Raw genomic sequence first — 72,089 nt, 5'->3', positions numbered from 1 at the left:
CACATGTCGCAGAGCAACTAAGCCTGTGCGCCACAACTACGGAGCCTGCGCTCTAGAGCCTGCACCCACAACTACTTAGCCCGTGTGCTGCAACTACTAAAGCCCGTGCGCCTAGAGCCCGTGTTCCACAGCAAGAGAAGCCACCACAATGAGAAGGCTGCGCACAGCAATGAAGACCCAATGCAGCCAAAAATAAATTTAAAAAAAAAAAAAAAGGACCCCAGAAGACTTCTCTGGTGGTCCAGTGGCTAAGACTCCGCGCTCCCAATTCAGGGGGCTCGGGTTCGATCCCTGGTCAGGGAACTAGATCCCACACCCTGCAACAAAGAGTTTGCATGCTGCAAGGAAGATCCCGCGTGCTGCAGCTAAGACCAGGTGCAGCCAAATGCATCAATAAATACTAAAAACAAACAAACAAACAGAAAGACCCCAGAAAATAACAAGTGTTGGTGAGGATGTAGAGAACTTGGAACCCTGGTGCATTGCTGGTGGGGATGTACAATGGTGCAGCAGCTGTGGAAAACAGTATGGTGGTTCCTCAAAAAGTTAAACATAGAATTACCATATGATTAATCAGATCATGTGGTAATTCCACGTCTAGCTATTTACCTAAAAGATTTGAAAGTAGGGTGTGTTTATTTGCTAGGGCTGCTATAACAATACTACAGGTATTGTAATCCTACCAGGTGGTTGCCTTCCTCAGCTTGAGCTGTTTTACTCTGCCATCACTGGGTATTTAGAAAGTTCAAATTTATCTTAGCGTTAGCTTGAAGAAAACATGATTAGAAGGAAAATCTGCTATAAAAACAAATTACCTTGTGAGTTTCTGAGACAAACATGAGTTATGTTTGGAATATCTGTGTAACTGCTCTCTCCCCACAGATGTTGATAACCAAGTGTTGACTGTAAATTGTACAAATACAGATAGAGAAATGGAAGTGCATGTGTGGGTAGTTTAGATTGTTCAAACAGCATAAGTCCGAAGGAACCAATTTATGCGGAAGTGAGAGTAGGTGGGAAAGAATGAGGTATAGAGAGTATGGCTTTTGCAATTAAACAGGTTAAGACAACCTGGCTTTATCACTTTTACAAATTGTATAACCTTGAGTCAGTTACCCTGAGTTTTTCCCTTTGCAAAACAGGGGTAAAATACTTACCCCAAAGTGTGATGGTAAAGATTCACATGAGACAATGCTCACAAAACATGGATAAACTCTAATCTCCTTCCTTCTCTATTTTGAAATAGAATCAGTCAAGCAGATGTTTTCTTATAGACCTATAGAATGTAAAATAGAGGAGGAAAGACCAACTATTTCCCAGGAAGTAAAGACAGAAGGAAGAGTAAGGACATGTCAGAGGATGGCAGATTTAGTGGAAAGTTTGAAGAGAACAGGGCTTAGTTCTTTTTTTTTTTTTTTTTTTTTTGTGATATGCAAGGCTCTCACTGCTGTGGCCTCTCCCGTTGCAGAGCACAGGCTCCAGAACGCGCAGGCTCAGCGGCCATGGCTCACAGGCCCAGCCGCTCCGCGGCACGTGGGATTTTCCCGGACCGGGGCACGAACCCGTGTCCCCTGCATTGGCAGGCGGACTTTCAACCACTGCGCCACCAGGGAAGCCCAGGGCTTAGTTCTTAGTAGGGGCTTAAAAACATAATCTACTGAATTAAATGGAATTATTAGATGAATATATAGTTTACTTTTGAACAATGCAGGGGTTAGGGGTGGCTGCCCTCTACACAGCTGAAAATTCCGGGGTAGCTTTATAGTCAGTCTTCCATATCTGTGGTTCTTCATCCATGCATTCAACCAACTGCAGATCATGTAGTACAGTAATATGTATTTATTGAAAAAGAATCCTAGTATAAGTGGATCTGCACAATTCAAAGCCATGTTGTTCAAGGGTCAACTGTATTACATCTGCCCAGTTATAAGTAACAGAAAACTCAAGCAAGGTACCTTAAGTGATAAGGATATTTATTCTTTATTTATTAATAAATTTGGTGGTAGACTTCTTTTAATCAATGAACAAATTTCTTCCTCAGAAGCCAGCTAGCTAATTTCTCCTGGAAGCTCATTGGCCAGAAGTAGGTCACATGTTCATCTCTAACCACAAAGGTGAGGGAAAGAGAGTGTCTGGCTTATGAAACCTCTATACTTTGAGGCAGGCAAGGGTGAAGGAGTAGGAGTGGTTATTGGGTCTGTGACACTGGGCTTAGGTTGGCAGGAGAGCCAGGAATGACTACTTAATCCACTGTATTAATGGAGGGTCAAAAAGTGTGACCTGGATGGATTTGGTGTCTATATTTGAACTGTTTTCTCTATGAAGGAAAAATGGAAACTTCCTCTTATCCCACTTTGACTATCTTCTCTCTTTATTACACATTCAAATCCTTATTTATAAATGCCTACTGTTAACTCACTCATGCATGTGTGTAGGAATTCATTTATTAATTCATTTAATAGCTATGAGTCGAATACCTACCATTTACAAGAAACTGCAAGTTGTTTCTTTGTCTTAGGTAAGTCCTTGTCTTCAATATCTAAAGGAAGCAGGCATAGGTACCTGGTAGGAGCTGAATACAAAGGACTCTAGGAACTCACCAAATTAACATACGCAAACTAAAATAAAAACTAAGATAAATTTGTTAACTTGTGTTTCACCTAAAATTCTGTGGTCCACACTAATGTGGCTTTGGAAATCACTTAAATCAGACTTAAATCCTGGTTCTGACATTTATTAGTTGTATAGCCTTGTATAAATTACATAGTCTCTATGACTTCCAGGTTCCTCATCTGTAGAGAGGTTGAAAATCCCTGCTCACAAGGAATGCTGGGAGAACCAAGTGAAATGCAGCACATAAAGTGTGTCGATTGGTGTAGTGCCTGGCACAAAGTGTGCTTCTGGTTAATGATAACTTAATTGACTATGGATTGCAATTTAGATTCACTAATTTCCGAATATAGTTTTGTCTGCCTGGAAACAAAGACAAAAAGGGTAACCTATTTGATTCCATCGTGGTGGACTAGATTTTCCTTGGGGTAGTAAATGCCGGCGTCTCCAAGGAGGTGTCAGAAATCCATGAAGCAGCCAGCTGAAGGCTGTTAAATGGCTGTGATTGGTAAATTGTGATTAGAATGAAGAAGAAAAAGGTGAATCTGAGATAGAAGCGGAATGATACCACATACAGACTCTGAGTGGCCAATAGGAAGAGCAAACCTGGAGGGTGTGCTGTCCAGCCACAAGGGCGCTGAAATGACCCAGGGCCGCACACAGCAAGTGGCGAGGAATTTTGTCTGAACATGTCTCTGCTTACTAATGATCATCTCTCAGGCACGCCTCCTCTTCTTCACCTTTCTTACAGTCTGTCACTTCAACCTTCCTCCTCCATCTACCTTTCTCACTCAAACCTCCACATCTCACCCCACCTTCTCTTCTAGCCAGCTGATTGCCAACCTTGTTGCGAATAATGCTCGCTGCTGCCAGCACATGCTTCATTCCTGAGATGGTGCTGAGTGTGGGAAGTAGCTGGAATGAGCCTTTGAGAGCTGATGACTACAAAACACTTTCTCCCTCAGTCATAAATAGCCCCCAGTGTTAATGTGGCTGGATTTCAGCCTCAAGGACTGAAGATGTTGAGGATGACAGCTTTTAGAAACATTGCTATAGCTGCCTGTTATTCTGTGCTGAACCCTTCAGCTTCAATTCCCATGTGTCTCAGCGTGGGCTGCCCCTGTCCTCCATCCACTCAGGCCTTTACATGTAATGCCCTGCTCTAATTACTGTCTTCTTCTTGTTCTTCCAGCTTAAGATAGCCTTCTTTCTTCTCCAGTTAAGATGCATCTATCCCATATTTAAATGTCCAATTTAAAATTCTCCTACTCCATGGTGAATATAGCCAATACTTTGTAATAAATGTAAATGGAAAGTAACTTTTAAAATTTGTATAACAAATAAAAAATATTAAAAAAATCCCCCCCCCTCCAGACCACCCAAGTTGAAAGCTATATTCCTTTTTTCTGAAATCCTACAGCATTTTGACCATGGACGTGCACTTAGTCCTTGGTTACAAACTGCCTTAAGCTCATTTTGAAAATTACTAAACATGTGGCAGTTTTGCCTCTCCAGCCAAACTCTAGGCACCTTGGAGGACAGGGACAAAGATGTTTGCATGTTCTGTATTCTATATAGTTCCAAGTACATAGGCAGGATATGCAGTGGTCCTCAATAAACGCTTATTGGTTGAATAATAGAAGAAAATGACTTGGGGGAAATGAAAGGAACAGAAAAGTGAACTGAAACTTGACTAATGGCATCTCAGGAAGGGCAGCAGGACCAGAGAATCTGATAGGTTGTTACTTTCCCCAACAATTAAGCCCCAAAGGATCATTGGGTGTTGGACATGGGAATAATTGATTAGATCTGGGGCAGAGCAGGCTACAACAGGATTTGCAAATACAGACTCAGGTGTTTCTGAGCTTAAAATTTGAGTTTCAGGGAATTCAATTCAATCTAATCTGACTAAATTGTCATAGAGACGTAGACTCGCAGAGCTGGAAGGGACATCAGGGGTCCCTCCAAAAGGCGTCGGCTGTTGTGTGATTCACCTTGTCGACATCCCCACCAGGTGGGCGTTATACCTCTGCTCTGACCCCTCTAGTACTGGGGACTTTGCTAGCCATAGAGACAATAAATTCAATGAAATGGAATTCAATCTGGCTCAGTTCAACAACTTAAAATATTTGAGAACTTAATACATACCTAGCACTGTGACCGATGCTCCTGCTGGGAAGGAACAGATGACCTATGGCTCTGCATTTATGTGGATCCTAGGGAGTTGTGGGGAAGTTTTTTACAACCTTTTGTCAAGTTCATCTCTATTTTTCTATCTTCTCTTATGCTTCCTTTTATATTTAATTCTTTCCCACAACTTTCTTTTCCTATCCTCTCCTTTTCTTCCTCCTACCTATTCACCATGATGTAGCCTTTCAAGAAATGTTAAAATCCTGGGGTAGTTTCTTTGGAAACACTGAGGGCAAAGAAATCGATCACTCTCTGTTCTAAGAACATGTATAATATGGAAGAAATTTGAAGATTATGTATCTAACTCTGTCATGCAAAAAAAGATGCTAAGGGTCAGATTGGAAAAATGTCTCACCTTAATCCCTTGATTAAATAGGTAGTGAGGGTGAGTGAGATTAGTGGTCAATAAATTTGCACGATAGGTCCCAGGAGAATATTCCCAATGACCAACATTCAACTATGTAAAACAAAAGGACTGTAACAATTTGAGCTGTCGTGGATGTCACATTTACATATCACTTGCATACACCCACGTCAACCCCCTGCAATCTCTTCTCAGTTATTTCTCAAGTGAGAATGTATCATTGCTTCCCTTTTTTGTCATTTTTAGTTTTTCATTTCTCTATTCCTTTCACCCACTCACAGTCTTTGGTCCAGATCCCCTGCAGCGTTCAAGGGGAAAAAGTATTCACAGAACATTAAAATTAAACTTCAGACAACTGTGTTTCTCTGACCATCTGGTCCGTTCTAAAACAGCCACTTCTCAAAGACAGGGGCTCTTGGCCTCAATATTCCATCCAGTACCCAGAAATGGGGGATGCTCAGTAAGTGAGAGCAGGTTGCAGAGGCTGATGGTTACAGGCAGAGCCACCCAGGGGTAGTTGGGACACACAGTCTGACAAGGATTTTAATGCAAGACTATATATTCCTTGAGGACAGGGACTTTCTTATTCATCACGTTATCTCCAGGACTCAGTCCACCATCAGAGTAGACTGTATATTTGTTGAATGCATGAAGTTATATAAAATGTTTTATACACTTACGTAAGGGTAAAAAAGCCAGGTGTCAGTTACTTATCTACTGAATAAATCTCACCTACACAAAATCACAACTTTTTTTTTTTTTTTTTTTTTTTTTTTTGCGGTACAAGGGCCTCTCACTGTTGTGGCCTCTCCCGTTGCGGAGCACAGGCTCCGACGCGCAGGCTCAGCAGCCATGGCTCACGGGCCCAGCCGCTCCGCGGCATGTGGCATCCTCCCGGACCGGGGCATGAACCCGTGTCCCCTGCATCGGCAGGCGGACTCTCAACCACTGCGCCACCAGGGAAGCCCATAACATTTTCTTTATCCATTCATTTGTTGACGTTTAGGGAGTTTCCATATCTTGGCTATTGTGAATAATGCTGCAATAATCATGGATATCTCTTTAGATCCTGACATTATTTCCTTTGGATATATATCCAGAAGTGGGATTGCTGGATCAGAAGGCATTTCTATTTTTAATTTTTTGAGGAACTGGCACACTGCTTTCAGAATGGCTGAACCAATTTCCATTCCCACTAGGGTTGTACAAGGTTTCTGGCTGACATCTTGACTGCAGTCTCATGAGAAACCTTGAGCAGAAACACTTGGCTCAGTGGCTCTGGAATATTTGACTTGCAGAAACCGTGAGATAAGGAATGTTTGTTATTTTAAGCTACTAACTTTTGGGGTAATTTTCATTTCTGCAGTAGAAAACTAAAACAGACCCTACAGGAAGGGAAAAGGCAGGAACCAGTAGGCAGCAAAGTAGACACAACTCTTTGCCTCAGGCTACTCTGCCTACTAGCTTTCTCCAGTACTTCATCCATAGAGAGAAACGTGATAACCCCACGGCTTTTGTGTTTACATGTTACAGTTCCAGGGATACAGAAATCCCAATTCCAAATTTCTTCTTGTTTTCTTTGGCCATGCAGCTTGCAGGATTCTAGTTTCCTGACCAGGGATCGAACCCAGGCCCACTGCAGTGAAAGCGCCGAGTCCTAACCGCTGGAAGTCCCCAGCTTCCAAATTTCTGAGTGAGAGAATGTGCGTCAGCTGAGGCAGAGGGTTAGCTGTAGGGACAAGTCCAAGTTTCATGGGGCTTGGAGATTTTATCTTTACAGGGGCGTCATTAAGAAAAAGAATACAAGATTACGTACAAAAAATGATTCCTTGGAATGGATGAGAAAATAAATCACAACAAATTAAAAATGTTCTGTAGCTGGCACACACCAAAATATTACAATATAAAACAGTTGCATGGTATTTGTATTAGTTAAGTCTCATGGTTGAAAGAGGTTTCCAGAGACTATCTTCTCTGCCCATTTCAAACCCACATGCATCTGAGTGCTGTAGGTCACATGAGGGTACTGATCTGAGCTCTGGCTCTGCACTTTCATGCATGATTCTGGGAGAGTTGGTACAGCGGGTGATATCAGTGTCGCTAGAAGCCATTCTCCCCTGGGATGACTACCGATAACTGAACTAAATTCCAAACCATTTACAAATCATATAAATATATTCAATAAACCCAAGCATAGTATATTCTCACCTCAACTACCCCTTAGCTGGACTTCATAACACCTGCAGTCACTCGAAAGCTGCAGGAGGGTAGGAGGATGGAGGGGAAATCAAGGTGGAAAGATACAGTGTTTTTTGTTCGTTTGTTTATTTATTTTTGGCTGCGTTGGGTCTTCGTTGCTGCGCGCGGGCTTTCTCTAGTTGCAGCGAGCGGGGGCTACTCTTCGTTGCGGTGCGCGAGCCTCTCATTGCAGTGGCCTCTCCTGTTGCGAAGCACGGGCTCAAGGTGCGCGGGCCTCAGTAATTGTAGCATGCGGGCCCAGTAGTTGTGGGTCCTAGAGCGCAGGCTCAGTAGTTGTGGCGCACGGGCTTAGTTGCTCCGCGGCGTGTGGGATCTTCCCGCACCAGGGCTCGAAGCCGTGTCTCCTGCATTGGCAGGTGGATTCTAAACCACTGCACCACCAGGAAAGCCCAGATACAGTGGTTTTAACCAATTGTGGCTAAAATACCTTCTTTCTAAAACTTTACAAAAAACACCTGATGACGTCAACACATAGCTATGGCCTTCCCAGGGCCTTGGAAGAGTCCTGGCAGGTAAGGAGCCCTGAAGCCTTGGTTTGTCACCCTCCTGGATAATTTGCCTCTGGGTAGAGTCTTATAGAACAAAATGGTTGCTGGAGGCTTAACCTGGTGTTTCCTGAGGAAATGAAAATAATTCCATGAGGATAGATAATTATAATACACTGTGAGAAGAAATTGGGCGGACTAAGAGAGCGCAAACGTGAAAGTGGGGGATTGACTCAGGCTTGCAGAGTCGATGCGAGGGAATGCTTCCTGTGGAAAATGACATTTGGGTGAGTGGGAGTGAGGGGGGTAGAATGTCCCAGGCGGATACGTAGCATATGTAAAGGGAGGAGGTGCAAGAGACCATGGCTGATTGGGGGGCACAGCAGATATGTCAGGGATGTTGGCATGAAGGGTGTGAGGATGGGGTTGCCTGAGAAGCAGCCCAGGAAATCAACCCAGGTCAGATTATGAGAGGCCTTGCTACGTATGCTCTTTGGACTCCACGCTGAAGGAAATGGGAATCAATGAAGGGTTTTCAGCCCCAAATTTAGATGATCAGATTTGCATTAGTATGTCAGCCTGGCATTTTCAGTCAGTATGGGAGACTTACCTGTGTTAAAAGAAAAATTTCCACAGGCAATTTAGTGATCTAGTAGGCTTTAATTCAGTGATTCATGAGTCAGACAGCATCCAGTCTAGCCGATAGAAAGGAGCTCTGAAGAGATGTACAAGGTGAGAAATTTTTACAGACCCACACGAGCAGGAACAAGGAAGTGAAACTGGGCATTGGCTGATTGGGTAAAGCAGGGTTGCTTTCCTCATATGGAGAAAAGGGAAGTCTTGGATTCTGGTCAGGTAACTTGGGCTGAGCAGGTAAGCAGTGATGAGTTGACCTAGGGCTTCCTTTTCTGTCAGAGCAAAGAAATTTAGTTCAGTTTTTGTTTGCTGACGTGGGGCTTAGCACGACTCCCATCTTGGGTCTAACGCAGTTACTTTAACAGAGAAAACTGGAAGCCCTTTCTATCTCAAACACAGAAATGCAGGAAAAAAAACCCGACTAACAAAATAATTTGAAAGATATGATTGTGCTCAAATCTAAGGAGAGGAAATCCCCAAGAGCCAGAACTGAAGAGGCTCCTGAAAACCAGAAAAGTGAGTGGAACTTGAACAGTGGCCCCAAGGGTAAGGGGACAGGATAAGAGTCTTTACAGTTGGGGATGGGGCTTGAATGACCACGCAGGGAGGTGAGCCTGGAGCACAGGCTTGGCACAGGTAGGATGCTGGAACTGACCTCATGAGTCATAAATCTAGCTGTCCACCCAATCCTCTGTGGATAAAGGGTCAGGACACTGGAAAACTGCAGATAAGGGCTCATTCCTTCCTAAGCTTCAAACATGGAGACCTCTCAGAGACCCCCCCCCTTCCCTCCCAGAGTGTGGGCTGTGTTTGCCACCTACAGCAAATTCATACATGTATTAATTGAGATCCTACTATATGCCAGGTCTCATGTACTAGGAATATAAAGATTAAACAAACAAACTTTAAAGCTGCTGAATGATTATCTGGGAACATATCCAGTGAAAAAATGTTTGGAAAATTTTGGAATTTCTTCCCCTTAGCCTCAGCATTTTTCCATCTTTTCCTATCCACGCCCCTGCACCATCTTTGTTTGAGCTGGGACGAGTGGATTTCAGGATGTACATCCTGGCAGAACAAGGACAGGGGAGGATCCCACCCATAATGAGAGGTTATAAGTCTCCATCAGGGGCCCCAATCCTAGGTCTTGTACCTTAACTAGAAATGAGTCCATCAGGCTTGGGAATTTATCAATCGAACAGAGGCTCTAGGCTCAACGGAACATGATCTCTGTCTACCAGGAAGCAGATGTGGGTGAAGGGTTGGTGAACTGATCATGACACACAGGGCAGGGTCTGAGGGCCGCATGGGTCTACAGTCTTGCATTAGGCACACTGAGTATCAGGGGAAGAAGCAGGGTGTGTAAAGCCTGGGTGGAAGTACCTGACTGCTGGGAGAACGTCTCTGTGTGGGGTGGGGTTAGGTTAATATACACCCTGAGGATTTATAACTTTCTTCTGACATGGGGTGTGGTGTGGAATGTTTGAGGTCCAAGTCTCTGGAAAGGGCCTAACAGACAACCAGCAGGCTGCTTTGTTTATGGGTCCAGGAGTGGGCATTGTTTTGGGTGGGGTAGGTGCCCCTTGAAATGGGTATCTTTTTCCCTAAGTTACAAATATCTACTTGGAGATTAGATTGCCTCACTGTGTTCCCAAGATCTTGGCCTCTGGAAGCCCCCTGGTGCTGGGAGAAGGGCAGGGGTGAACCTCACCCTCTGTAAGAAGACTCAGTCCTGCCATAGCCAGGATGGTAGCCTCTAGCCAATGTGGTTACTGAGCTCTTGAAAGGTGGCTGGTCCCAACTGAGATGTGTCGTAAGAGAAAGATACACTTCAGATGTTGAAGACTTACTATGAAAAAAAGAATGGAATATAGCTCATTACTAATTTTGAAATATTGACTACATGCTGAAGTGACTATGTTTTTAACATATTGGGTTAAGTAAAACTTTTTTCTTTTTCTTGCGGTACGCGGGCCTCTCACTGTTGTGGCCTGTCCCGTTGCGGAGCACAGGCTCCAGACGCTCAGGCTCAGCGGCCATGGCTCACGGGTCCAGCCGCTCCGTGGCATGTGGGATCTTCCCGGACTGGGGCATGAACCCGTGTCCGATGCATTGGCAGGCGGACTCCCAACCACTGCGCCACCAGGGAAGCCCCGAGTAAAACATATTTTTGAAAGTAATTTCACCTGTTTCTTTTAATTAAAAAAATGTAACTAACTACTAGAAAATTTAAATTACATATGTGGCCCATATCTGTAGCTTACATTAGGCTTCTGTTGGACCACGCTGCCTCAGTCCATCAGGACTTTTGGTTACCATAGGATGGGGACTCCTGGGTCCTGTCCTGGTTCTTCCTTCCCTCTTTAAGCTCAGGGAACTTGATTACTTCTCCATGACCGTTACTTACTCCTTTTCATCCACAATCCTGAAAGAAGCAGCCGTAAGCCCTTTGACGAGATAAGGGAATAATATTCAGGAATTGCTAGGAAGAGGCAGCCACGGGAGAGGAGATACGGCAGACTGAGACCCCAGCCCAACCTTCTGTAGAAGGAAGGGAAGGAGAGGCAGGAAGCCCTCTAAGGCTAGTGGTCTAAACCAGGCTCATTTCTTCCTACCCAGTGGGGACATTTGGAAACATCTGGAGACATCTTTCGTTGTCACATTGGGTGAGGTGGGGATGCTACTGGCATCTTAGGGTAGGACAACTGCCACAACAAAGAATGATCCAGCCCCAGGTGTTCATAGTGTCAAGGCTGAGAGACCCTGACCTGCCTAGGAAATGCCTTTGATATCCGTGGCCAAAGACAGGAAGGGAGGCTGTGGACGCTGACACAGTAGAGGGGCCTGCCCCACCCTCTCCCATTCCCTGACTCTTTCTTCATCACCGGTGACTCATGGCCCTTGCCCTGCACTGAATCTGCCTGAACTCATCCTGGTGGAGAGGGAAGAAGCTCTCCTCAAGTGTGACTCACATGCCCCAAGTCTCAGGTGGAGACCTCTCCCTGCAGGAGATAAGCCCTCTGGGGGAGAGGGCTAGAGAAGCGATTGGTGCAGAGGGTACGTGGTTAGTTGCCACTCTTGTTCCCTTACCTTGCCGGTCTTTTTTTTGTTTGTTTCCTGTTTCCAACTCCCTCTGCAACTGCCCTGAGCTTACAAGAAGCTCCTGGTCAGATCTGACTCTACAGAATTGTTGGGCAGATAGCTATCAGAGTTGTTGGGCTGAGAAGGAAGCTGATGGAAGCAGATAGGGTTTTCTCAGAGAGAATAAAAACTGTGAATTTGCCTCCGGATTTCTTGCAGAAGCCCAGGTCTCCAGGGTCTGCAGCTGGGAGCAGGCCTGCTGGTGTTGGGATAGGTCCATTCTGTAACTCTCCCACCAGCTTTCACGGAGCCTTAGTTCCAAACCCCAGCTCTGAAAGGCACACTCCCTGCCCTCAGGGAATTTACAGTCTAGCCGGGGATACAAAGCCTGCATACTTAAGATGATTTAAATGGCATTAAAGGGGACTCAGTGGTAACAGAAGCTTTAAAGGAGCAGAGAGTCAGGGTACAGAGTGATGACAGGGTTGCCCAGAACTATGGAAAGAACCTGTGCTCTGGACCCCACTGGCTTCAGCTATATCCTGATGCTAAAATTTCCCAGCTACGTGACCTTCTTCACGAAATGAAGGCACCAATAAAATCTAGGTATAAATGCTGCTTTCTGTCCCCATTCCCCACACACAGCTGGGTAGAGCCTGTCCCAAGGAGCAGTGCTGGGGGTTTCTAGATTGCTCTCTCTGTGGAACATGGCTTGCTGATTTGGAGTATCAGCTCCTTACAGAAAGATGCAGCCTTGTAATTTGTAGCAGTTGTATTGGGCTTAAGGTAGAGGCATCCTTTCCTCGTTGTTCTTGGGAGAAAGATTCCTGCCAGTTATTTGGCCTCATGTGTCCTTCCCACAGGAGCTATAATTTACTGAGCATCTATTATGTGTCAGATACTAGGTAGGTACTTTGCTGCATTCTCTTATTTAAGTCAAGCAATAAGCAATAATTGAATATCCTCTCTGTATTGAACACTGGGGCAGGGGCTGGGTGACTCAGACATAAGGTTAAAAAAAAAAAAAGACAAAATAGGGAATTCCCTGGCAGTCCAGTGGTTAGGACTCCACACTTTCACTGCCAAGGGCCCGTGTTCAATCCCTGGTCGGGGAACTAAGATCCCACAAGCCACAAGGTGTGGCGAAAAAAAAAAAAGACAAAATTCTAATAGGGGAGAAAAACATGACATTTTCAGTGCTGTGTGTGACTGTGCTGGTGTGGCGGTAGGTCATGAGCCTTCACTTGGTCTCCTGGCTGCTGATGAGGTAAGCTGCTAACTGGGTGATTCCCCCCCTGACTCAGGCACCTCACGTACACGCAGAGGCAGCTGGATGTCACAACCCCAACCCGAACCAGGCACCACATGTGTACCCAGAAGATCACCTCCAACTAAGCCAGATCTTATCTAATTAGAAACCCAGGTGTAGGGGCTTCCCTGGTGGAGCAGTGGTTAAGAATCCACCTGCCAATGCAGGGGACATGGGTTTGAGCCCTGGTCCGGGAAGATCCCACATGCTGCGGAGCAACTAAGCCCGTGCGCCACAACTACTGAGCCTGAGCTCTAGAGCCTGCGAGCTACAACTACTGAAGCCCACGCACCTAGAGCCCATCCTCTGCAACAAGAGAAGCCACTGCAATGAGAAGCCCGCGCATCGCAATGAAGGGCAGCCCCTGCTTGCCACAACTAGAGAAAGCTCGCGCGCAACCAAAAATAAAACAAACAAACAAGTAAATAAATAAAAAATAAAAACCCAGGTGTCAGCAACCATTCAGGAACACCCAGGGACTTTGCTTTCCTAACCTGGGAAAGGGACAGTTCATAGTCTCCTGGCTTTGGAAAATGACCTCTTTTCTCCTCCCACATTGTCAGATCTGAAGTTTTCCTAGTCTGTGCTAGATTGGGCTTCCTGCTTGAAAGTAAATCTTCCTTTTTTCTTTTTCCATTCAGCGCTCGATCTTTGGTTTCTGGTAGTTTAAACATTTTTCTCTAACAAAGGCAAACCAGAGCACAGAGGAAGGAATGATAAATTCTGTGTGTAGGAGTCAGAAAAGTTTGGAGAAGAGGTTGCATTTAGGCTGGGACTGGAATGATAATAAAAAGATCCGTCAGGCTGACAAAGCGATGAGGAAGCACATTCCAGGGGCTGGGAGGACACGAGCAAAGGAAGAGGTGTGCAAATGTATGACCTATTCAGGCCAGGCCAGGTCACTTGTTGGGGCTGCAGGGTAGGTGTTTGGTGGGAACTGTGAGGTACTCCCTGGAAAGTTAGGGTGGCACAAGCTTGTAAGATAATACTAAAGAGTTGAGAATTTTCCCTGTGGCCAAGGGTTGCAAACTCAAATACCTACAAGGACCACTCAGACACCTTAAATGAATGAAAAAGGTATTCTTCTACATGCACACAATTTTTTTTGGGGGGAGGGTGTTAATCTTACACCTGTGGGGACATTCTTCACATCCAAAAAATAGATATTATCTTCCTTCATTCAAGGAGTATTGGCTGAGCTTCTTCCAGGCACCAGGCATCGTCCTAGGCACTGGCTACTTGTCTTGAAACATGTACATCTCTAAGCCTTTCTTTTCTTTTCTTACTTTTGCTAGAGATGTGAATATAATACATTTTCTCTACTATTATGAAAAAACTCAGGGCATGATAAAAAGGCAACAGACACCCCAAGAAGAGTGATGGGGAAGAATGGGGTGGGGAGAACTGGAGAATCCGTGTCCTGTTTAAAAGGGCATCTCTGGCTCAGCACAAGATGATTATAACTGTGCTGAGAATAAGACTGGTAGAATGCGCCAATTCAATTTTTCTTCCCAGAGAAAGTGGCAATAGGGATTGAAAAAATGTGATTGTATCAAAATTTTTTATGTTGGCTAAAAACTTTAAACTTACTATATGCTGTCCACACACAAACGGCTGGCAGGGCATGTTGGGGTCATGGGTGAACCATCAGTCCTCCGCCATCCTCTGCTCTAGGCAGCAGGCAGTGAGGGAATGAATACTGGATAGGCATCAAGAGTACTTCTTTTTTAAAAACAGGATCCCAAAAAAAAAAACAGGATCCCAAGATTGTCAAGGTGGCCGTGTGCCCAGCTAATAACCATATTTCCCAGCCTCCCTTGCTTAGTCAAGTCATATGACTCCCCTGTGACTAAGTTCTGGCAAATAAGAGGCCAATGGTTGTGCTTGGCTGTTACTGAAAAGGCTACAAAAAGGGGATAGACAGCTGGTAATGTCCCCCATTCCTCCAGCTTTCTTCTTCAAAGAGTAAAGTGATGGCTAGAGCTTCAGCAGTCATATTAGGCTAAGGGGCAGCCTTGAATATAGAAGCCATATTAGTGCTTGACAAAATACAAAAGACTGTGTAACTTAGACAACAGATACTAATTTTTTCCAGAGTTATGGAGGCCAGAAGTCCAAGATCAAGGGGTTGGAAGATTTGGTTTCTTCAGAGGCCTCTCCCCTTGTTTTGAAGGTGACCACCTTCTTGCTGTGTCCTCACATGGTCTTTTCTCTGTGTGTGCACATCCCAGGTATCTATTTGTGTGTCCAAATTTCCTCTTCTTATAAAGACATCAGTCCGATTGTATTAAGGGCCCGGTCTCCAAATACAGTTATGTTCTGAGGTACCAGGGGTTAAGGTTTCAACATATCAATTTTTGGGTGGGGAGATAATTCGTCCCATAACAGAAATTAGGCATGAAAGATGCTGGGATTATTGAAGAGACAGTTTTACTTCTTCTTTTCCAATTTGTATTCCCTTTATTTCTTTTTCTTCTCTGACTGCAGTGGCTAGGACTTCCATGATCTAGCCCCTCCTTATGACATATGGAATTTTGGAATAACTGTGCCCATTGTCTGCTTGTAAGATGCACTTATCAGAAAAAGGCAATATAATGTATGGGTTGAAAACATGGTCTCTGGAGCCAGACTGCCTGGATTCAAATTCTGACTATGCTTCTTATTAGCTGTGTGACCTTGAGCCAGTTACTCAGCCTCTCTGTGCCTCAGATTCCTAAGGGACAATAATAGTATTTATTTCAACCTCTTGTTGTGAAGATTAAATGGATTGATAAGTGAAAGGTATTTAAAATAGTGCTGGCACATAATTCCTTCTATCCAAGTGTTAATATTATTCAGGTTTTATGTTGTCTCTACCATGGTATGGCTTAGGATAGAATGTTCCACTCTCTGTTAGGAAGGCAGCATGTCAAGGCATCCCCTCTTTAGAGCAGGCTTCACATCTTTATTCCTCAGGCTGTAGATCAGAGGGTTCAGCATGGGGATGATCACTGTGTAGAAGACAGACACGACCTCGTTCTGTTCCATGGAACTGTGAGAGCTTGCCTGAGCATACATGAAGGTGATGGTGCCGTAGAAGAGGCAGATGACTGCGAGGTGAGAGGCACAGGTGGAGAGTGCTTTGCTCTAAGCCTTGAGGGAACGCATTCTGCAGATAGTCACCAGGCTGTAGGCATAAGAGACCAGGATAATGATGATGGTAAAGAGGATAATCAAGGCAGAAGATGAGAAGACAATGGCCTCAGCCTTGGCAACGTCTGCACAGGCAAGTTGGAGCACAAGGGGGATGTCACAGACATAGTGGTTAATGATATGGGGGCCACAGTAGAGCGGCTTGAAGATGTACCCAGTCAGTAAAGCTGAATTGGCAACAGAAGCCATATAGGTGATTGCCACCAGTTGGACACACAGATGTTGGGACATGCTGATTTTGTAGAGGAGAGGGTGGTAGATGGCAGCAAATCGGTCATATGCCATAATGGCCAGGAGCAGACACCCAGCAGTACCGTGGAGAGTCATGAGGGTCATCTGGACCAGGCAGCCTGCAAAGGAGGTGGACTGGCTTGAGGTTAGGAAGCTCTGCAGCAACCTGGGGGTGTTTAACGTGGAGAAGGAGGAGTCTATGAAGGAGAGGATACTCAGCAAGAAGTACATGGGCGTGTGGAGCTGCGGGTCTGCGTGGATCAGGGTGATCATGGCCAGGTTGTCTGTGAGGGTAACTGAGTAGATGAACAGGAAGAGTGCAGAGGATGCCCTTGAGCCCTGCCTGCTCTGTGAGCCGCAGCAGGAGGAACCAGGTGACGCAGGTGCAGTTCTTTGCTGTAGTGCCCCTGTCACTGCAGAGACACCAAGTAAGACATGCTTGTACCCTAGAGGCAGACCCTGGATTCAGTGTCTGAAGCTCTTTTAATTCCCCAGAATGGGCAGTGCTAGAGGAACTGGGGAGGGGACACTGGCATGAACTGATCACCTACTCTGAGTCATGTGCTACCTCATTTCCTAAACAGCTATTGAAACTTCATAATACTTTCTCACTTAAATATTATGCCCATTTAAGTATTCACAATAGCCAAGACATGGAAACAACCTAAATATCCATCGACAGAGGAATGGATAAAGAAGATGTGGTGCATATATCCAATGGAATACCACTCAGACATGAAAATGAACGAAATAATGCCATTTGCAGCAACATGGATGGACTTAGAGATTATCACACTAAGTGAAGTAAATCAGACAGAGACAGACAGATAATATATGATATCACTTATATGTGGAATCTAAAATATGACAAATCAACTTATCTATGAAACAGAACAAACTTATGGTTGCCAAGGGGGACAGGGCAAGGGGAGGGATGGATTGGGAGTTTGGGATTAGCAGATGCAAACTATGAATAATCAACAAGTTCCTACTGTATAGCACAGGGAACTATATTCAATATCCCGTGATAAACTATAATGGAAAAGAGTATGAAAAAGAATGTATATATACATATAACTGAATCAGTTTGCTATATAGCAGAAATTAATGCAACACTGTAAATCAACTATACTTCAATAAAATAAATTGTAAAAATGTATAGAACATAAAAAATTATGTCCATTTATATTTAGTGAGAGTATCAATTTGTCCAAGGTAAAAGAGCTAGTACATAAAGAACGTGGGATTAGAATTCAGTCCAAGTAACAATCATATGTCTATTATATAGTTATAATAATTTTCTCTTCCCCAAATTTCCTGTTCCATGGAGAACTGGCGTCACTAGTGAGTGTTGGAGGCCGGTATGTTGGTCCAGAGAGGGAATACATGGAAGTGTTAATTTGTTATTTATTTGGGGGCAAAGGCTCCAACAGTACTAGTCCCCAAGGCCAGGGACATTGAAATCAAGCCTAATGTCATCATTAATATAAGGTGACTCAGTAGAGCAGTGATTTCTCCCAGTGTTGTAGGTTGAATTGTATCTTTCAGGAAGATTTGTTGAAGTCCTAACCCCTGGTACCTGTGAATGTTACCTTATTTGTAAATAGGGTCTTTGCAGAAGTAATCAAGTTGAATCATATTCGATTAGGGCGAGCCCTCAATCCACTATGACTGGTGTTCTTATAAGAAAAGAAAATGGAGATACAGGAGATGATACGGGAGAATGCCATGTGAAGACACGGATACAGAGGCAAGGTGGCCATGTGAAGACAGAAGCAGAGGTTGGAGTGATGTTGCCACAAGCCAAGGATGTCTGGGGCTTCTGGGAGCCAGAAGAGACAAGGAAAGCTCCAGGCCTTGAAGCTTCTGAGGGAGCACATCTCTGCCAACACCTTCATTTTGAACTTGCAGCCTCCAGAACTACGAGGGAGTGTATTTTTCTTGTTTTAAGTCACACAATTTGTGGTACTTTGTTACAGCAGCCCTAGGACACGAATACACCCAGCTGGGGACACTCCTGGCTATTGGTACAGGCCTCCTGAGCAGTTGTCAGGAGACTGGGCTTTCTTTTTTTTTTTTTTGGCCATGCCACATGGCATGTGAGATCTTATTTCCCTGACCAGGGAGCAGTGGAAGTGCAGAGTCTTAACCACTGGACCGCCAGGGAAATCCCTGAGGCTGGGCTTTCAGATCTCTCTCTATTGACAGAGCTAATAATCCAAGGGGAGAAAATTAAACGCAATAAATTAAAACAAAGTCACTTATTAGTTACCACTAACTAAGAAAAATATTTGTATGGGAGAATAGGCAGCTACATTAAATATGAAAACTCCAGTTCAACAAAACCATGACCGAAGAACCAAAGTCTTGTGTTTTAGCTATAAATAACAAGGCAGTAGGACATGCCAGATTTGTGGTATTGGGGTCCAGTGCAGGGCATGGTTCTGAACTGGAGGTGAGCTCTTTCACCAGAGAGCACAGGTCAGAGTGTTCACACACCTAACCTCCCCAGAGGAGCCCACATGTTTATGTAAGTTTTCTCAGCTGTTGTCATGCTCCCAAGAATTTGCCTCTAAGCATCCTCGCTTTTTGGGTTTTCAGATAACCAAGGCTGCTGTTCGGAGGGGAAGCCCTTGTATGGGATACTGGCCAGGGCCTTCTGTCGTTGGTTGGACATCATTGGTTGGACATCAGTTCTGATTGGTTGAGTGTAGGTTCTAATTGTTGGAGCATCTGTTCTGATTGGTGCCCATGGCGTTCTGGTTGTTAAATGTTTGGAATTCTGTATCATCTGGATGAGGCTGGGAACAAAGGAGGAATAAGGTAGGGCCTCTTCAGAGTATCTCAGGATAGCTAGAAATAAGTGGCGTCTGATCAAAGCTGGTGATAGGGCTTTGTGCGATCAGTATCTATTGGCAACTCGGCCTCTTGAAATATAAAAAAGTATGTACAGATTTTACCTATGGAGAGCACCAGTGGGCTTGCTTCCTCTCTGCTCATGGTGTTTCCTTTCTTAAAGAGGGATATCCATTGTGTAATACACCTGGCCCCCTCTTCTCCTGGAGGAGGGATGCCTTTTGTGATCAATGGGTTTGGGATAAGGCACTGAATGCGTGTAGCTCTGCTTTGCTCATTGGAAGCACAGGTTCTGCTCTGCTCTATTTCTCCGTAATGTAGACCTTAAAACTAGGTCATTGTCTGTCTAATTTTTAAGAAGACCACTTACAAGGATGAGTCATGTTCTGCAGTACCAAGTTGCATCAGTGATGCAGGTGGTATTTTGCTCTCTGTCTGCGTTTCTTCTACCTCATCTCTCTTAATTGGTTCAGAATTAGCATAGGGAGGAGAGATGTTAGTTATTGTGGTCCTTAAAGACCTCAGCACAGAGAAAACCAGAAGGAAGCTGGCAGGGGTGCTTTGCTTGGCCTGTCTCTTCAATAATTCCATGACCTTGGCTCACTCATCTCTAGCACACTGATAGAGTTAAGGGGTGAGTTGGCTGAAACAATGGGTGTGATTGAACCCTGGAGGAGCTGGATTCACAGTAATAAATTCCTGGATGAGAAAGCAGAAGGACAGCCCCCTCCAGTTCCTCTGCTAAGATGTTGATGAGGGGCTGCCATGGCAATGAGAGTACATGAATGAGAATGAAGTGTCCTGACAAGAAAGAAAAGAGAAGACTTATCAAGGTCAGAAGAGGGGCGGCTCATGAAGGTGGAGGTCATCTCAAGATGAGAAAGTCCCTGAGAGTTTCTGAAGATCTCCTGTTCCCATGGATACCTTACAGAGCCAAGGATGGGTTCCGCTTCTCTCTCTGACACCTCTGCTCTTGCGTTGGGCACAGGAACTTGCCACTTTTGGCTATAACTTTAGTTGCTTGATATTTGTGTGTAAAGTACAGTGATCAGTAGTTTGGAGTCTCAACTAATTTCATAAATTTTTTTTTTTTAAATTTTGGCCATGCTGCACGGCTTGTGGGATCTTAGTTCCCTGATCAGGGATTGAACCCGTGCCCTCAGCAGTGAAAGCGAGGAGTCCTAACCACTGGACCACCAGGGAATTCCCAATAAATACATTTCTTTTGATAGAAAGAGCTTTAGTGAATGGGTGAAGAAACTGGAGTTTTCAGACCCCCAGGGTTAGTCCAGGTACTATTTATTCCTTGTCTTTTAAAAATAAACATTTGGGCTTTCCTGGTGGTGCAGTGGTTGAGAGTCCGCCTGCCATTGCAGGGGACATGGGTTCGTGCCCCGGTCCGGGAAGATCCCACATGCCGCGGAGCAGCTGGGCCCGTGAGCCATGGCCGCTGAGCCTGCGCGTCCGGAGCCTGTGCTCCGCAACGGGAGAGGCCACAACAGTGAGAGGCCCGCGTACCGCAAAAAAAAAAGAGAGGATAGAATGTGACCAGTAAAAGCCAAGATGCCCCTGGGACTTCCCTGGTGGTCCAGTGGTAAAGAATCTGCTTTCCAATGCAGGGGACGCTGGTTCCATCTCTGGTCAGGGAACTAAGATCCCCCATGCCGCAGGGCAACTAAGCCGGCGCACCACACCTACTGAGCCTGCGTGCCTCAACTAGAGAGCCTGCGTGCTGCAAACTACAGAGCCCACGTGCTCTGGAACCCTTGCGCCACAACTAGAGAGAAGCCTGCCCGCCACAAGGAAAGATTCCCGCATGCCTTAACGTAGATCCCGCATGCCGCGATTAAGACATGATGCAGCCAAATATTAAAAAAAATAAAATAAAAAGCCAAGAGGTCCCTGGGTACAACCCTAAGGAAATTAATTTCAACCTTACTGTGCACTGCTTCTGAGCTCCAATTTTCTTCCAGTCACCTCGATGAAGGGGCTGATCAGATTTGAATGGTGTGAGCATGGTTCATGAGAAAGGGAGGATAAAGGGATCTAAGCCCTTACTGGTATTAGGATTCCACCTCTCAGCCCGCTTACCTGTGGTTGAGCAGAGACCATCCATCCATGAGCCTTGTTTTTGCAGACCTCTTGGGGTGTTCCTCTCCCCTTTTCATTAATTGCCCCTGACCAGCTTTCTCAAGAGAACTTCTCAACCAGTTGTAACAAAGCTGGGAAGACTCCCGTCTTAAGTTTCGTCTAGTTTTTTTCATCGTGACCCCTAGAGTTAAGAAATGTGCCAGTGGGAATTCGTGACTGGTCCTCCCAGGAGCAGTCCTAGAACTGCAGGTTGTCTCCAAGGTATGCTGGAGAGGTCTTGGGGAGGGTTGTCTGGGAACCCCTGAGGAGCAGGGATTCTCTGTCAAATGCCAGGACAGATGCTCTTCATTTACAGTGTCCATCTCTGGTGGGCCTGTCTTCAGGTTACTGAGACTCAAAAGGCCGAGATGTGCACAGGGGCATGAGTCCACACAATCCCCAGGTCTCACAAGAAGTGAGTGAAAGTGATAATGACATCAACATATGTGCCCTCTTGGATGGTCTAGACGTGGCTTCCCCAATTGTTATTTCCTTTGATCCTCAGAATGTCCCTGGGAAACAAGCATGTATATTTGCTGTAAATATACAATAATGGGATTATATCATATTTGCTTTATTCACTTAACAGTATTGAAACTACATCTCTCCACCTAAAAAAAAACAACATAATTCTTCCCACCTACAAAATAGCTCTATTGTCTTTGTAAAAATAACACATGCTAGTTGTAAAAAATTTAAACAACACAGAAAAGAACCAAGAAGAGAGCAGAACAACATCTAAAATCCTGCCACCACAGAAAATGGACATTGGTGAGTGTTCGTGTTATAAATTTCTCAATGCAATCATGACCATGATTTTCCATAAACAGAATCAAACAGAGTTATACTACATAAGATATTCTGTCATTTACTTTCTCACTCATGCCATGGGCATTTCCCTATATCAATCAATAAGTAATAGTCTACATAATTGTATTTAATCACTGCATGTTTTTTATTGTGTATGTGTGGCATCATTTGCTTGTCCCCCTGGGTTGACAATAAGGTATTTCCAACTTTTCACTGTTATAAATAACTTTGACAGACACCCTCAGCTATGGACGCTGGAGGGCCAAGTCCAGTGAGAACAGGGAATAGAAAGACTGCTTTTCCCAGGCCAGGAAGGAAGACACTGGCTCACTCCTTGGGGACTCTGCCACCTCGGGTTTCCACAATCCCAGGGGAAATCACCTCATAAAGCAAGAGGCCTTGTTAAGCAAATGACTTGTTTGGGTAAAAGAAATTCAGTTCCTAGACTACAGATCTGGGAGAGAGTCACAGCAGGTGAGCGACTGGATTGCCCAAGTTTCCTGCAGATAAGAGGGGGTTTATTCACTTGGGAAGACCTGCTGAATCTCGAAGTGAAACAGTGCTGAGTCCTCTGACCTTTGCGCTGCATCCCAACCTGCACGAGGTGTCTGATGCATCTGCCCCGCAAATGCCCCCTTCATGCTGCCAGCCCTCTACTCACGAATGCAGTGTTCCTTCATGGGCTAGATTTTATTCTGATGCCTAAGAGTCAGTGCTCCTCCCTGGAGCTCTCGGATGAGAATTCTTACCCATTCTCTTTCCTCACTTAAATTAAGCTTGGCCGCATCACTAGGTGTGGCCCCGTGCGTGTGAATGGACGTGATTTGTGCCCTCTCTGAGCATACACGCCTCAGGAGCCACTCCATGGTCTCCCATATCCCGTCTCTTCCCTCTGCTATGACACCAGCCATGTCCAGGATATAGGGGCTTCTCTTACATGAGCCTGAATCTTGGAATGAGCAGACTCACTACGGACTCATGATAGACGTGAACACGAGTGAGAGATACACTTTCTGCTGCTGTGAGCCAATGAGATGTGGGTATTGTCCGTTAATACAGCAGCCTGAGCTGCCTGATATCTTCTTCCAGGGCAAACTTCTTCTCTTGGTTGTAACCCCAGTTCTATCTCATCTCTCCTAATTCAGATGGTCCATGCTTCTCGGTCCAGGCTCCTTCCTGTTTCCTCTGAGAAGTCCTTTCTTCAACTTACTGAGCCAGCATCTAGCTAATTGACCTAAGGCAATTTTCTAAAACTGTTTTGACTTTTAGTTAAAAACATTTTTTATTGAGATATAATTGACATACAACATTCTATTAGATTTAGGGGTACAACATAATGATTTAATATTTGTATATACTGAGAAATGGTCACAAGAAGTCTAGTTAACATCTGTCACCATACGTAGTTACAATTTTTTTCTTGTGATGAGAATGTTTAAGATCTACTCTCTTAGCAACTTTCAAATATGCAAGACAGTATCATTAACTGTGGTCACCATGCTGTGCATTACGTCCCCATGACTCATGTATGACAATTCATTTTTTTAACATGAGGAGGTTCTAGTTGTTAGTAGCAGGTTCTATACAACCCCATTCTTTCAAGCCTGATTGACAAGTGATATGAGCACTTCTTCAGCTGAAACTAGTTCTCTATTAACTATCTCTGCTCACTTTGTGGGGTGAGGTGGGAGAAACACACAGCATTAGAACCCAGGCTTAATGTCACTGGTGGGAGGAAGTGAGGTGATGAAGTTCAGTTTCCATGGGAACAGAATAGAGTCTCATGGTAGCTTAAAAAAAAATAAATTGAACTTGAGCTTGGAGATCATCTATATCCACATAGTTTATCTATTGGGACCGAGAGCTGAGACTTCCTATTTGGCAACATGACTTAGCTGATTGTTCCCAGAAATTCAGGCCTAGGAAGATGTGATTGTAAACCAATAAATAACTTCACTGTTTGCTTCATGAAGTTCCTGCAGGCCAATTTATCTGAACAAATAGTTTGCTTCTCTAGGCAAACATCTCTCCTATTAAGACAATAGATCACTCATTTGGGTAAAGAATTTTCTCAACAAACAGTAGTTTACTTACCAAGATTTGCTTTCAGGCCCTTCCCCCTTCTGTCAATCCTAAACTATAACGTCACAGACTTTGTCCAGCGTCCTGATCTGCTCCTTGATGTGGAAGATCCATCTTAAGCCACTTGAATCCAGACCCCCCAAATCTATAAATATTTTCCATTGATTTCCTCCTATTGAGAACTACTAAGATTCTGTATTCTCTCTTATTATAGTAAGTCTAATAAACTTAGCTTTGGTCGAGAAACAGGTTTTCTGGTGGTATTTCAAAGAGTTATCAGTTGACAATCCATTCTTTACCCAGGGTGACTTGGGAGCATTTTGCTTCCTGTTTTTGGGGGAGCCATTTTGCTTTCTGATAATTGAGAAGAAAAGCAGAGTTACATTACCTGTAAGGCAGGTTACCCCATCAGTATATGTTTTATCAATACAAAGGTTCATTGGTACTGCCAAGTGGGTTCAGATTTCATGTGGATATCAGGACTGGAAGTGACCTTCCTTAGATCATATTTTCTAAATACTTCCTTTTGCACAAGGAAAAATTGAGGTCCTGGTTCAGTAGACCCTTCTCTGATTTGGGGGAGAGACGCTACTTTAAGCAACGTCACTCCTTCTCCAAGCTCCCCATTTATGATTCAATCAGCGAATCACTGCTTGTCCAGTCTTGAAACCAGCGTAGACTTGCCTTGGAAGAAAAAGTGGCTTCATTATTTGTTGTGACTCACAAAGAAACTCTACACTAGCATTAAGATGGAACTCAGGAAGGGGATGACGGAGAGGTAACTGGCTTAGGAAATTGGGGCTTTCTTTTGTGGCAAAAGGAGTGGGGCCAGAGCAGTGGCACCAAGGGCCCTTTCATTTCCTAATTTTTCCTGCCCCTTCTGTCCCATTTCTTTTTTCCTCTTCCAAGTGGCTCTTCAGGTGCTCTGTAGGAACTGAAAACTCCTGGTAGGAGTCAAGACTCTATGGGATTAATAGAAAAGCTGGGCCTTGGTGGGAAATAGGGAGAAGTTCTCTGGATTTTTTGGAAGCAGTAGAAATGTAAGCTTGTATAATTTTCTGCAAAAACCCAAGGGGTTTTAGACATTCGAGTAGAGCGTAGGCTTTGGAATCAGCTGGACCTGGATCTGCCATTGAACTATATTTGACCCTAGGTTTCTTGGACTCTCAGTTTTCTCATCTGTGAAATAGGCATAATCTACTCATAGAATTGTTATGAGGGTTAAATGAAATAGTGTGTATGTGGTGCCTCCCAGAATTCTTGGCACATAATATATGTTCAATAAGTATTAGCTATGAATGATCGTTATTGGGCAAATGCCTCCTTCAGGGAGCAGACTGTTTCATAAAGTCCCGAGCCTTATAGAATAACAACAACTGGTATTCTTTTTATCTTCTGCTGTCTAAAAGCCGAAAATCCAAAGAGGAAGAGGTGAAATATATATAAATACATATGCCTTAATTAATATGCCCTGATTAACTACCCAGCACTGTGCTGGGCTCAGTGGGGGATGAAATAAAATACGAGCTTTGGTTCCTGCTTCAGAGAGCCTGCAGTTCAGCTGGGGAAGCGAGATACACAGCCAGATAGCAACGGTGAGCAGAGTTTGTAGGAATGTAACTCTGTGGGAATAATTCAGCACCGTCCCAGTGACAAATGTGCTTGTGTTTGTACGCTGTCCTGGGAGTGGAGAGCTCATGAATAAAGGAGGCTGGTGAGGAAACAGGTGCTGGGACAGCGTACGCTTCACTGCAGCCTCTGAAGTGCTGTCTTTGGCCACTGTCTCTTATCAGGGGCAATAGAGCTGTGGAGGAGAGGTCAAGGTCAGGTGCCAGAATAGGAGAGGATGGGTCTTTAAAAGAAGCTTAACTCCAAACATATTTTGTACGTAAGCAGGAGTCTGGAGGGATCTGAAATACCCCTTTCTGAGTCTGGCTCCTCACACGTTAGGTGTGACTTCCAATGGCCTTAAGGACAAGGAATCTGATATTTGTCTTGCCCCCAAGGGTACCACCTATTGGTCTAACTTTGTGTCTGACCCTGATTTCACTCATGATGCTGCCTTTCTTATCTTGACCTGGGTTTTGAACTCTTATCGTTCTTCTCCTGGTATTTGGCCTTTGACTCATCCTTGGTGTAGAGTTACCGCGCTCTGCAGGATCTGAGTACTTGTCCTGGCTCTGTCCTGCTACAGGACCTCAGGGTTTAGCCCATTGTCTTGAGACTCCGAGAGCTGGCTGAGCCTATATGAACACGATGGTGCCATTGAAGAGGGAGATGACAGTAAGATGAAAGTCACGGATGGAGGGAGCTTTGCTTTGGGCTTTCAGGGGATGCATCCTTCTGGTCATGACTAGGATGACAGTGACAATGGAGAGGGTAAGCAGAACAATGGAAGGGGATGGCCTCAGCCTTGGCAAGGTCAGCACAGGTAAGTTGGAGGTTAGGCAGAGAGGCAGAGGTCGCAGAAGTACTGATGAACGGTGCTGGAGCCACGGGAGAGCAAGATGAAGATGCTATTTTGCATGACCACATCACTGATACCAGCAGCCAATGCCCTTTTAATGCCCAGAATAAATAATCCTAGAAGAAGTGGGGAAGCTGGTATCAGGTGATCATCTACTCTAAACCATGCTATATGCTAAGCCTTTTGCCATATAAGTATTTAATCTTTACACAACGTTCTTGTTTACAAATGAAGCTAGATTGTACATGGCAAAACCAGACTCAGACACCAGTCCTGTCTGATTCCATGACCCACGTAGCTTCTGTTTCACCTTATGCTCTCATGAATCTACAATCTTCTGTCTCAGGATTTCTGGTTCATAGGGAAAGAGAAAGAAGGAAACTTGGGAGCGTGATTGGGTGGCTAAGGAGGTAGATTCATTACCCAGTAGGTCTGGGTTGTATTTAGGAAAATGTGATTTCTCAGTGACGGCTAAGCCTGGGGAAGAGGACATGAGGGGCGAGCACGGCAAGTGAGTTGGCGTTAACCATGGGTTATGGTGATCACACTGAGGGAAAACTCTGGCTTCCCCCAGCAGCTCCACTGTGGAGACTCAGTGCTGGGGCTGCCAGGGCAGCGACCCACATTTGGGCTGAATGTCTGAGCCCAAGTCTTGTGACTGTGGAAGTCAGAAGGGGGAGAGGCATGAAGGCAGCGATGTCAGATAGGAACCGCTAAGAAATTTTAAACATCCCATCCTGCCCGTAAGTCCTCACGTCTGTCTCTGGTCTTCCTTCTTGCTTTGGTCTTCTAGGGCACAGTTTGAGAGCCTGCCTGTTTTGCTCACATCACTTGTTTACTGACAACTTTGTAAATTGAGTGATTGGGTCATTTTTATAAAGAATTGCAGTTTTGAGCTTCAAAGAGCATGTGAGTAGAACAGCAAACTGTCTGTTGGATGCAACAGTAACACCCAAGGGAAGCTTCACTGTTCAGACCCTGAGGTCCTGCTTCAGACACAGACACGGTGTTTCCTGGGCATAGAGTTTTCTGGGTGATAATGACTCTGGAGGGCTGGCCTTGAAACGTCAGTCTCTCAAGTTATCAAACATCCTACTTTATGAGCATCTTAGAGTAGAAGAATGGGGTCTGAGATTGACTGGTACCCCTCCATGGAACAAATTCATCTTTACAGAGCTTATCCACACACTGCCTATGAGCCAGGCTTGCTTCCCATCTAGCTCAGCTTCTTGGGACTGGCCAGTTTCTCTGAGGTCTCGGAGAGGGTAAGGATGAAACGGGGTCTGTGACACTGGTGGGGGGTGTGGACAGCATTCAGGATCCTGTGGAGAAGGCAGGGTGGCCACACCCTAGGGGGATCCATGAATCTTCTGAAGGATATCTGTCCATCTCCCTCTCCTTGAGATACTAGTTTCCTCTGGCCAGCTCCAGTTGGAGGTGCCCTTAGACTGTCTTGGATTCTTCCTCCAAGGGAAGGCCCCTGTCTTATCTAATTTTGGCTCCTTCCATCCTGCCCCAAGTTGTCCCTGGAAGTGATGTCTGGAGAGACATTACGCTTGGTGAGTGAAGTTATCAGCCGCTGGAGAGCTTGAGTTTTCCACCGAAGATCACAGTGCCAGGGCCGACTCCCCACTTCATTACAATGTCCCTCCCCCAAAGACTTTTAGGGTTAGTTTAAATGAGTTTGAGACCCTTGAGAACAAGATGAACATCCAGGAGATTCAAAGTGATTTATCCCCCCTTTCCATCTGTAAACAGGAGATTTTAGGGATCATCTCTATTCTACATAGGACAGACCTGAGGCCCAGCAAGGCTGACCGATTCTTCTCAGGTGCTGGAGCCAGTCACTGGTAACAGTAAACACTCATTCAACACTGACTGTTTGCTTGGACTGTGATCCATTGTAGCCCAGTGCTTTGGCTGCCTCTCTGGGACCACAGACCAGTCTTCCTTTTAGCACCTGTGGCTTGATCTGCCCCTACCTTTGGCTTCACTTCCACCCAATGGAAAGTTCTGGATCTTCAGGTACTGGCTGGGCTCTGGGTGCTCTAAAGATGTGTAAATAAAAATTTAATTCAAATGCTCTTGAGAGAGGTAACACTTTGACTTAATTTCGAACCAACATTCCAATGACTCCTATTGGGTTCTATGCCAGATGGTTTTAGGTGAAGGGAGAGGGGAGGAGAGGGCTGGGTTCCATTTGGAGAGGGCAGTATGTGGGGGGCTGAAGGAATTGGATGCCTTGTCTCTCTGGGGAAACTTTGCCATGTCACCAGCTGCTCCTGCGCTCACACCTCTGCCTTGTCTTCCCTCCATTCCTCTTAGGCTACTCACCTATCAATTTTTTGGGAACCTGTTCACTTCTTAGTCTGTGACTAGGTTGCCTAAGGCTGTTGGCAACATGTGCTCAGCAATCGGTGAAGTTAGGAAGCAGGGTCTGAGTTTACCAGGGCAGTGAAGGAGGGGTTGGCTCCTCCCCTTCTCCGTTTCCTGGTCCTCTGCATCTCCTTGGCCCTAAGGGAAATTATTATTTAAAGAAAACTTTCTAATTAAGCAAATGGCTTATTTTCATGAAAAGACTGCAGTTCCTAACTTCCTGAGTCTGAGATGGAGTATTGCGGAGGTGGCAGGGGACCGGCTGGAGCCTGCTCTAGCCTTAGCATGTGTGATGGTTAATTTTATGTGCCAACTTGGCCGGACAAAAGGATGCACAGATAGTTGGAAAACACTTCTCAGTGTGTCTGTGAGGGGTTTCCAGAAGAGATTAGCATTTGAATTGGAAGGCTGAGTAAAGAAGATGGTCCTCACCAATGCGGGTGGGCATCCTCCAGTCGGTAGAGCGCCTGAATAAAACAAGAAGGCCGAGGAAGGGTGACTTTGCTGTTTTTATTTGAACTGTGGGACCTCCATCTTCTCCTGCCCTCAGATATTGCTGATCTTGGTTCCCGAGGCTTCAGAATCTCACCACAACTTACGTCGATAGCCCCCTGGTTTTTAGGCTTTTGTTCAGACTGAATTCCAGCACTGTCTTTCCTAGTCCTCCAGCTTGCAGACGGCAGATTGCGGATCTCAGCCTCCATAACTGCGCCAGCCAATTCCTATAATAAATCTCCTCTTATATCTATCTATCCATATATATCCTGCTGGTTCTGCTTCTCTGGAGAAGCCTAGTACAGTATGTTAAGAAAATGACCTCAAACCTGTACATAAAGCCGGGAGGTGATTCCAATATCGTCACTAAGCATTGATCAACAGGTTCACCCATGGATTAATTAGTTTTCTAGGAAGAAGTTTCACCTTGACATCTGTGAAGTTACAGGTGAATGACTTATCTGATGGAGATGTAGCTGCTTCTTTGTCTTCTTCACAGGCCTCAAGCCCAGCTGTATTGCCCTTAACCCAACCTGCCTATACTCCCCGTTTTTCTTCCCCATCAGGATCTAAGATGGTCAGGTTTTTTTTTCCCTCTTCCCCATTTATATCATCCACATTCTTTTTTTTTTGTGGTACGTGGGCCTCTCATTGTTGTAGCCTCTCCCGTTGTGGAGCACAGGCTCCGTGCGCGCAGGCTCAGCGGCTCCGCGGCATGCGGGATCTTCCCGGACCGGGGCACGAACCCGCGTCCCCTGCATCGGCAGGCGGACTCTCAACCACTGCACCACCAGGGAAGCCGCATCCACATTCTTAATCCCATGCTTTTTCGCCTTCCCTGGCTGATTCATAAACTGAAGTAATTCAGTGGATTAGGGAACTCAGAGTTAGAGGTAACCAGGCAAAGCATAAAACACATTTGCAACCCATCTCCTGTTACCTAGGATTCCCAGGTTGGCAGGGATGTGGGGACACTAGCATACATGGAACAGGGTTCAAGCCAATTTTATTTGAATCCCCAAAAGATACTGAACCTCAGTTGACATCTGGGTTTCACAATACATTCCACCTCCTTTTCCCCACTCTTAAATTAGTAAGACTGATTTCTGTTACAATACAAGTAGGGTTTTGTCTAAAAACATAAAGGTAATTTGATTTTGATTGAAGAAAGCTGTATGGTCTTTCAGCCTTTAATTTTGTTTAATTGGCCATTTACATAGAAATAATAGCTCATGACTGCTTTAGAGCACATTTTGGGCCCTGGCTAATTGGAGCCTCCGCTCTCTCCCACAAAGTCGAGTGACTACTGTCTCCTCCCTGTACTCAAACACCACATGCATTATTTCTCCAATATCATGTATTCAGAAGGGCAACATTCCCTGTAGAGCCTTGTAGGGAAAGTTTCTCCTGTTGAAATATGTCATTTTCACTGTTTGGCATTCAATGGTCCTTTCCATATGTGGGAACTCTCAAGACGGGAAGAATATAGAATCTAGCTCCCACTTCTGAAGTGAAAGAAGGTCCTATTTCCACCTCCCAGGGCTTTGTACAACAGAAATGTGGATGTAGGAGCTCAGTGGATGTAAGATATCCATGCTGGATGTAGTTAATATATCAAGAGATGTAGAATAGCTACGTTGCCAGACAGGTGAAGGCTCCTGCTTAGGACTTGAGCTTCAGGGAATGATGGGAAGGTCTAGGATCAGTTAGAGATGATACACAGCTGGATGCTATAGAGGGGGGGTGTGGTGGCTAGTGCAGGTGGCTGTGTCCAGCAGCTGAGTTGTGTTGAAAGCTTGGGGCAGCAGTGCTAGCTGCAGCCATGGAGAGTGCCCAGAGGTGGTGCTTCCTATGGTGCTATCCTGCACAGACTACTCTTGTGGCAGGCTCTTAGCTGTGCCTTGCCTCTCTTGGTTCTTGTCCCGGCTGGGTTCTCTAGGCTTCTCTTCTATCTTATGGACTACCAGATACTTTTCTAACAAATTACTTTTCTGCTTAGCTTAAGGACCCTAACTTGTGCAGAGGCCTTGACATATTTATTCTTTAGGCTGTAGACCATTGGGTTCAGCATGGGGAACACAATGGTGTAGAACACAAAGAGGATCTTGTTACAGGCCGAGGCACTTTCAGGGTTGGATTGGACATATACAAGGAGCACAGACCCATAGAAAAAGGAGAGGGCAGTGAGGTGGGAGGCACAGGTGGAGAGGGCCTTGCGCTGGGCCTCCAAGGACCTCATCCTACAGATTGTGACCAGGATGTAGGCATTCGAGACCAAGATGACTGAGACTGTGGGGACAGTGACCAAGGCAGAAAAGACGAGCAAGATGACATTGGCCATGGTTGTCTCTGAGCAGGCCAGTTGGAGCATGGCGGGGTGGATATCACAGAAGTAGTGATCAATGATGTTGGGACCATAGTAGGGCAAGATGAAGGCATTCCCTGTCTGAACAGCTGAAATGAACACCCCAGCAGCATAAGTGGCCACCACCAGCCGGACACACAAACGCTTGGACATGATGGTGTGGTAGAGGAGAGGGGGGCAGATGGCCACGAATTGGTCATAGGCCATCATGGCCAGAAGCAGACACTCCCCTGTGCCATGGAGGATCATGAGGGCCGTCTGGACCACACAGCCCACGAAGGAGATGGACTGGTCAGTGGTGACGAAGTTGATCAGCAGCCTGGGAGTGAACACGGAGGCACTGCAGATGTCAAGGAAGGAAAGCACACCCAGGAGGAAGTACATGGGGGTGTGGAGGGTGGCGCTGGCGTGGATCACATCTATCAGGCCCAGGTTGCCCACCAGAATCACAGAGTAGATCAGCAGGAAGATGGCAAAGAGGAGTTGAGTTGTTTTTGGTCTGCGCTGTTTGTGAGGCCCAGCAGGATGAATCCCTTCACTGTGGTGTGCTTCTGACCCCAGGCCATTGAACTGGTGTGTTTCTCGCATGACAATGAAGAAGAGGAGGAGAAACAAGAATGGAGAAACAATAACATTCTCATCAAAGAGGTAGCCTTTAACATCTACTACAAGTGAAAAGTCACGTGTATCTCTGAGTGGTAGATTGTTCTCGAAATCCCACAGCAATCCCATGATGTCACAATCATGCTTGCGTGCTAAGTGTTCCCTGTCTCTCTTAGGATAATGTCTAAATTCTTTAATCTGCTAGATGTTCTCTTTGAAACACCTCCATGCTCCCCTGCTCTCAGTTTACCCTCTAGCAATTCTGAAAAACTTACTTCTACAAACATACAATGTTATTGCAGATGTCGGTGTCTTCACAAATTCAACATTTTCTTCTTGGAATGTCCTTGGGTCTCTCCAAATCCAGCTTAGAGGTCTGTTCCCTTCCTCTCTCCCCTGGATTTCACAAATACTCCTTTAGTTGAATTAATAGCACCATATTTTAACATAAAGCCCATCCAATACTACTCAGCCGTAGAAAAGAATGAAATAACGCCATTTGCAGCAACATGGATGGACCTAGAGATGATCATACCAAGTGAAGGAAGTCAGAGAAGGACAAATACTATATGATATCGCTTATATGTGCAATCTAAAAGAAAACGAAACAAATGAACTTACTTACAAAACAGAAATAGAGTCATAGATGTAGAAAACAAACTTACGGTTAAGGGGGGGAAAGGGAAAGGGAGGGATAAATTGCAAGATTGGGATTGACATATACACACTACTATATATAAAATAGATAACTAATAAGGACCTACTGTATAGCACAGGGAACTCTACTCAATACTCTGCAATGACCTATATGGGAAAAGAACCTAAAAAAGAGTGGGGATATATATATATATATATATATATATATATATATATATATATATATATATATATATATATATATATATATATATATATACACACATACATATATATAACTGATTCACTTTGTTGTACATCAGAAACTAACACAATATTGTAAATCAACTATACTCCAATAAAAATTAAAAAAAATGCCCATCCATCTTTCCTATTGCATTTTTTTACTCCTAGTAGGAGGAGAGTTACTTAATATCTCAATAATTTGTGCCCTGATATCTATCACAGTGCCTCATGTCAATGAATGAATATAAATTAACTATAATTAGATAAGAAAGTCTTCCCACTCAGGTAATGTCAGCTCAATCCTTTCAGTTGTTTTGGCCAAAACCTTCTAGCCATTTTTGACCTTTTTCCCCCACGACCCCTCATCGAATCCCTCAGCAAATCATTTTGGCTCTACCTTCAAAAGGTATACTGGTTTCTCACCCTCTTTTGAGAGGCACCATCCTATCTTGCTTGGGTTATTGCAACTGGTCTTAGCTGGTGTCTTGTTTCTTTCTCATGAGGAGCAGCCAGGGTGATTCTGTTAACACCTGAAAGTCAGAACCCTCGCGGTGGCCCTCAAAGCCCACTCTGCTAGGCTGACCACTACTCTGACACCCTCTTCACCTCTCTGGCCTCTTCTCCTCCTCTCCCCACTCTCCCTAACCCTGCTCTAGCTACACGTCTCTCCTTACTCCTCTTAGGACACGCCAGGCATGAGTCAGGACCTCTGTGCTCACTGGCCCCTACCCTCGCTTTGCTTCAGTTAGCTGCCACATGGCTCCTTCTCTCTACTCCTTTAAGCTGTGGCTCAAATGTCACCTGCTTGTGCAGCCCTTCCTAAGCACCCTATTTAAAGGAAACTCTCTCCTACTCCAGCACTCACTATTCCTCTTCTCGGTTTGATCTTTTTTTCCTCGTAGGACTGATTCCCTCCTAACATGCTATATACGCATGACTGATTAGTTTATGATCTCTACCCTGACATTAGGATGCACGAACCGTGAAGCCAGGCATTTTTGTCAATTCTGTTCATTGCTGTATCTCCAGGGACTGGCACAATGTTGGCCCTCAATAGACTTCCCTGGCGGTCCAGTGGTTAAGACTCTGCACTTCCACTGCTGGGGGCATGGGTTTGATCCCTCGTTAGGGAACTAAGATCCCGCATGCCACGTGGCATGGCCAAAGAAAAAACATACAGAGTCTTATCAAGGCAAATCAGGCTGCAAAGAGGTTAGTTACTACCCAGATGGGTGAGTTTGGAATTCCACTTGCCCAAATCAGGTGACAAACATTGGAGAATAAGAATTGGGTAAGAAGTCCATAGCTTCAACCTAATCATGAGAAAACATCAGACAAACCCAAGTCGGGAAGCATTCCACACAATGCTTGACCAGTATGCCTCAAAACTGCCAACAGCAAAAATGACAAGAATGACCGGGAAACTGTCACAGATTGGAGGAGACTAAGAAAATTTAGCAACTCGATACAATGTGGTATCCTGGATTTAGAGACTGGAACAACAACAAAAAGGGACATTAGTGGAAAAACTGATGACATCTAAATAAAACCTATAGTTTAGTCAACCCTATTGCACCAATTTTAATTTCTGATTTTCAACAGTTGTACTGTGGTCATGTAGAGAAAGATGGATGAAGGGTAGACAGGAACTCTCTGTACTATGTTTATATCTCCTCTGTAAGTCTAAATCCTTTTAAACTAAAATGTTCAAAAAAAAAAAAAAGAATTAGGTAAGAGTAGAATTGAAAGATGATGCACTGGGTTGTGAAACTCAATACCACTGGAAGCTGGGGCCTGCGGTACCTTGTTATAGCAGCAGAACCTGACTACAGGAGCTGGTTAACATGAAGGATGGGCTGAACACTCGAGGGAGGAAGACCCATGTTCCCCTCTTCCAGTCTTGAAGTCGTAGCCCAAATCACTGACTCCACAATGCTCATCTTGAATCTTGGACAATCATTTGTAACTCCAGTTGCTGTGGGAGCCTCAGGATGTCTTTTCAGATGGGTGTATGCTTTGCACCCTGCACTGATAATTGTGTGTAGGATCTATTTGTAAGATGACAAGTTTATGTGACAATTATACTATTTAATATGAACTTGAATACCTATTTGAATATATACATATTGCATCTGCATACTATTTAAGGTGCTTAAAACAATTAAGAGTGTCTAGTTAATTAGACTTGAAATATGGAGAATGATTAGCTAAACTGAATTAACTAAATCTATGTTCGATTAGACTCTGCTAAAATGCAGAACATTTGATTTACCAAAAATAAACATTTTGATTTAGTAATTTTCAGGAGTTGTTTAAATGTTTATGAAGGTACTTGAAGAGCTTGGAAATCAGGTACATTAAATTTGTGATTGTAGTTTAAAAAGTTTAAGAGCATTTAATCAATCATGTTTTATAAATAGTGTTTAAATGTTTAGGAGAATTTGCTCCTGTAGGGTTTCTTTTTGTGACTTTACTTTGAATTATTTAAGAGAATTTGATTTTAAACAGCACTTAATTTATTTGGGGGAATTTAATCTGTTAGATTTTTGGGCAAAGGAAGCATTAACCAAAGATCAAGTGTGATTGTTTAGAAGTTTTTTTCAAATTAATTAATTTATTTACCATTGGCAGTGTTGGGACTTTGTTGCTGAGCACAGGTTTTCTCTAGTTGCGGCAAGTGGGTCTATTTGTTGTGGTGCAGTTTCTTCTCATTGTGGTGGCTTCTCTTGTTGTGGAGCACAGGCTCTAGGCACACGGGCTTCGGTAGTTGTGGTGTGTGGGCTCAGTAGTTGTGGCTCACGGGCTCAGTAGTTGTGGCGCACGGGTTTAGTTGCTCCGCGGCATGTGGGATCTTCCCGGACCAGGGCTCGAACCCGTGTCCCCTGCATTGGCAGGAGAATTCTTAACCACTGCGCCACCAGGGAAGCCCCGATTGTTTTAAATTTTAACAAACATTACTAGATATATAATTAAATTTATTATATTTAGAAATTGCATTTAATGGCCTAAGAAAAACTAGAAATTGCATTTAATGGCCTAAGAAAAATTAAGTTCCAAATTTACAAGTCAGTAGAAAAATACTTGAAAAATAAAGAGTGGAAAAAAAGTGAGAATCTCAGGGCCCCAATTCTGTGAGGCCAATTTCTCACCATAGGACAATGTAGATGCTCATTCAATTTTATTATTATTATGATGTTAATCCACCAAAGAGTTTCAGGTATCAGCTTACTTTAGTCACACAGTGTTTGGAGACTGTGTGATTCCAGTTGGTGGTCAACTTTTTAGACTTATCAACCAGTAAAGATCACAAATCCACAAAAAATAAATTTACAGATTAAGATATAATCAATTAATAAATGGTTTTAGATAATCCTTTCCATGTACAAAAGATCTGGACATTAAAAAAAGTTGCCTGTAACCCAGCACATTGCGGGAGCTGAAATACTTGTGGATTTGAATGTACTGACGGGGAGAAACAGGAAGGAGCCACAGGACTGAGAACCTGGAGAACCTAATTCCCTGAGCAGTGGCGCTCAGGGAGTTCTCCCGGGAGCTCCTCGATGGGGGTATGGTTCCAGTTCCACACTTGGTGATGTGACACTGGCAAGTCACTTGGAGAAAGCTGGGTCCTACGTACTCATCAAAGTGCAAAGGACAAGTCTTGGCTGGGCTTTTGGGATTCAGAGATGGTAAAAACAGAGGTGCTTTGAAAAGAATGAGGTGCTTATAATAATCCTGGGTGATGGTGGAGGGAGGAAGAAATATTAGGATGGAGGAAACAAATATTTGTTGAGCCTCTGCTCTGTGCTCTTCTCCAGGCTAGGTGTTCCCCTCCATCCCGACCTCATCTGAGAGGTGAGTAACCTGCCTGAGGTCCCAAATGGATGAACTGATATTTGAAGCTGGATGGCTCTAGGGAGAGCAACTGGCATAACCCCCTCTTCATCGGAGGGAATCATAGCCTCAGGAAAGAAGGTAAATAACACGAGCTAGGGAAATTACTTAATGAGAATCAAGAGACCATGTAGGGTAACCAGAGAAGAACAGTGAGACCCAATAGTTCAGGCAGCCTAAATCAGATGTCCAAACCAGAAATAACTCGGGAGAACAGAACATGTCCTAAGTATAGTATGAGGTCCGTACGAGAGGACTTTTTAAAGGAAGTAATTGTTCTCCCACCTGGTTTCCAGTCACAGATTCTAGCACAGCCATCCAAGTATAGGAGGATCCTAAACTCTCACCGTTCACCCAGCCTCCGAGGGTGATCCAGGTGTGCAGAATTTCTGCCACCTGCAGAGGACTCAGACTGTCAGTTCTTGACCTCAGTGGCAGGTCTCTTGGTTTCCAGAAGGGAAATCAGGACCCCCAGAGCATCCAGACTGAGCACACACCTTTCGCGGTCTCCCCAGCAATGACACAAGGCAATGCTACTCTGATCCTTGTTCTGAGAACTAACTCAGCTGGGGACTCACCGAGAGGGTACGTGAAAATGTTGAGTGAATCAATTTCATTGAATTTTTGGGTGGATGGAGGTACAGAAATAAGAACAAGGGGATTGTCTTTCAATTTTAGTTTTTGTTTTTGAGTGGAACTGTGTTTCTATGGCACAAAATTCAGAAGGGACTACAGTGAAAATAAGTCCTCCCATCCTGCCCCTTCTGATTCCCCAGTCACTCACCTCTCTTCCTCAGAAGCTACCAGTTTCCTGTGTATTTTTCTGTTGTTAGTCATTGCTTACATGAGCAATACGTGTACGTATATACCCTCCTTTCTCTTTTAAAAGATACAAATGGTAGCAAACTATAAACATTGTTCTGCATCTTGTTTTTCTTTTTAAACAACCTATTTTGGAGATCTTTCAATGTCAGTGATTAAATGCTGCTCATTTTCCCCCCCAAAAGATATTTCATGAACCTCTCTTTTAAGAAGTCTCCTAATGAGGGATATTTAAGTTATTGCTTCTCTTCTACAGTTACCAACAGCGCCTATCTTGAAGCAACTTTGGGTTAAAACAATTTGGAATCCAGAGCCATGAAACCTCCAATAAAAATATTAGTGTGCAAACCTCTGACTTGGTTTTCATGCAGAGAACTCGCAGCCTTGCTGGACTTTCCTACATTTCCTTTTTGGGGGAGAAGAAAATTTGTGGTTCTCAAAGAGACCCTGCCTGGTTTTCTCTTGCTTCATTTTTTTTCCCTCCTGGCCAGATGGCACAGGTGTTCACAAGCTGTGGTCACTGATCTTTAGCACCTGGTTACCAAAGAGAGCTGCGCACCTGTAGCATCACAGGGTGCTCCTTAGAAACGCAGAATCTGGTTCCTCCCAGCGCTCCTCCTGAATCAGATCTGCATTTTAACAAGATTCACAGTTGATTCCTATTCTGGTTAGAGTTTGAGACACTCTGACTAGCAACCCGAACGGATCCAGCGCTTGCGTGAATTGGATGCTGGTGGAGAACGACAGAGGTGAGGGGGGTCCTGGTCCCCATTTGTAAGATTCTGTGTTGAGGCTGATTCAGAAAGTGACCACACACTTGGTGGGAACATCTGAAAGTGACTTGGGAGGGCTGATGGGGCGATTGTCACGAAGGTAGAGGAGTTGCTGAAGGGGAAAGCCCCTGAGAACTAGACATCCTCCTTCTAGCCTGGATGAAAAGATGTCAGAGAGAACCCTGGCCATGGGAGGGTCTCCTACCTTGCACAGGAGGAAAATTCACTGTCTTCCTTATGGGATTTTCCTGGTTTGTATATGTGTCCAAAGAACAGCAATTAGCAGTTGATTGAACTAGCTTTTTTTTTTTTTTTTAAATACATTTTTATATAAGTGAGTAGAAGAGAAGTATTGAACTTAAAAACCAAGCCTAGGGGTTGCCTCACTGATGGGATGTCAGAGGACAACATATGGGTGCAGAGGCCTAGAGCCCAGGAGGACATGCAGACTTTGAATGTCGGGCCTCAAGAGTCAAGCTCCACGGAGTAATGGCGGACATCTAAGTGGCCTACAAGAGCTGGGGGACAGACAGATTCTACACCATTCTTCCCTCACCCACCCCCAACTACTGCAAATGCACTACCAAATGGCAAACCTTTCACTGCCTTTCAGAAGGGTTTCTTTAGTCCACTGCTGGAGCCTGGGGCTGGTGGCTTGTTTCTGGGAAGCATTATTGCCTAGCAGTTAAGAACATGGGCCTTGGGATTGGCCAGATCTGGATTTGAATCCCAGTGCCAGCCCTTACTCATTTTGTGACCCTGGGCAAGTGATTTAACCTCATTCAGTTTTGTCTTCTGCAAAGTGGAGATAATAGTACCTACCCTTAGGGTTGCTGTGAGGATTAAATAAGATGATGCATTTGAAGCTCTTGTCAGCCTGTTTGGCAGAGAGTAATACTCACGGTCCCTGACTTACGATGATTTGACTTAAGATTTTTGAACTTTATGATGGTGCAAGAGCAATGCACATTCAGCAGAAACCATACTTTGAGTTCTGAATGTTGATCTTTTCCCAGGCTAGTGACGTGCTGTAAGATACTTTCTCCTGATTCTGGGCCATGGCAGCAATCACAAAACAACCGATACACTTAAAACAATTCTGTACCCAGACAACCATTCGGTTTTTCGCTTGCAGTACAGTGTTCAATACATTACATGAGCTATTCAACACTTTATTATAAAATAGGCTTTGTGTTAGATGATTTTGCCCAAATGTAGGCTAATGTTCTGAGCACGTTTAAGGAAGGCGGGGCTAAGCTATGATGTTCAGTAGGATGGGTGTATTTTTTTTTTTTTTCTTTTTGCGATGCGCGGGCCTCTCAGTGTCGTGGCCTCTCCTGTTGCGGAGCACAGGCTCCGGACGCGCAGGCTCAGCGGCCATGGCCCACGGGCCCAGCCGCTCCGTGGCATGTGGGATCTTCCCGAACCGGGGCACGAACCCGCGTCCCCTGCATCGGCAGGCGGACTCTCAACCACTGCGCCACCAGGGAAGCCCTAGGATGGGTGTATTAAATGCATTTTCAACTAATGATATTTTCAACTTACGCTGGGTTCATTGGGACTAACCTTATTGTTAATCGAGGAACACCTGCATTCAGTGCTTGTTATTAATTCTAAACGGGGGCTTGAGGGTAACTGGGGAGAAGGGAAGCACAGGAGACGAGGTGGGGGTCATCTGTGAGCACACTGACCTGTGGAGAAGCAGGGACAATCTCCCCCTGAATCCAGCTTCCAGAGACCCCCGGAAGTGACTTTCCTTCCCTGTGCTGTTGGCTGCATCCAGCCAGCTCCAGGGGTGGGTGTTCTCAGACCATCCTGTTGGACCTTTGGATCTCTCCTTCCTCTGAAACCTTCTGGATGAGCTCTTACCTGGTCTTTCCACCTGGGCCTGTGAGAATTGCCTTATTTTATTTTTTTTTAATATCTTTATTGGAGTATAATTGCTTTATAATGGTGTGTTATTTTCTGCTGTATAACAGAGTGAATCAGCTATACGTATACATATATCCCCGTATCTCCTCCCTCTTGCATCTCCCTCCCACCCTCCCTATCCCACCCCTCTAGGTGGACACAAAGTACCGAGCTGATCTCCCTGTGCTATGTAGCAGCTTCCCACTAGCTATTTTACGTTTGGTAGTGTATATATGTCCATGCCACTCTCTCACTTCGTCCCAGCTTACCCTTCCCCCTCGCCTTGTCCTCAGGTCCATTCTCTACGTCTGCGTCTTTATTCCTGTCCCACCCCTAGGTTCTTCAGAACCTTTTTTTTTTTTTTAGATTCCATATATATGTATTAGCGTACGGTATTTGTTTTTCTCTTTCTGACTTACTTCACTCTATATGACAGTCTCTAGGTCCATCCACCTCACTACAAATAACTCAATTTCGTTTCTTTTTATGACTGAGTAATATTCCATTGTATATATGTGCCACATCTTCTTTATCCATTCATCTGTCGATGGACACTTAGGTTGCTTCCATGTCCTGGCTATTGTAAATAGAGCAGCAATGAACATTGTGGTACATGACTCTTTTTGAATTATGTTTTTCTCAGGGTATATGCCCAGCAGTGGGATTGCTGGGTCACATGGTAGTTCTATTTTTGTTTTTTTGAGGAACCGCCATATGTTCTCCATACTGGCTGTATCAGTTTACGAGAATCGCCTCATTTTAGATTGTCCCAGGGGCTGAACAGGACACCAATGATGGGTAGTCGAGGACACACAGAGAATGGTACCTGGAGATGGAGATTCTTTCGGTGCATGAGGTCTGGTGGGGCTCCTGGCACAGGGTTGGCCCTCTTCATTTACCAAGTCTATTCCCTGAGGGCCTCTACCTTAAGTTTAATGAGTGTGAGGCTCCAGAGAGACACGTAGCCCATGAGCAGTGCCCAGAAATTCATCAGAGAATGCTCAAACAGCACCACCTCCCTAGGGGTTTGAGGCAATTATTTTTTTCTCTCACAAACAGCAGAGAAGTTGTTAGTGATCTTTTCCTCTTTCTCATAAGAAAAATCTGAGACCCAATGGGGCTCACTAATTTTTTTTCTGACCCCGCAGCAAATCACTGGTAACATTAATAACTACCATTGGTATCATCTAGCTTGCATGTACGTCGCTTCATTTTGTCTCCATACAAATCCTCAGAGGCCTGAAAAGCAAACATTATTGTCCACATATTATGGAAGGGAAAAACAGAGGCTCAGGGAAGTGATATGACTAGCCCAAGGTGACAGCCGGTAAGTGGCATAGTCAGGACCAAAGCCAGGCTCTTCTAGAATTTGATCTCTGCTTCCTTCACAGCTCCCAGCCTCTAGGAGTTCAGTCATCTTGGAATGACTTGATATTACTGGTCTAGTTTAGAGAAATCATCCAAAATGTTTTTCAGGAGAGGCATAAGCAAATTCAACGTCATACTCTGTGCCACAGCGCCACTGTCCTTGATAACGTTCCTGTCCAGCTAGTTAGCAGCAGATTCTTTTTTTTTCGTAAATAAAGTTTTATTGGAACACAGCCAACACAGCCAAACCCATTCATTTACATACTGTCTATGGCTGCTTTCCTGTTACAAGGACAGAGTTGCAGAGTTGCAACAGAAATCACACAGCCCACAAAGCCTAAAATATTTACTATCTGGACCTTTACAGAAAAAGTTTGCCAGCCGCTGCTGTTAACCATAGCAACAATCTATCTGTCAAAAGTCCAGAGGCCTCGGCATACAATCCATGGAGGGTTAGAAAGAACTTCAGGATGGAATCATCAGTGACAAGACCCATCCTCTCATCCTTTACTCACTGCCTCTGACCTTTCGCATTTGGAATCATCCTTTCCTATTGGCTCAAGAATCACTCAGCTTCTCAGTGCCTCAGTTTCCCCAGCCACAAGTGGGGAGAGCAGCAGCATTTCCCTGGTAGAATTTCTGCGACATATAAATGAGCTCTGTTAGACAAAAGGCTCACGACAGCTTAGCACAGAGTCAACACTCAATGAATACTTATTTCCCTCTTTCCTCAGCCCTCTAACCCACGAGGTTATTCTGCAGCTTCAGGCGGCCCTGGTACCTGGAGGATGCACCTGTCACCCACCTGTCATTCAACGGACCATAGGCCAAGGTATGGAAAGGACTCTGCTTTATTTTTTATTAAAAACTTTTTTGTTGTGGTAATAAAAGTCACATAATATAAACCATACTATTTTAACCATGTTTAACTGTACAGTTCAGTGGCACTAAGTACAGTCACGTACAGTCTCACCATCTTCCGTCTCCTGAATTTTTCCCCTTCCTAACCTGAGACTCTGTCCCCATTAAACACTAACTCCCCATTCCCCCTCCCCACTCCCATCCCCACTCCCTGTCCCCTGGCATCTACCAATGTACTTTCTGACTCTACGGATTTGACTATCCTAGGTACCCCGTATAAGTGGAATCTAACAGTATGTGTCCACACCTAATGTATATTGGAATGCATTTTTAAGGTTAACTTAGTATATGACCTGGCAGCAGATTCTGAAAACAGCATCCCTACTCTTTTCCCTCCAGAACTGTGTCCCGCAGGACTGGGATTCTCTTTGTCATAGAACCTGCAGGCTGTTACTGAATCCCAAACGGGTGTCTGTGCCCTGGACCCCCCAGTGTCGCTTGTAGTCCTGGGTTCTCTCTGCCTGCACTTCCCTGCATTTTTCTTCCACCTCTGGCTCCGTACCACATCTCACAGCTTCGGGACACCTCGGTCACACGTCCTTCTTTGTGACTGTCGCCTCCTGGGGCGCTCCAGTGATACTGACTGCTTGTTCCAACTTAGCCGTGCCATTGTCGCAGGCCTGGGGCTTTCCTGGGTGGCCAGCCTTCTGTTCTTGCAGCTGCTGCCCCTGAATCTGTCTCCTGTCACCTGAGCTATCCCACCTGTTTCTCCCTGTGAATTTCTGTGGCTTCAGTTCCTGTTTCTTTCTATTTAGCCCTAGGTATCTGAGTCATGCCTGAGTGGCCCTGAGATGCGACAGCTCTTGACTTTCTCCATCTTGAGGCTTAGGTTGAACATCCTTCTGACAGAGGGACTTGCAATGCATGTCTGTATTATTTAAGAATAATTCTACCACAGGGAGTAAGAGAAAGTAAGGATGAAGCAAAGGAGCTTGCAAGAAAGGAAGTAGAGAATGTGTGTGATGAATATTTATAGGAAGGTGTGAAGGGACCAAGAAGCAGTACATATTTATGAAGCAATGAGGCACTTTCACAAAACACTCAATATGCATGAGCTTTTAAATTGGCACCGTTGGGTGATGCCCATTTTTGGTCCCACTTGTTTTCTGCCCAGGGCATGGAGATAAAAGGCACCGTTGCTTAGCAGGTCACTGGGGAGCTAGAGCTACGGGCAAGGCTTACTTGCCCCTGTGTTTTTCTGATGGGACACCTGTTGGCTCCAGGCACCTTCTGTCCTCTGACACCCTTTGTTTACCCTCAACTCAATGTTCTCATGACCATATATCAGCAGGAAAACTGATGTGGCAGAGAGAGAGACAGAGACAGGGCGAGAGATGGAGAAACACGTGCACACACTGTGTAACACAGGATTCAGGTAGTGTAGTTCTTTCACCCTGCTTGAATCATTTCCTAAATTTGTCTCTTTCCTCTTGATTCTCCCTGTATTTCTGTTACTGATTTAATAAACCATTTGATTTGAGCATCTTAATTTGGTCCATGAGCCTTTGTGCTCTGTAACCTCCCTGGTTGTGCCCTAGGAGGCTGCCGTTGCATCAGGTAACTTCCCACAGAGCAGGTCCACTTTAATTCCATCCTATAAGCCATAGCAGGTTGTGTCTCATCAGTAATTTTATGTAAGGGGGGGGATGAGGCAGCTTTGCACATGAGGCACATGAAGAAAATGGCACGGAGTTGAGAGAGAGAGAGAGATCAGAAGTGAACCCTGGGCTCTCTGCCCCAAGGTTGTTTGGGGGACAGTTTTGCCGTGGCTGGCAGGTCTCTCTCTGTTGGCTCTCAATTTTTCCATCCAACTCTAGCCTGGTGCTCAGAATCTTTGCTTCTTCTCATTCTACTGAATTCTTTGTTCTGAGTCTGAGAAGCCTGCTTCTTTCTCTACATTTGGGTTTCCTGAGGAAGAGACTGAGGACTTGGAAGAGCCAATAAGAATGGGTTATGTGGGGATGCTACTCCAAGGTGAAGGTATAAGGGGTTGGCCCCTCTGCTAAGCAATTGGAGACCCTTAGTCTCCTGCTCCACTGGGAAATTATTATGCAAAACAGAGTTTTTTGGCAGATAGCTTGTTTGTGTAAAGGAAATCCAGTCTCTGGACTCCTGAAGCTGGGGTGGAGCCCTTGAATAGAGAACTTTGTGGAGGGTGTGGAGAAGGCATGGGAGGGAATACCCTGGTGGTCCAGTGGTTAGGACTCCATGTTTTCACTGCTACGGGCCCAGGTTCAATCCCTGGTTGGGGAACTAAGACCCCGCAAGCCGCAAGGCACCTCCAAAAAAAAAAGGAAAAAAAAAAACAAGAGAGAGAAGGCATGGGATGCACTCTGGAGAAATCAACAAATCCCATCTGCAGGGCTGGAGTCTCGTGTGTCCTGTGGGTCCTGACTCTCTGGCCTACTATCAGGTATCATCCCCATCTTTCTCAAACATCTCATTCATTGCTGCATGATACTGCACAGGGACATACAATGGCCCTCTGAAGTTTTACTGACTAACCTGAACAGGCTGAAAAACAGAATGGTTTTATTTTTCTTCTAATCATGACCTTCAACCTACTCTGATAGAATTTTCTTCCTACCCCTAGATGATATCTTGGCCATGTATAATCGTTTTCAAGTATAAAAGCAAAGGCTCAAAGTAGATTAATTATTCACCCCAATTCCTCACCTCTTTCTGTGTCCATGCTCCTTTCTCTGAGGAATCTAGGACAACTGCAGGAGTTTAGTCAACTACACAGGAAGAGGACACAGTTTTCACACAAGACTGTCCAAGAGTTCTGACACCAACCTCAAGGGCTTAGGGTCCAGCTACAAAGTTAGAGAGAAGAGTCCGTACGAACCACCCTCACTTCTGTACCAACTGCAAATTCGAGGGGTTCCCAAACCTACCCTCAGATTAGATCATTCTTTACAGAACTCACAGAACACACTGAAAACTTATACTCAGGGTTATGGTGTATTACAGTGAAAGGATGCAGATTAAACTTGGCCAAGGGAAGGGACCCAGAGGGCAGAGTCTGAGAGGGCTCCAAGTGCAAAGCATCTGTAATCCTCAGGACACGTTACTCTCCGGACATCGATGGGTGACAAGAGTGTTGCCAAACAGAGAAGCTCACGTGGTTTTGATGCCCAGAAATTTTATTGGAGATTTTTTTTTTAAATATAGTTGATTTACAATATTATGTTAGTTTCAGCAAAGTGATTCAGTTATACTTATTTATTATCTATCTATCTATCTGCATATTTATTATCTATCTTTTCTTTCCATTACAGATTATTACAAGATATTGAATATAATTCCCTGTGCTATACCGTAGGTCCTTGTTGTTTATCTTTTTTTTTTTTTTGCGTTATGCGGGCCTCTCACTGTTGTGGCCTCTCCTGTTGTGGAGCACAGGCTCTGGACGCGCAGGCTCAGCGGCCATGGCTCAGGGGAGCAGCCGCTCCGCGGCATGTGGGGTCTTCCCGGACCGGGACACGAACCCGCGTCCCCTGCATCGGCAGGCGGACTCTCAACCACTGTGCCACCAGGGAAGCCCTGTTTATCTATTTTATATATAGTAGTGTGTTGTCTGTTAATCCCAAATTCCTAATTTATCCCTCCCCCTCCCCCTGCACCCTTTCCCCATTGGTAACTACAAGTTTGTTTTCTATGTCTGTGAGTCTAGTTCTGTTGTGTAAATAAGTTCATTTGTATCATTTTTTTTAGATTCCACAAATAAGTGATATCATATGATATTTGTTTTCCTCTGTCTAACTTCATTTAGTATGATAATCTCTAGGTCCATCCGTGTTGCCACAGATGGCATTATTTCATTCTTTTTTATGGCTGAGTAATATTCCATTATACATATCACATCTTCTTTATCCATTCATCTGTTGGTGGACACTTAGGTTGCTTCCATGTCTTGGCTATTGTAAATAGTGCTACTCTGAACATTGGGGTGCATGTATTTTTTCGAATTATAGTTTTGTCTGGATATACGTCCAGGAGTGGGATTGCTGGATCATATGGTAGCTAGCTCTATTTTTAGTTTTTTTAAAGGAATCTCCATAGTGGCTGCACCAATTTACATTCCCACCAACAGTGCCGGAGGGTTCCCTTTTCTCCACACCCTCTCCAGCATTTATTATTTGTAGACTTTTTGATGATGACCATTCTGACTGGTGTGAGGTGATACCTTAATGTAGTTTTGACTTGTATTTCTCTAATAATAATTAGCAATGTTGAGTGTCTTCTCATGTGCCTGTTGACCATCTGTATGTCTTCTTTGGAGAAATGTCAATTTAGGTCTTCTGACTTTTTCACTTTCTTAATGATGTCTTTTGAAGAATAGATGTTCTTCATTTTTAATGAAGTCTATATAAAATTTAAAATGTGCTTGTCTCTTTCCACAAAATTCTGCTGGGATTTGGATTGGAATTATATTGACTCAGTAGATCAATTTGGGGAAAACTGATATCCTTCCAATACTGACTATATTGAACATGAGCATAGTGTATCCATGAGCATAGTGTATTTAGGTTTTCTTTAATATATCGAAGTCATATGTTGTAGTTTTCTCTTAGGGGTCATACACTTTTTTTTTTTTTTGCGGTACGCGGGCCTCTTACTGTTGTGGCCTGTCCCGTTGCGGAGCACGGGCTCTGGACGCGCAGGCTCAGCGGCCATGGCTCACGGGCCCAGCCGCTCCGCGGCATGTGGGATCTTCCCGGACCGGGGCACGAACCCGTGTCCCCTGCATCGGCAGGCGGACTCCCAACCACTGCGCCACCAGGGAAGCCCCATACACATTTTTTGGTTATATTTATTTCTAGGTATTTTAAGTCTTTAATTTGCAACAGTTAACAATTTCATCTTCTTATTGTTTCTATTGCTAACATATAGAAATTCAATTAAGCTTTGAATGTTGTTCTTGTATACAGTGACCTTGCTCAATTCACAGTAGTTTACCTGTAGATTCCTTTGGGATTTCAATGTACGCCACCACATCCACAAATAATGACTGTGTATTTTAATATTTATGACAGTGTCTTGGATCTCCAATACAATGTGGAATATAATACTGTGTGGGTGGGCGTCCTTATCTTGTTCCCCATCTCAGGAGGAATGCCTTTAATATTTTATCATTAAGTATGATGTTTGCTGTGGTTTGTTTTTTGTTCTGGTAGATATGCTTTATCAGGTTAAGGAAATGCCTTTTTATTACTAGCTTGTTACAGTTTAAGAAAAAACTCACAAATAAACATTACATTTTATCAAGTACATTGTTCTACATTTACTGAGTTGATCATATAATTTTCCTTTATATATTCTGAAAAAGGGGTCAATTACTTTGATTGATATTCTAATATTAAAGGAATCTTTTTATATTCCCAGAATAAATACAGGAATTAATCCAGGAACACAAAATTGAGATGTGTAACCCTTCTATACATCACTGGATTTAATTTGATTTGTGCATCTATTATCTATAATTTTCCTTTCTTCTATGTTTTTGTGACATGATGGATTCAGGTTTTGCTGCCTTGTAAAAGAGTTGGGAGACGATCTCTCTCATTGTTTCCTTGAATGTTTGGAAATTTTCACTTGTGAAGCCATCCTGGGTATGGTGTCTTCTTTGTGGGAAGGTTTTTCAGTTTCTTGGTAAGTTATAGGACTTTATACGTTCTTACTCTTCCTGTTCAGTTTTCGTAAGTTTGGTAGACATCAGAGATGCCGATATAAAGTTCACATGGGCTTCATTCCTATATCTATAGGTGGAAGGAACCCTAGATGTGGATGAGGAATCCCAATTGTGACTAAGGGTCTCAGATCAGTGTTTTGTTGGCGTTTTGCAGGTAATTATAATGGGTAGGAGAGGGGCAAGGGTATACAACTGTGTATTAGGATTAAATTATGCATCTGAAATTGCTCCGTGTCTCTGATAAGGTTAGGAAACAGTAACCCTAAGGATGCAGCTTTATTCTGCATGTTTGGAGCCACAATGGGCCTGGGAGATGGACACAAACAACCTGATGTTTTTAACAATGCTTTAAAAATTCCCTTGTTTTTCAGTGATGGCATAAGCCCATATCAATTAGACCATATAGAAAATTAGAGATTCTTTTGAAAGTCATTAAGTCTAGGTCTCCATTAGGATAATTTCTTGAATCAGCAAGTAAAGCCCCACTGGAGGTTTAGCTGAATGGCCATATGGCATTGAATAGAGAAAACTGTGACCTGGAGGTCTGCGTAAAAATATTATGAATATAGAGCAAAGGAAGTCATCTTATAATTTTTTGAATTTCCTACAACTGATTGAAGAAGCCATGAAGGTCAGGATAAAGAATTCCCACCCCTTGGAAATGGGTGGATAATCAGGGGAGACTGGCTGATTAATCAGTTTTAATAATTTCTATGGAGGGACAGAAGGAGTGACAATGGGGCAGGTAGTTAAGGGTATATGCAAAGGGTAATGGTAATAACTGATCATAGAATCTAACCTGGGTGAGGAGGGAAGTGAGGCCGTATGGAGGTCGAGAGACCTTGTAAATGTGGTAGGACGGTGAACTCCAAGTCTTAGGGGGTTATTAGAATTGGAGTACTGGAAGTATAGGCTAAAAGGATGGGAAGTGTTGGAAGGCTTAAAGCTGAGATTATGGAGGGGTTTTTATTGGTAGTGTCAAAGTCTATGGCATGATCATGGCAATGAACAGCTAAGAATAATGGGATAGAAGAAGGAGGTCAGGAGCTGGATGGTCAGGGTACTAGAAGGATCAGTTATGATGTTGTTCTCAAACTTTGCTGCATATTATAATCATCTAGGGAATTAAAAAAAATTGAAGCCTTGGTCTCCCTGGACCAACTTAAACAGTATCTCTGTGGGTTAGATCCTATTACAGGTATTTTTTAAAAAAATTAATTAGTTTATTTTTTGGTTGTGTTGGGTCTTTGTTGCTGCGCGTGGGCTGTCTCTAATTGAGGTGAGTGGGGGCTACTCTTCGTTGTGGTGCACGGGCGTCTCATTGCGGTGGCTTCTCTTGTTGCAGAGCACGGGCTCTAGGTGCGCGGGCTTCAGTAGTTGTGGCACGTGGGCTCAGTAGTTGCAGCTCGCGGGCTCTAGAGCGCAGGCTCAGTAGTTGTGGCGCATGGGCTTAGTTGCTCCGCGGCATGTGGGATCTTCCTGGACCAGGACTCGAACCCGTGTGCCGTGCATTGGCAGGCGGATTCTTAACCACTGAGCCACTGGGGAAGCCCTATTACAGGTATTTTTAATTTTTATTATTTTAAAGCTACTTAGGTGGTTCAAATGTGCAGCCAGGATTGAGACCCTCTGAGTCACCAAAACAGCAATCTTGAGCCAAGAGCTAACGGTCTTTACAGAATGAGGGGAGAGGCCTGGGGCTGTGGCTGACAGTCATAGGAGGGCTGGTGGATGGTGTAGTGATAACATGTGAGTACTTTTCTTAATTTTTAAGGTGGGATGTGGGTGGTAGGGGAAGGAAGTGGGTAGGAAGGGCCGCTGACAAAAAAGGAGTATTCCTTTGCTTAGAACCTACACTTGGGCCCCTATCTCATTCAGAATGAAGGTCAAGGCCCCTGCTGTGGTCTGCAGGCCTTGTTTGATAACTTCCTGACATCCACCCCATGTGGTTTCTTGTATCTTCCTCTTGCCCATTCTTCTCCAGCCACCCCAGTTTCCTTGTCTGACTCGAATCCCAGGTTATTGCTCAAATGTCATCTTATTAGAGAGACCCTTTCTGATCTTGTTTAAATAGCAATACCCAATTCCCTATCCTTCTCTCTCTCTCTCTCTCTCTCTCTCTCTTTCTCTCTCTCTTTCTCTTTTTATAGCATTTATTACCATCTGCAATAGCACATGCTTACTTTTTTTTTTCCTGGTCTGCATTCTCCACAAGGACAGGAACTGTTGTCTGTTTTGTTCACTGATGTGTTCCCACAGCCTAGATGGCATGGAATAGATGCTCATTAAATGTGTGAGGAATGAATGAATATATAGAGCAAGTAAAAAAAGAAAAAAACAACTCGCATAACCAGATGTCCAATATGTTCCTCTGTGTGTGTGTGTGTGTGTGTGTGTGTGTGTATGCATAAACTATACATACCTAAAGGTCTGAAAAGATATATGCCCACATGTTAAAATGGTTATCCCAGGGCAGGGGGATGGGGTGGGGCTTTCGCTTCATACTCTTGTGTATGTCTGAATTTTTTTCAGCTCTCATATATGTACACTGGCCCCCTCCTACTCCACTCCTCTCAATTCCAACAACAAATAGGAAGGAAGGCGAAAGACCAGCTGACTTCAGTGAGGGAGAAGGAGGTGACTGCTGAACACTTGCTGCAAATATTGGCAAAGTCTGGTCAGAATCAAGATGAATCTCTGAAATGGAGGCTGCCGAATCAGAATAGAAAGATTAGGGGGTGGAAGCTCTGAGGGAAAAGGTTCATCTGTACATTGATTTTGTGAATTTCCAGGAGGTTCAAATCAGTAACTGAGATGTTCTACAATATCACATGACCCACCGGGAAAAGCTGTAGATGAGAGATGTCGATTCTGCAGGAAAAACCAAAGACGTAGAGATGATAAAAATAAGAATTTCTGAATCAGATTCCCTTAAAATTGTAAACTGTAAATTTGGGTGTATAACTTTTCCGTTTTCTGATTAAAGGTGAAATTCATTAGGTGAAGCGTATCTGCCTGGGGAAGAAGCTGTCCCGAAATGGTTAATGAAAAATACAGGATCCTGGGATTAGAGGTGCATGTTTTAGACAAATAATTAGACTGTGCAACTGAGAGAATAGGGGCATGTTGTGCAAAGTTAGGAGAAATTTTAAATGGGTATGTGGGTCCACACTAGTCTTGGTATTCAAGTTGTGTTATTTGTACAAAGGAGTAATTTACCTTTGAAAGGATTATTGTCTTCCTTCCATGTCTGCAAGCCAGCTGGGAATTAATTTGTTTCTAAAACAGTACAAAGTTTTTTGGTTTCACCTGGGAGAGTGAATGAGCCTCTGTCTTTCAAGGTTGCACATTTTTCTGCATTTTGTCTAGGCAGAGATAAGAACCCCAGGGCAGCAGAATACAATAGGCTATTCTTGTAACTATGCTGGGCACCGTCAGTAGCCTCTGCTCTTGACCCTACATCCACCTTGACTCGGGAACTTTGCTATTGTTTCCCAGAAAGCAGATCCAATGTGACAAAGGATTAATGAATAATGTCAATTCTACTGAAAATGCCTTGGGGAGACTGAAAAGCTCTGTGAATCCTGGGGAAGTAGTTTTGATCTATGACAAAACTCAATAACAATCCCTGTTAGTCATATATGTTTTCCTTCCAAGGGGGAAAGGTTTTCACATTTCTTTCATCTCTTTTCTTCATGTTCTTAAGCAAGACAATCTAGTCCCTTTCAAACTCCCCAGTTTCTCATCCTCCCATCTATTCCTCTGCCTGGCAAACGGAGGAACCTCTTTAGGGTCCATTCCTCTTAGAAGGGAGATAAGGTGTGGGGAAGGGTTTAACTGGTAAACTACCTCCGGGCATCTGAGTATGTACTTGGCTCAGAGGGATAAATGGAATAAAGCAAAAGAGAGCCACCTACCTCCCCAGGACTGGGGGTTCCATGGCCCCTCTTGGACACTGTTTTCTTGTTCACCCGCCTCTCTGCACTGTGTGTATTTAGGGGAGAGGATTGTGCTTGGGAATTTTCTGGGTCCCACCTGATAGCTTTATGGTTCAAAACAAATAATAGAAAGTGTGCAAATTCCATTTCGGACCCTCTGCTACTTCCTTTGTCTTCCAAGTCGCTGACTGCTCCCAAACCCCAAAGGGAGCGTCCTTGGGTGTTTATCCCGTATCTTCTTACCTTTTCACCTTGGCCTTGCCTCAGACACAGAAACCATAATAATGCAACCCTGCTCCACCCTGACGCTGTTGCCTTTCATTGCAGTTTTTCCTCTCAGGCAGACATTCTTCTCAATATTAGTCTTGAATTCAACTGAAAGAGAGAAGAGTCACATATACATCATTGCTAAGCATTAGTGTTCATATCTTTAACGTATGTTCATGGATGGTTCAAAGATTGACTGCTCTTTCTTTTTATTTGTTGGACTCTAGTTTTTGTTGCCACTGACTGTGGCTTTATCTCTCTTCATTCTGATATGAAAATTTTGCCACTGAATTGTGATTCACTCACTCATTCACTCATTCATTCACTCCATGTTTATTGAGCACTTACTATGTGCCAGGCAGTGTTCTAGGTTCTAGGCATTGGGGATATAGCGACAAACAAAGCTGAGAAGATTGCTGGTCTCATGGCTCTTATATTATGATGAGAAAGGAAAACACAAACAAAAAAATATCGGACAGTGACAAATTCTTTGAAGAAAATGGACATGAATGCCAGACAGGGCTGTGTTAGGGGATACCGACATTGAGTGAATGAGGAAGGCCTTTACGATGAGGTGACACTTGCTGATTTAAACCTTCAAGTTCACAAAATAATTTTCAATTTACCCCTCCCTTTCAGAGCCTGAATTTTTGGGTCAGTGTCCTACCGTATTCTGCCATTTCAGAGGAAATATGAACTAGACCAGGGATTGGCAAACTTCCGTAAAGGTCCGGGTAGTAAATATTTTGGACCTTGTGGGCCGTAGACTCTCTGTGGACGCAGCTCTTGTGTTTGTAGCACAAAGGCGGCCCTGACAATATGTGAATGTATGGAGGAGGCTGTGTTCTGCTACTTTACGTACAAAAACAGGGGTCAGGCCTTAGCTGCCTGCCCTCCCCCGCGGCACCCCTTGGCCAAAGTTTGCTGACCTTTGCTCTCAACTGCACTTTGTTTTTATTTACTTCAAAGCAAATAAAAAGGGCAGCAGCAGCCCTTTTTCTTCGAGGGGAGAGCCCCTCCCCATTGAATAGTCCTTTCCTTAATTTTTTCTCATTAGAAAAAAAATACAAATTAAGCTAGCTTAATTCAGACAATTTATACAATAGACAAGAAAAACTAGGAAAAAAAGTTAGTTTTAACCTTTACCCACACATACAGTCTATGGATTACCACTGTTAATGTATCTATTTTCAGGTTTTTCTATGTATGTGTATAGTCATAATGAGGATATACATCCAAAGAAAAGCTTTTCTTTTAGCTGTTTTTCTTTTCTCTTTCCTTCCCTTCCCTTCCCTTTCCTGTCTTTTCCTCTCCTCTCTTTCCCTCCCCTTCCCTCTCCCTGTCCGTCCTTCTTTTCTTTCTAGCGCATGGGGGATCGTCCTGATATACTGTCCCACAGCTTGCTTCTTTCCCCCTACATTACATCGTGGTACGCCCCTTTGGATTTGAGAGGCACACATTCCACAGTCGGTGGCTTGTTGTTGCCAGCAAACGAGACGTGAGCGTCAAATTCCTTTGGGTGGATGGAGCTGCGAGCATCTCAGACCAAATGCCAGCAGCTGTACAGCCCTTTCCTTGTGAGCAGGCGCAGACAGCTGGTCTGGAGTTCGGAAGGGGGCTCTGTCTTGTTGGTCAGGCAGACTGGCCAACACTGGCTTGAAAGGCTTGCTCCGAGGCAGGTACTTCTCACCACAGGATTGGCAAACTCCTCTACAAAATGGAGAGAAATGGACCCAAGGGGCCTGGGAGTTCAAGCAGCCCCTTCCCACGTGGACTGATGGGCTTGCCTTCATTAAAAAAAACAAACAAACATTATTCATAGGAATGCCAGGAACCTTCCTACATGATCCAAGGAAATCACAGATTCCCTTCCCCTTCTTTCTTTTATTTATTTATTTTAAAAATTTTATTATTATTTTTTCTGGTATGCGGGCCTCTCACTGTTGTGGCCTCTCCCGTTGTGGAGCACAGGCTCCGGACGCGCAGGCTCAGCGGCCGTGGCTCACGGGCCCAGCTGCTCGGCGGCATGTGGGATCTTCCTGGACCGGGGCAGGAACCCATGTCCCCTGCATCGGCAGGCGGACTCTCAACCACTGCGCCACCAGGGAAGCCCAAAAAAGCTAATTCTTAAGCCCCTACAAAGGGTCAGGGAGAAGCTAACAAGACATTAGTTGAGTCTCACTGCAGAAGTCCTTAAAGACCCAGGAGCTGGGGGCCTAGGTATTTCTAGAGGCAGGGTTAGGCTGGGACTAAAAACTGGAAGACAATGGAAAGTCTGAAAGAAGAGGGGTTGCACCCCAGATTCCTTACCTTGCCCCCAAAAGATTGGGAGCAAGTTTTTTCTCTGTAGATGTTGAACCCCAGAGCTTTTGGATTGGGGGATACTCTGTAGAATTGAGGGCAGTAGTCGAGTACCAGATTGCAAACGGGGATTAATGAAAATCTACAAGAGGGTTTCCTAGCTTGCTCATATCCATTTGGCTCCCAGAATGCTGGAGGCCAGGCTCAGCAGGGACATAGGGAACTCCTCTCTGGGGAGACCACCAACTAGGGGAAGAGGGCAACCCCAAAGGCCAGCACCCCTCTAAATTGCCCTTTGCTAATGCCTATAAGCCAGGAAGCCCAAGGATGCCGAGCTGTGCCCCACTGTTAAATGTGAGTGGACAGCCAAAGACTTTGGGAAAAAGACACTAGAGTAAAAGACAAAAGTCAACAAACAGAAAAGGAACCCGGGGGAAACAGAATACAGAGGTTAGACGTCAGTTTCAAAACATTATAATTAATATCATATGAGAGATGCAAGAGGATGCTACTCACCACCACTTTCTATTTCCATTTCTTGTTTAAATCTTTTTAAAAAATAGCTCCAGTACCTCCTGATATCATACATCTATTAATCATTTACTCTCTGTTACTCCTAGTTGAATAGTAAGCTCTATGAGAGCAGGAACTCTGTCTTGTTCATTTGTCTATCATCAGTGCTCATGACCGGCACAAGGTTGGTGCTCAACCAATACCGTTGATTGAATGGATAAAAACTGTATTCATAAACAAGAACAGGATACTGTAAGAAAAGGAGCAGTGAAGAGCAAAAAAGATACTGGAATATTAATAGCATGATAAGAAAATTTAAAAGTTCAATAGGAGATTTGAAAAATAAAATGGAGAACATATTCTCCAATATAGAATAAACCAATGAAAAATAATTAAAAAACCAGAGTAAAATTGGAAGATGAGGCAAAGAGTTTTAACATCTGACTGATAGACATTCCAAAAAGAAAGAACAGAAAGATTGGAAGGGTAAAGGTTGGCACAAAAATGATATAGAAAAATTTGCCAGAACCAGAAGATGTTTTTAGAAGTCAAGTTCACTGAGTCCAGGAAAGTATATGCAGCAGGGTAGTCTCAAGGCACACAATCATGAAATTTCATATTGCAGGGATAATAACAAGATCTTAGAAAGTTTCCAGAGAGTAAAAGAAGCCACAAATAAAAAACGAGTATCAGAATGGCACTGGACTTCTCAACAGCGAAACTGGAAACCAGAAGACAGTGGGGTAACACGTTCAAAGACTAAGAGAAGGTGATCTCCAACCTCCACTTCTACACTTAGACAAGTATTAAACTAAAGTGGTGGTAAAGTAAAGAATTGCTCAGATATGCCAGGTCATAAAAATATACCTCTCATGCAACCTGTCTCAGGAAGCTACAGAGAAAGTGGCACAATTAAGAAATAAACCAAGAGAGAAGAAGATCCCAGATATAGCAAACAGAGCATCCAGAGAGGAGGGGGAGAAACAGCCATTCCGAAGGTAATCTTAGGATGACAGCTATTCATCAGCTCGAAAGGACAACCAGTCCAGAGAGGAGCAGGAGTGTGCAGGGCCCCAACCGATGTGTCTCTGAGAAATACACTGAACTCATGGTTTGCCTTATGTATTTGTATGGAGATAGATTTTTAGTTTGGTTTGGAAATAGTTTGGGGATAGTTTGTGTCAACTGTAGGTATATAAAAAACTAAACAAATGAAAAATTAAGGCAATATGAACTCAGGAAAAACAAAAAGTCATATAAGAAAGGGTATGTGATCATAACATGTCAAATGACTCAGCTAAGAGTTACATTTTTATAATCAACAATGTAAGCCTTCAATATTAATTTAACAAAAAATCTTGACATAACTTTATTGAGAGAATAATGTAGAAGGGATATAGGGATATGGGTGCGGTGTGTGGTTTAAAAGAACGAAATCCTTGTATTCCATCTTATGAAGTCAAAAGTTAAGTCTTGAAATGAAAATATTAAAAAAACCCCATAGGCATGTGGTCTAGAAATATGACAGTAAACAGGATAAGAAACAAAGGGAGTTGAAAGCGATTGCTTTGGGGTGTGGAGACTGGTCATAGGGAGGATTTAGAGCAGGGAAGCTTTTTCTGTTATAAGCGTCATGGTACTGATTGACGCTTTAAACTGCACAATGAAGTCCTTTGATAACAAAAAATAATTGAAAGCAGTATGCTAACGGGGTGATGTGCTGCATACCACCTCGTCTGTAATCTATTGGTCTCTTGGTGTGGTGTTCACAGTGAGGGCTGGGAGACAGCGGCATCCTTGCAGCTTAGTCATGTGGAGTGGTATCTTCTTTGAAGCCATCATGAGCTTATCATGTTCTTTTCCTCTCTGAGGGAATAGAAGGTCTGGGAACCAAGGGTTGGAAATGGACATCGAGTTTTTCACTATAGATTTAAGGATAAACAAACATGCAAATAGCATACAAATATTTGGTTATTCCTTCTAACTGAAAAAAACCCCCAACCCTCTTTTTTTCAAGAGTTCTGCATTATGTTGCTCACTTTATTAGTAGCGTTGGAAAATTTTAAATCCCATTTTGATGGGAACTTATGAGTTACTTATAAACTGAGTCTTTTTTTTTTTTTTTTTTTTTTTTTGCGGTACGCGGGCCTCTCACTGCTGTGGCCTCTCGTGTTGCGGAGCACAGGCTCCGGACGCGCAGGCTCAGTGACCATGGCTCACGGGCCCAGCCGCTCCACGGCATGTGGGATCTTCCCGGACCGGGGCACGAACCCGTGTCCCCTGCATCGGCAGGTGGACTCTCAACCAGTGCGCCACCAGGGAAGCCCTAAACCAACTCATTTAAGGGGTGGAAGGAATCATGTTCACTGCCTTTGTTTCTCTTTTGAACATGTTCTCTGCTTAGTGTCCTATTTTTAATTAATTAATTAATTTATTTTTACATCTTTATTGGAGTATAATTGCTTTACAATGCTTTGTTAATTTCTGCTGTATAACAAAGTGAATCAGCTATATGTATACATATATCCCTATATCCCCTACCTCTTGAGCCTCCCTCCCACCCTCCCTATCCCACCCCTCTGGGTCGTCACAAAGCACCGAGCTGATCTCCCTGTTCTATGCGGCTGCTTCCCACTAGCTATCTATTTTACATTTGGTAGTGTATATACGTCAGCGCCACTCTCTCACTTCGTCCCAGCCTCCCCTTCCCCCACTGTGTCCTCAAGTCCATTCTCTAGGTCTGTGTCTTTATTCCTGCCTTCCCACTAGGTTCATCAGTATCATTTTTCTAGATTCCATATATATGCATTAGGTGACGCCCAACTCTCTTTTGACCTCACTTCCCCCTCCAGCTATTTCCCTGTTTTTTATATCAGTTTACAGTCACATTTCTCTAGATAGTTATCCTTACTCATTGTCTTTAATTTTTCTCCCATTCTCCCTTGAACCCATTCCAGTCAGCGTTCACTAAAAACAGCTCATTTCAAGCTCTTTAATGGCCCCCATGTTACTAAATTCAGTGGTGAATTCAGTTTTTATCTTACTGTTGGCAGTGTTTGACACAGTTGACAGTATTGGGTTCCCGAGACACTTTTTCACTCAGAAGGAGGGCTGAGGCTAATTGATGTTTCTGGTTCCGTGGCAGAAGAGGAGAAAAGCTGGAGGGTCGCTTAAGGGCTTTACACTGCTTCAGCCTGGGAGTGACAGACATCTCTTTTCCTCACATATTATTGGCCAGAACTAATCTTCCATGTGCCCAAGGAAGAAGGAAAACAGATGGGATTTGGTGAACAAAAAGCATGACCCTGACTCAGTCGCTTTTCAGGATGCATGTGTGTGAGGGTCAAAGGGAGTATATGTACCATCATGGAATTGTATTTATAAGTGGTTATGACATACGCTTTATTATTAAAAGGTTTTTAAATGTAGTTCCCAAAGTGAGGTCTCTTCTTGTGTCCTGCTTCTGATTTAGGGTGTGTGTGGTCTCCACTTTGGCCCTGAGACAACTCTACTGTAGAATTCAGCAACTCTTCCAATTCTTTTAATCTTGACAACAGCCTGAACCCTTAATTATCCTCATTTTAGAGACTGGGAAGTGAAGACTGGAGAGGTTATGTGCCTTGTCTAAGGTCACACAGCAAGTAAGTGGCTGAACCAGGATGCCAGCGTGAGGGTCCCGATTCCTGGCTTTGTTTCGGACCTCATCCTGTGTTCCTGGGGGGTAGACCTTATCAGAGATGAAGGGTCATCTTCCCATGATGTGTGGGTTCCTTCTAGTTCTATAGCTCTTTGCTGCCCTCTCCTGACTTCCACAGTCATGTTGAAGTGAGAAGTTGCTGCTGGGAGAGGGCCCATGATCTGGCAGTCTCTAAGGTTACAACCTGTATCCCCTCTTCTTCATATTTCACACCCCCATCCCCCCTGATTCCCAGACGCTGAGTATATAGTAGGCACTAGGAAATATTCTTCTTCTTTTTTTTTTTTTTGCGGTACGCAGGCCTCTCAGTGTTGTGGCCTCTCCTGTTGCGGAGCACAGGCTCTGGACTTGCAGGCTTAGCGGCCATGGCTCACGGGCCTAGCCACTCCGCAGCACATGGGATCTTCCTGGACCGGGGCACGAACCTGCGTCCCCTGCATCGGCAGGCGGACTCTCAACCACTGGGCCGCCAGGAAAGCCCGGAAATATTCTTCTTGATTAATGTCTTAGAGCAGCAACTCTGATGGAGGTGTTAGTGTACCTTAATGAGTTTCCACTATATGCTGATCACTGTACATACGTAATCCCATGGACTCCACATAACAACTCTATAAGGAAGTGCTGTTAAGTCTCTTACACATAAGAAAACTGAAGAGCGGAAAAGATGTAGTAATATGCTCAGGATTATCCACTTACTAACATTTATTCTACATACTGTTAATGAGCATTAAAGTCCTGCAAGCCTCTCGGGTTATAAAAGCTCAGCTGGTGTCCTGTCTTCCGGTCCTGGGAATGAAGGTCTGGATGGCCTCTTCTAGGGATGGCAAATGTATGTTACTTGTGAATCACTGCCTGGGCTTGAGCTCTTTAGCGGGCATTGCTATTCAATTACAACAACTTTTCTAAGACGCAGCCTGGGAATTCTCTCTGCTTCCCCTCTGATTTATCACAAATTTCTGTTAGAAGCTTTTGAACCCCAAGGCTTTGCTCTAACACATAATGCCATGTGGGATTATGGGTGGGACAGTTTGGTAGCATCTTGGTGGGGAGAACTGGGGTGAGCAGGCATGTTCAGATGAGGGCAATAAGAATATCACATCTCTCTGGCCACGGTGGTGACCTGAACCCTTTGGAGTCAGTGAGGTGCTATTTCATGACTTCCACTTAGATTGTGGGAGAGGTGAGCTCTCTTTTCCACTGGACTTGTACGTGAGGTGAGAAATCTGGAGCTGCTGGCAATCCCTCTGCCACCAAGTGGAGAGGGCTTGTTGAGAGTGAAGCCAGCGCAGAATTGGATAGAACAGGGAGACAGAGAAAGTTGACCCTGGGGACTCTTCAGTTATACAAGCCCATAAATTGTTATTCTTTTTTCTAAATTGAAGTGTAGTTGCTGTACAATATTATATAAGTTATAGGTGTACAATATAGTAATTCACAATTTTTAAATGTTATACTCCATTTATAGTTATTATAAAATATTGACTGTATTTCCCGTGTTGTACAATGTATCCTTGTACTTATTTTATACACAATAGTTTGTACCTCTTAATCCCCCACTCCCATATTTCCCCTCCCCCCTTCCCTCTCCCCACTGGTAATCACTAGTTTGTTCTCTATATCTGTGAGTCTGCTTCTTTTTTTTGGGTATATTCACTAGTTTGTTGTATTTTTTAGATTCCATATATAAGTGATATCATACAGTATTTGTCTTTCTCTGTCTGATTTATAAATTGGAATTCTTGATTAAGAGAGCTTGAGTTGGTTTTTTTGTTATTTGCAAGCAACGTATTCCTGATAGACAAGGTCTCATTTTATAAATAAAGAACCTGAGGACCAGAGAAGGGGAAGTGATGTCACCAATGACACATGTGTGGTAAGTGGCATTCATCCTCTCAGCCACTCACCTCTAAAGAACCTTGGAACTGGGACACCAACTATATCCTGAGTACATGGGGATTATACAAATAACCCTGTAATCTATGCAATTTATTTTTGAATCCCTTCATAATTGTTATTAAAGGCTGTTCTGGGTCATATTCTCCTTTCCTAGGACTTCTAGGAATACCTGAAATTCAGGTCAAGCATTCTTGCCATACAACTGAGTTTATATGTTTATTTGACAGAGACTATTATATCACACACACACACATACACACACACACGAACACCCCAAATATTTAATCAGTGATACTTTACTCACGTGTGAATTCCTGTGGGGTGGGCTACTTTGTGACTGAGACTTCACCATTTTCCTGCTGGGAAGGGATGTCTTTGAATGCTCCTACTCTGATCCTCTCCATGGCCAATGTTGGACACACATTTATCTGGTTTGATTCTCCATTTGCACTCAAGTTGCATTGAATCTTGGAGGCTGAGAGAATTATACCCTGGACTGATCTGCTCCCTCTCTGTCTCCATAATATAAATTCGTTCTCACACATACTTGCATTGGGACCTGTTACAGCAAACCATTTCTGAGCACCTTTCATCTGTTCATTCATTCCACAATTATTAAACGCTCACTATGTCCTAGGTGGAAAGCTATGAACAACAGATAAATTCCAGCCCTCACAGAATGTACTAGTACATTCCAGAGGTCCTAGGAGCTACGTTGTCTTCCTGTGGTTCCTCTGGATTGATAAAACCTGTGTATTTATGTTAATAATTTCTTATTTATTGTGTACAGGGTAAGGGTTACTAGAAGGGAGGAAAACTTCATTTCATGGGTGATAATCATCTTTTTCTGTTTTTAATCCTTTCCCCTGTTGGCTGGAGAGTTATTTCCTGTTCCCTTTTGTTTCTCTCTTCCTGTTGATACTCTAAAGACCTCTATACCCACTGGATCCTCTGGTGCCTTTGCAGTGCATTCTAACACCAGGTGTATCCTAGTGGACTTAAGGCATGCTAGACGGTGTACTAAGTGCCCTACACAGACCACTCATTTCATCCTCCCTACAACCCTGTGGGGCTCTATAGTTGTGTATCATAGGAATAGATTTTTAAAAAATGAGTGACTCCAAATCTTTACTTCAATTTCATTTAACTTTATAACTGTTTGAATTCTGAACATTCAGAATAGATTCAGTTCATATTTAGTCTTGACAGCCTCTTACATGTCTGGTGCCTCAGTAATATGCCACAGATGGAGACAAAATTAAACCTGGCTAAGGTGTCATTCAGTACCACAACTGACCTGGTCTGGCCATGTTGGGCATCAGAAGTTTGACCACACTAAAGATTTATACAATCCAAATATCTAACTTTTTTTTTTAATGGTTTCTCTCCTTTTTTTCTTTTAAATTAATTAATTTATGTATTATTCACTTTTGGTTGCATTGGGTCTTCGTTGCTGTGCGTGGGCTTTCTCTAATTGCGGCGAGTGGGGGCTACTTTTCGCTGCGTTGCACGGGCTTCTCACTGCAGTGGCCTCTCCCATTGTGGAGCATTGGCTCTAGGTGCGTGGGCCTCCGTAGCCATGGCACACAGGCCCAGCAGCCGTGGCTCGCAGACTGTAGAGCGCAGGCTCAGCAGCTGTGGCGCACAGGCTTAGTTGCTCCGTGGCATGTGGGATCTTCCCCGACCAGGGCTCGAACCCTTGTCCCCTGCACTGGCAGGCGGGTTCCCAACCACTGCGCCACCAGGGAAGCCCCAGATATCTAACTTTAAGCATATCTACTGACAGCTAGATCAAGATGGAGTTCAGGCTTTAAGAATCCCCTCTGCTCCACAAACATAGCAAGTGCTGGATAAAACAAACAAACAAAAAAGGAAAACTGAAGAAGGCCTTAAATAGCAGACAAGCATTTTTGAAGATCCAAGCTGTCACAGAAGCACAAACTGTGAGCAGGACTGAAGGGGTGGGTGGACTTGCGGGTTTTGAATGCAGAGGCAGTTAGGGTGGTAAATGAGTCAAGAGCATTCCCCGTGAGAAGGGGAAGCAGAGGCAGGCTCACTGACTAATGCCCAGGGCTAGGGTGGCATTCATTTCTCATCCTCCACCCTCATGGGAGGAAGCCAGAAATAAACCTGCAGCCAAATACTGAAGGAGCAGTGGCTCGTTTCCAGCTCCAGGCTGGAAGAGGAGAAGGATGAGACATAGCCTTGTGACCAGGAGCTGAATCAGGCTTCCCCCTGACCTAGGCTGGATCAGCCACGGCCCAGGGGCTCTGCAGGACAGTCCCCTCTGACTGTCCGTACTGGATTGAAGACCCCTGAAGCTGCTAAACAGGACAATTGAATATTCAGGTAAAGGAGAAGGGAAGAGAGAGAGGGAGAGAAAGAGAGAGGGAGAGAGAGCAAGAGAGAGCATGCGAGAGAGAATTGAAGCAAACATACCACCTCATATTCCAAATGAGACTATAAACCAAATAAAAAAAATTGATGAATAAACACGAATACTAAGAAAAGCAGCCAACAAACCAACAGTCAGAACGTGGGTTCACTTCTGATGAAGTTGATTTTACAGAATGATCAGACAAGGCTTTAAAGTAAATATATTGATTATTTCAAAGAAATAAATGAAATAAAAACTTCCATTAAAATAATAAAAAAAATAGAGGCTGAAAAAAAGAATGGGGAGATATGGAAAAGAACCAGTTAGAATATTTGAACGTGAAAAAATAGTCATGTGGGGCTTTGAGTTATGATGGCTGTTTGGTTATATGTATCTAATTTCACTACCTTTCTAAAGCACACTAAAATTACAGTAAAGCGATTAAAGAAAGAAAAATGAAACAAACCAACAGGAATAGGGAGAATAGGTGAAGAGACAATGGCAAAAGTATTTTGGAACCTGGAGGGGAGATGAATTAGTGGTGACTGGTTAGTAAGCCAGCCAGACCTGTAAGTCATTATGGTCTCAGAAAGTTGACAAAATCCCCAATTCACCCTGAGAACCCTCTAAGTCTCAAAAACTAGCAATTCCAGAAACCTCTGGGCCTGACCAAAAGTAGAGGTTAAACCAAAAGGACCGAGTGAAAGTTGTTTGAGAAAAAATTATACCTCGATCTTCTCTCCCACCCACAGTGCTAGACAACTGCTCCTCTCTCATCCAAAGAATATTGTGAAATGAAGAAACAGAGCCTGTGTGTCCATGTATATCAGGCATTGTTGAGAGGGGGGCTACCATACTGAAAGCAGGGGTATTAAGTGACCATATGGGTAAAGACTATGGAATGCTGAGACTACCAGGCCCTTTCTTCTTGGCTCTCAAAATGCTGGTGGACAGAACTGGACCCGCTGGAAGGAGTTTGGAAGATTCTTCTATGAGGAATAGAATCAGTCTAAGAGGAAAGTCCTAAAGACATAGACATGGGGTGGGGGTGTTCCTCCAAGAAGTGGCTTCTTACTCAGATCACCATAGAGCAGGGGTCCCCAACTCCCGGGCCACAGAGCGGTAGTGGTCCCGAGGCCTGTTAGGAACCGGGCCACACGGCAGGAGGTGAGTGGCAGGAGAGCAAGAGAAGCTTCATCTGCCACTGCCCATCACTCCCCATCGCTCACATTACCGCCTGAACCATCCCCCCATCCCAGTCCGTGGACAAATTATCTTCCATGAAACCGGTCCCTGGTGCCAAAAAGGTTGGGAACTGCTGCCATAGAGAAAAGCTCCTAAGTCATACTCATCTGCTCAGAACTTCCAAACTGCTCTTTGATCCTGTTTACCCTTAATCCTCAGGAGATAATCTAAGATTACTTGAAACTTGAGGGAAGCCTCTAACATGGAACATAGAAAACACAATGAACAGACAGAAAAAAGCAACTTGGAGGAAGTGGAGACTACGTAGAGGAATGGGGAAGCAAACAAACAAAAAAATGCAACATTTATATTGCTAGAGAGAGAAAAAGATATTGTATTTATGAAACAGAATGTGTAAAAAATTCAGAAAAAAATATTAAAGAACGTTTGGAAATTAGAAACATGATGGCAGAAATGAAAAACGCTCAATGAAAGTGCTGGAAGATAAATAAGAATTGCCTAGAAATTAGAACAAAAATCCATGGAGAGGAAAATAAGAGAGAAAAGATAAAAATTGAAGGACAAGACAGGAAATTTAATGTATGAACGATATTAGTTCTAGAGGAAGAGAGCAAAAGAAATGGATGGGGAGCAATGAATACAATAATTCAGGAAAATTTCCCAGATTAAAGGACATGAATTTGGATATTGGAAGGGCTCACCAAATGCCCAGTAGAATGGCGTATCACGGGTTTTCAGAAACTCAAAAAAGGAAAGACACCCAAATATCAAAAAATATACTTTCATGTACCATTTTTAAATTTTTATTTCTTTATTTTTTAAACATTTTTATTGGAGTATGATTGCTTTACAATGGTGTGTTAGTTTCTGCTTTATAACAAAGTGAATCAGTTATGCATATACATATGTTCCCATATCTCTTCCCTCTTGTGTCTCCCTCCCTCCCACCCTCCCTATCCCACTCTTCTAGCTGGTCACAAAGCACTGAGATGATCTCCCTGTGCTATGTGACTGCTTCCCACTAACTATCTATTTTACATTTGGTAGTGTATATATGTCCATATATACACTACCACTCTCTCACTTTGTCCCAGTTTACCCTTCCCCCTCCCTGTGTCCTCAAGTCCATTCTCTAGTAGGTCTGTGTCTTTATTCCCATTTTGCCCTTAGGTTCTTCATGACCATTTTTTTTTTTAGATTCCATATATATGTGTTAGCATACAGTATTTGTTTTTCTCTTTCTAACTTACTTCATTCTGTATGACAGACTCTAGATCCATCCACCTCACTACAAATAACTCAATTTCATTTCTTTTTATGGCTGAGTAATATTCCATTGTATATATGTGCCACATCTTCTTTATCCATTCATCTGTCGATGGACACTTAGTGTACCATTTTTTTTAGAAAGCTATGGAAAGACATACTCCACAAAATGAAGGATGTAAACCAAGAAAGGGAACTAAATGAGACATGGGAAACCAACTGAGAGGAGAAGTGAAGGCAACTCTTAAAGTCATAGTGATGGGGAGCCCAACGGTAGATCTGAGAGAGATTACTAGGTACCAGGCACAGTGAGAAAAGCAGACTGGATTGGAGCTGGCCTGAAAATTTGTGACCAAGCACGATGCCTATCTCAAAGCCAAAGGAACCTTCACTTTTACTGATAATATCCACAGTGATGAGTCTATATGGCTGAGACTGAATGATAAGACAAAAAAGAAGTATGCCCTAATGGGAATGATTACACTAAAGTCTAGTGTGTCTTTTGATCAACAGTATGGCAAGAGCCTTCTGATCTCCATGGACTTCAATGCAGAAGACAATATTAATTGGCCTGAATAAGAGAAATCTTCCTATACATACATATAGGCCTACACATGCATGCAATGACTGTAGAAGGATGTATAATAACCTGGTATTTACTATTTTGTTATTTTTGAATTTTGTATTATGTACATGTGTTATCTATTCAAACTTTAATGAAATAAAACATTCCCTAAAAATTTAATTCAAATGCACAGAATTATAAATGCACATATCTAGAAGCAATAATTTTACCTGTGGGCGTATAGCGTAAAGATAAAACCTCACATGTTCAAAAGGATGTACACAAATAATTTAATAAATAAACAATTAAATATTTAAACAGTTTAAATAAATTTAATAAATAAACAATTAATTAAGTATTTATTTATTCCAGCTTTGTTGAGATTTAGTTGACATGTAACATTGTTTAAGGTGTACAACGTGTTGATTTTACAGAATTATTTTAATGGCAAAAGAGTGGAAACAACCTTTACAGGGGGCTTGTGAATTAATCATGTTCATCCATAAAATGAAACACTATGAAGCCCTTTAGTAGGTAATGAAGCTCATTATGTACTGATATGAAACAATCCTCACAATATTATCTCAAGTGAACAAAGGCAAAATAGAGGAAAGGATGCATAATATGCCAATATGTGTGTATAAAAGAGAGAAAAATAACTCTCTCTCTCTGTGTGCATGTGTGTGTGTGCATTTCCACATATATGAATAGAGTATATCAGAAACAATAAAAGTAATGGAAAACATTGGTTGCTTCCAAGAAGAGGAACTGAGTGGTGGGAAGGAGGAAGAAGTAGGAGGGTAACTTCTCACTGTTTATCCTTGTGTAACCTTTGGTTTTGAACCATATAAATGTATTACTTATTTAAAAGCAAATTTAAAAAATGTAATGAATGAGATGCAATCTGCACCAGACAGAGGAAAAGAAAGAATTAGAGAATTGGAAGATAGAATATAGGAACCTGCTCAGAATGCAATACAGAGAGCAGAGAGATAAAAACATCAAGAAGCATTTTATATATATAGAAGAATGACAGACTGACAGCAAACTTCTTATTGTTAATAATAGATGTTGGAAGATAATGGAATAATAACTTTAAAGTGCTGAAGGAAAAAACTGTCAATCGAGAATTTCCTAACCAGCTAAATTTTATTCAAGAAGGAGGGTTAAAAAAAACATTTTTAGACATACAAATACTAAATACGTTACTACACACAGATCCTTACTAAAAGACTATTAAACTTTGCTTCAGAAATAGAAAAGTGGGAACAGAAGGAAATGTGGATTGCAAGAAGCTAGTATCCTCTAAATAGCTCTTCTTCCCACCCACCCCTAAATCAAATAAGTTGTTCTAGAGATCACAGAGATTGATGAAATGTGTTGAAAATTTTAATTACTGATTAGAGTCTAAGATTATTTTTTTGTTTCATAAAACAGTAATAACAAGGTGAGGGAGATAGTCAAAGCAGGAGATACTTAAAGTACATTAAGGATTTATTGACATTGGGAGTAATTAAATAATTGTAGACTTTATCAGAACATTTATAGTTAAGAATATAGGTTACAAAATTCAGAGTAGTCATTAAAATAAGACATAGTGATATCTTCCAAATCAGAAGAGAATAAACATTATCAAACAAAAGAAGATAGGGAAGAAGAAAAAGAAGCAAAGAATGGTAACAGAAAACACAAAATAAGACAATATAGTTGTCTAAACTACCAAATTACAAAAAATGGAAATGGGTTAAATTCATCTATTAAAAGACAGAAGCAATCAAATAGATAGAAACAAAATGCAACTCTATGCTTCCTACAAGAGAAGAGTGATACACACACACCCCCCCCCCACACACAGGCTGCAAATAAAAAAGTGGAAAAAGATGTGTAACATAAATACTAACAAAGAAGTTAGTGTAGCAAAATTAACATAAGACAAAATAGATCTAAAGGCAAAAAACATTCATAGGGATAAAGAGAGAAAACACAAAATAATAAATGTAACCACACACCAGGAAGATAAAACAATTATGGTGCTTCCATAGTGGCGCAGTTGTTGAGAGTCTGCCTGCCGATGCAGGGGACACGGGTTCATGCCCCAGTCTGGGAAGATCCCACATGCCACAGAGCGGCTGGGCCTGTGAGCCATGGCTGCTGAGCCTGCGCGTCCGGAGCCTGCACTCCACAATGGGAGAGGCCACAACAGTGAGAGGCCCACGTACCACAAAAAACAAAAACAAAAACAAAACAAAAACAATTATGAACTTTTATATCCCTAATAAAATTTCATATAATGTAACGTAATAAATAAAGCAAACATTGAAAAATTCTAAGGAGAAAGTCAGAAAACAACAGTAGGGGATTGACACAACTCATAAAGCAAGCAGACAAAGATTAGAAATGATATAGCAGCTTTGAATAACAAAATTAGCAAGTGTGATCTAAAATGTATGCATATGTATCTAAAAACTTTGCACACAAGTGCACATGTATTTTTTTCACGTATAGATAGAATCTTTGTAAAATTTGACCATGAAGCCAAAAAGGAAATCTCAATAACTTTTAAATAATTGATATCATAATGACCACAATATCTTAACACATAATTAAATTAGAAATAATTTGAATGATAAAAAGTAGTTTAACACACCCCTACTTTCTTTTTTTCCACTTATTGGGAAACTTAAGAATGCGACTCTGAATAACTCTGAGTAAAGATGAAATAAATGCCATAATAAAAAAATATTTATAGCTGAGCAATAATAAATTACTAACATAAAAAATTGTTTGATATAGCTAAAGTGGTGTCTAGAGGGAAATATGTAGCTTAATTGCATTTATTATAAATGATAAAAATGAAAATAAATGTGTTGTATTCAACCAAAAAATAAAGAGCAATGAAGTAACTTATGAAGGTAGAAGAAGGGAAATAATAAATACAAGAGAAGAAATTAATGAAATAGAAAATTAGAGAGGACACAAAACCAAAAGCTTGTTCTTTGAAAAAAGAAAAAAGGAATATAATGTGATAGGTAAATCGCTAGCAAGACTCATCAAAAAAAAAAAGGGAAGATACATAAATAAGTAATATTAAGAAAAAACCCTTGGTTGTCACCCACGAGGTTGTTAAATATTTTGAATATCCCTCTGAATATATGACAGAAGTGATATTATCAATTAATGAGGAAGGATGTTATCAACATGAGAAAAAAATTAGATCTCTGCTTTGCAGCATGACAAAGATTAAATCCAGTTGTGTTAAAGACCTCAGTGTAGAAAGCAAAACCTAGACATTTTTAGAATACATTTTAGTCAAGGTACAATAGCACAAACTGTACAGGGGAAGATAAGTATATTTTACTACGTAAAACTTAAAGATGCTGCACAAAGTTAAAACGCTGGGAAAATACTGACTGTATAACAAAGTATGGATGTTTAGAAAATACACAGAATTTCTACAAATTATTAAACTAGTCAACAGAAAAATGAAGGAATGCAATGCACAGGAGAGGAAAAACATGTTGTCAATAAGCATTTGATGTGATGTCTAACCCTCTGTTGGTCAAAACTGTAAGAGGCTGTATCACCCAGTGTTGGCTTTGTATTAGAAATATTGTTAAGTGAGTCTCAAACACTGCTGGTGGGAATAGAGCTGGGGCAATCCCTTTAGAGAGCAATTTGGCATTATTCAGTGAAGTGGGAGGTGCTCATTTAGGTATACACCCTAGAGCAGCACCTCTCAAACTTCAGCTTGTCTCAGAATCACCTGGTGGGCTTGTTAAAGCACCCATCACTGGGCCCCACTTCCAGAGTTTCTAATCCAGTGCGTCTGGGGAAGAGACTGAGGATTTGCATCTAACATGTTCTCAGGTGCTGCTGCTGCTGGTGGGACCACACTTTGAGAACCACTCCCTCAGACAGCCTTTTGATGTGCACAGGATGTACACAAGAATGTTTATTGTTAGGAAGAGCAAAAAATCGGAAACAAATGCCCACCAGCAAGAGAATGAAGAGTAAATTATGCTTTTTTAGTAAAACAGAATATACATAGAAATTAAGATGAATAAAACTAGAGATGTAAATATAACATAAAAAATGAAAAAACACATTCTATGAAAAAAGCAAATTACAAAGTGATCTATGGAGTTTGATGCCATCTATATACATTTTAAAGAAATGCAAAACAAACTAATATAATATTTATGGATAACAAATGGTATAAATTATGCATGAGCAGGATAATGCTGAATTTATGATATTGGTTAATTCTAAGGAGGGAGTGAGAGTGATGGGATTGAAAATGGATAAACAGAGGGCCTCAACTGTATCTGCATTTTATTTATTTATTTATTTTATTTTATTTTTTGGCTGCATCGGGTCTTAGTTGTGGCATGCAGGCTCTTCGTTGTGGTACACAGGCTTCTCTCTAGTTGTGGCCCATGGGGTCCAGAGTGTGTGGGCTCTGTAGTTGTGGCACATGGGCTCTCTAGTTGAGGCGTGAGGGCTCAGTAGTTGCGGCGTGTGGGCTTAGTTGCCCCGCTGCATGTGGGTATTAGTTCCCTGACCAGGGTTCGAACCCACATCCCTGCATTCGAAGGTGGATTCTTATTGATTGATTGATTGATTTTGGCTGCATTGGGTCTTTGTTGCTGAGCGTAGGCTTTCTGTAGTTACGGTGAGTGGGGGCTACTCTTTGTTGTGGTGCGCAGACTTCTCATTGCAGCGGCTTCTCTTGTTGCGGAGCATGGGCTCTAGGTGCGCAGGCTTCAGTAGTTGTAGCACGTGGGCTCACTAGTTGTGGCTCATGGGCTCTAGAGCGCAGGTTCAGTAGTTGTGGTGTATGGGCTTAGCTACTCCACGGCATGTGGGATCTTCCCTGACCAGGGCTCAAACCCGTGTCCCCTGCATTGGCAGGCAGATTCTTAACCACTGGACCACCAGGGAAGTCCCTGTATCTGCTTTTTAAATCTATCTATCTATCTATCTATCTATCTATCTATCTATCTATCTATCTACCTATCTATCATCTATCAATTGTATTTTTACAAAAAAAAGATCTTAATTTAATATTGCTGTCTTAGTTCAGGCTGCTATAACAGAATACTATTGACTAGGTGACATACAAACAACAGAAATTTATTTCTCACAGTTCTGGAGGCTGGAAGTCTGAGATCAGGGAGACAGCATAGTTGGGTTCTGGTAAAGAACATCTTACAGGCTGCAGACTGCCAAATTTTTTTTGTATCCTCAAATGGCAGA

At 43.3% G+C, this 72,089-nt stretch overlaps 2 protein-coding genes across 2 annotated transcripts; both read right to left on the bottom strand.

The window, feature by feature from the left end:
• Positions 1–15,826: 15,826 nt before the first annotated feature.
• On the bottom strand, positions 15,827–29,782 carry LOC137231105 (olfactory receptor 5P55-like). Its single transcript, XM_067751660.1, is given in 4 exon segments — positions 15,827–16,679; positions 16,681–16,770; positions 29,511–29,545; positions 29,678–29,782. Coding segments are annotated over 4 exon segments (1,083 nt in total).
• A 1,766-nt stretch (positions 29,783–31,548) lies between these two features.
• Positions 31,549–32,504, bottom strand: LOC137231235 (olfactory receptor 5P55-like). Its single transcript, XM_067751744.1, is given in 2 exon segments — positions 31,549–32,427; positions 32,430–32,504. Coding segments are annotated over 2 exon segments (954 nt in total).
• Between the last annotated feature and the right edge of the window lie 39,585 nt (positions 32,505–72,089).

The sequence above is a fragment of the Pseudorca crassidens genome, chromosome 9 (assembly GCF_039906515.1).
Source record: "Pseudorca crassidens isolate mPseCra1 chromosome 9, mPseCra1.hap1, whole genome shotgun sequence".
NCBI classification, from domain to species: Eukaryota; Metazoa; Chordata; class Mammalia; order Artiodactyla; family Delphinidae; genus Pseudorca; species Pseudorca crassidens.
This window is presented reverse-complemented; position numbering and strand designations above follow the sequence as displayed.